This window comes from Bombina bombina, chromosome 1, assembly GCF_027579735.1.
Source record: "Bombina bombina isolate aBomBom1 chromosome 1, aBomBom1.pri, whole genome shotgun sequence".
NCBI lineage: Eukaryota > Metazoa > Chordata > Amphibia > Anura > Bombinatoridae > Bombina > Bombina bombina.
This window is the reverse complement of record NC_069499.1, coordinates 1,560,699,679-1,560,771,767: the sequence shown is the minus strand read 5'-3', so window position 1 is coordinate 1,560,771,767 and position 72,089 is coordinate 1,560,699,679. Positions and strand designations below refer to the sequence as shown.

General features: G+C 40.4%; 1 protein-coding gene, 1 long non-coding RNA gene and 4 other non-coding genes across 12 annotated transcripts in view; all 6 read right to left on the bottom strand.

The window, feature by feature from the left end:
• SEC14L1 (SEC14 like lipid binding 1) overlaps positions 1-2,360 on the bottom strand; it is a 175,317-nt gene extending 172,957 nt beyond the window's left edge. The window contains exon 1 of one of the 2 annotated variants that reach the window (XM_053709617.1): positions 2,260-2,360. The gene's annotated coding sequence lies outside the window, so the exon portion shown is untranslated. The remainder of the gene's footprint in view (positions 1-2,259) is intronic. The other variant, XM_053709624.1, reaches the window with a different exon arrangement.
• A 28,878-nt stretch (positions 2,361-31,238) lies between these two features.
• On the bottom strand, positions 31,239-51,960 carry LOC128655972 (uncharacterized). Of its 6 annotated transcripts, XR_008401958.1 has the most exons (8): positions 51,599-51,960; positions 49,659-49,917; positions 44,819-44,871; positions 40,795-41,198; positions 40,010-40,062; positions 33,401-33,773; positions 32,737-32,813; positions 31,239-31,619 (listed from the first exon to the last, which is right to left on the bottom strand). It is a non-coding gene; the product is annotated as an uncharacterized LOC128655972 (long non-coding RNA). The 6 variants fall into 6 exon arrangements; XR_008401956.1 differs by lacking the exon at positions 51,599-51,960 and having other exon boundaries at positions 44,800-44,871; positions 49,659-50,289; XR_008401955.1 differs by lacking the exon at positions 51,599-51,960 and having other exon boundaries at positions 49,659-50,288.
• On the bottom strand, positions 32,895-33,069 carry LOC128646436 (small Cajal body-specific RNA 16). Its single transcript, XR_008400356.1, has one exon. It is a non-coding gene; the product is annotated as a small Cajal body-specific RNA 16 (non-coding RNA).
• On the bottom strand, positions 34,265-34,439 carry LOC128646438 (small Cajal body-specific RNA 16). The gene has a single exon (XR_008400358.1). It is a non-coding gene; the product is annotated as a small Cajal body-specific RNA 16 (non-coding RNA).
• Positions 40,294-40,468, bottom strand: LOC128646437 (small Cajal body-specific RNA 16). Its single transcript, XR_008400357.1, has one exon. It is a non-coding gene; the product is annotated as a small Cajal body-specific RNA 16 (non-coding RNA).
• Positions 49,015-49,189, bottom strand: LOC128646439 (small Cajal body-specific RNA 16). Its single transcript, XR_008400359.1, has one exon. It is a non-coding gene; the product is annotated as a small Cajal body-specific RNA 16 (non-coding RNA).
• Positions 51,961-72,089: the final 20,129 nt, after the last annotated feature.

Sequence of the window (72,089 nt, the reverse complement as noted above, 5' to 3'; positions counted from 1 at the left end):
TACAAATACACAATTACACTCAGTGTGTTACATAAACCTCTCTGTATTACACTCCCTGTAAATACAAATACACAATTACACTGTGTGTTACATAAACCTCTCTATATTACACTCACTGTAAATACAAATACACAATTACACTCAGTGTGTTACATAAACCTCTCTATATTACACTCACTGTAAATACAAATACACAATTACACTCAGTGTGTTACATAAACCTCTCTATATTACACTCACTGTAAATACAAATACACAATTACACTCAGTGTGTTACATAAACCTCTCTATATTACACTCACTGTAAATACAAATACACAATTACACTGTGTGTTACATAAACCTCTCTATATTACACTCACTGTAAATACAAATACACAATTACACTCAGTGTGTTACATAAACCTCTCTGTATTACACTCCCTGTAAATACAAATACACAATTACACTCAGTGTGTTACATAAACCTCTCTGTATTACACTCCCTGTAAATACAAATACACAATTACACTCAGTGTGTTACATAAACCTCTCTATATTACACTCACTGTAAATACAAATACACAATTACACTCAGTGTGTTACATAAACCTCTCTATATTACACTCACTGTAAATACAAATACACAATTACACTCAGTGTGTTACATAAACCTCTCTATATTACACTCACTGTAAATACAAATACACAATTACACTCAGTGTGTTACATAAACCTCTCTGTATTACACTCACTGTAAATACAAATACACAATTACACTCAGTGTGTTACATAAACCTCTCTGTATTACACTCCCTGTAAATACAAATACACAATTACACTGTGTGTTACATAAACCTCTCTATATTACACTCACTGTAAATACAAATACACAATTACACTCAGTGTGTTACATAAACCTCTCTATATTACACTCACTGTAAATACAAATACACAATTACACTCAGTGTGTTACATAAACCTCTCTATATTACACTCACTGTAAATACAAATACACAATTACACTCAGTGTGTTACATAAACCTCTCTATATTACACTCACTGTAAATACAAATACACAATTACACTGTGTGTTACATAAACCTCTCTATATTACACTCACTGTAAATACAAATACACAATTACACTCAGTGTGTTACATAAACCTCTCTGTATTACACTCCCTGTAAATACAAATACACAATTACACTGTGTGTTACATAAACCTCTCTATATTACACTCACTGTAAATACAAATACACAATTACACTCAGTGTGTTACATAAACCTCTCTGTATTACACTCACTGTAAATACAAATACACAATTACACTCAGTGTGTTACATAAACCTCTCTGTATTACACTCACTGTAAATACAAATACACAATTACACTCAGTGTGTTACATAAACCTCTCTGTATTACACTCACTGTGAATACAAATACACAATTACACTCAGTGTGTTACATAAACCTCTCTATATTACACTCACTGTAAATACAAATACACAATTACACTGTGTGTTACATAAACCTCTCTATATTACACTCACTGTAAATACAAATACACAATTACACTCAGTGTGTTACATAAACCTCTCTATATTACACTCACTGTAAATACAAATACACAATTACACTCAGTGTGTTACATAAACCTCTCTGTATTACACTCACTGTAAATACAAATACACAATTACACTCAGTGTGTTACATAAACCTCTCTGTATTACACTCCCTGTAAATACAAATACACAATTACACTGTGTGTTACATAAACCTCTCTATATTACACTCACTGTAAATACAAATACACAATTACACTCAGTGTGTTACATAAACCTCTCTGTATTACACTCACTGTAAATACAAATACACAATTACACTCAGTGTGTTACATAAACCTCTCTGTATTACACTCACTGTAAATACAAATACACAATTACACTCAGTGTGTTACATAAACCTCTCTGTATTACACTCACTGTAAATACAAATACACAATTACACTCAGTGTGTTACATAAACCTCTCTGTATTACACTCACTGTAAATACAAATACACAATTACACTCAGTGTGTTACATAAACCTCTCTGTATTACACTCACTGTAAATACAAATAAACCATTATATTCCTGCTGACCCCTTATGTAATACACTCAGTGTGTGTATATAACACACCACTGCCAATCTAACCACCCACTGTACCTATAGTAAACCTGCTGTATGTAATGTAGACCCCGGTATACACAGTACATCACCCAGGGTCCCCATCTCACCTTGCAGCCATCACTGAAGATCCCCTCACTCCCCCGGCCACTATCCGCCGTCACCCAGCTATCTGCCGACACCTCACACTGCGCCGGCGCAGAACTCCAGGTGGGCGGTGATACGCACGTGACGTCAGCAACACATATTTCCACGGCCGTTCACCTACCACCTATAGTAAGCCTATAGTCGCGTCACGTGGTACGGGGAAAAGAAGGGAGGTGCTGTGCTTCACTTCCAGAGACTGGGCGGGAAGAATGCGCAGTTCTGACGTCAGATCGCGACATTAACTATTTGAGGTCTGAGAGCTCCGTTGACGTGAAGACCTCTGTGGTAACCTGCACTAATTTAGTAATAGGGGAAGGCGCTTATATACTTGGAAAATAGTGAAATGTTAATGCTTTAATTAAAATCTACTGTGTATTTAGTTGTATTAAAGGGGCTTATGTGTCATATGTGAAATGCACGGCTGTGTTTGTCACATAATGTTCTAGGCATTGAGTTGCAGAAACTTGCAGTTGCCAAATAAATTGTTACAATGTATCATTACATGCACGTGACCCAGTGACGATACGGCTGTGCTGCTGCAGTACAGTCAGTCAGTCAGTGACATCACCTGTATACATGGTGACTACTGCCAGGGTTATGGACTTGAGTCACATGACTTGAACTGTCTTGACTTGGACCTCAAGTTCCAAATTTGATGACCGATGACCTGCTACTCGACTCAACATAACTTGTAACAGACATAGCAGACTTGTAACTCGATTTTAGATCAGAGTTGTACTCACAATAGACTGATCCCTGGTGGTGGCCCTCGGTTTACAACGGTTCAATTTGCACCGTTTCAGAATAACAACCTTTTTTTCAGTCATGTGACTGCTATTGAAAAGCATTGAGAAGCAGTGCAATAATTAAAATAGCCAGTAGGTGGAGCTGTCCGCTTGTGTTGCAGCAAAGATATGCAAGCCAAGCAATCTGAAATTAATCAGTTTAACCAGACCTGAGCTATCGAGCAGATTTCAAAGGAACAAGATCTTCCTGTCTATAAATCAGTCCATATTGGAATGCATAGAAATAACTGTTTGCAGAAAAATGCAAGTAAAGTCTGTGTTGTGTGATAATTTTATTAGGTTTATAATGCTGTTTATCAAATGTTTTTGTTCATTTAACTTAGTTTAATTATATATTCTGTGTTGTGTGATTATTTTATTAGGTTTATAATGCTGTTTAGCATTTAAAGTCTTCATTTCAAAGCTTTAAAAATAATGTATTTGGTGTTACATATGACAATTTTGAAAGGGGCCTGGAACCTAACTCCCTCACTTCCCATTGACTTACATTATAAACTGGGTTTCAATTTACAACATCTTCAATTTACAACCATTTCTTCTGGAACCTAACCCCGGCGTAAACTGAGGGATTCCTATATATATATATATATATATATATATATATATATATATATATATATATATATATATATATATATATATATATATATATACGTTGATTGGAGTAGCCGTGTTAGTCCAGAGATTTAGATATCAAAATAACAAGAGTATTGCATTGAGCAATGATACTTTTTTATTGGACTAACTGTACATTTATAAGATGACAAGCTTTCGGAAAAATGTCTTCCTTTTTCAAGTCTTTTCCTTTTTCAGTATTGCTTCTGACTTGAAAAAGGAAGCTTGTCTTCTTATAAATGTATAGTTAGTCCAATAAAAAAGTATCATTGCTCAATGCAATACTCTAGTTATTTTGATATATATACAGGGAGTGCAGAATTATTAGGCAAGTTGTATTTTTGAGGATTAATTTTATTATTGAACAACAACCATGTTCTCAATGAACCCAAAAAACTCATTAATATCAAAGCTGAATAGTTTTGGAAGTAGTTTTTAGTTTGTTTTTAGTTATAGCTATTTTAGGGGGATATCTGTGTGTGCAGGTGACTATTACTGTGCATAATTATTAGGCAACTTAACAAAAAACAAATATATACCCATTTCAATTATTTATTTTTACCAGTGAAACCAATATAACATCTCAACATTCACAAATATACATTTCTGACATTCAAAAACAAAACAAAAACAAATAAGTGACCAATATAGCCACCTTTCTTTGCAAGGACACTCAAAAGCCTGCCATCCATGGATTCTGTCAGTGTTTTGATCTGTTCACCATCAACATTGCGTGCAGCAGCAACCACAGCCTCCCAGACACTGTTCAGAGAGGTGTACTGTTTTCCCTCCTTGTAAATCTCACATTTGATGATGGACCACAGGTTCTCAATGGGGTTCAGATCAGGTGAACAAGGAGGCCATGTCATTAGATTTTCTTCTTTTATACCCTTTCTTGCCAGCCACGCTGTGGAGTACTTGGACGCGTGTGATGGAGCATTGTCCTGCATGAAAATCATGTTTTTCTTGAAGGATGCAGACTTCTTCCTGTACCACTGCTTGAAGAAGGTGTCTTCCAGAAACTGGCAGTAGGACTGGGAGTTGAGCTTGACTCCATCCTCAACCCGAAAAGGCCCCACAAGCTCATCTTTGATGATACCAGCCCAAACCAGTACTCCACCTCCACCTTGCTGGCGTCAGAGTCGGACTGGATCTCTCTGCCCTTTACCAATCCAGCCACGGGCCCATCCATCTGGCCCATCAAGACTCACTCTCATTTCATCAGTCCATAAAACCTTAGAAAAATCAGTCTTGAGATATTTCTTGGCCCAGTCTTGACGTTTCAGCTTGTGTGTCTTGTTCAGTGGTGGTCGTCTTTCAGCCTTTCTTACCTTGGCCATGTCTCTGAGTATTGCACACCTTGTGCTTTTGGGCACTCCAGTGATGTTGCAGCTCTGAAATATGGCCAAACTGGTGGCAAGTGGCATCTTGGCAGCTGCACGCTTGACTTTTCTCAGTTCATGGGCAGTTATTTTGCGCCTTGGTTTTTCCACACGCTTCTTGCGACCCTGTTGACTATTTTGAATGAAACGCTTGATTGTTCGATGATCATGCTTCAGAAGCTTTGCAATTTTAAGAGTGCTGCATCCCTCTGCAAGATATCTCACTATTTTTGACTTTTCTGAGCCTGTCAAGTCCTTCTTTTGACCCATTTTGCCAAAGGAAAGGAAGTTGCCTAATAATTATGCACACCTGATATAGGGTGTTGATGTCATTAGACCACACCCCTTCTCATTACAGAGATGCACATCACCTAATATGCTTAATTGGTAGTAGGCTTTCGAGCCTATACAGCTTGGAGTAAGACAACATGCATAAAGAGGATGATGTGGTCAAAATACTAATTTGCCTAATAATTCTGCACTCCCTGTATATATATATATATATATATATATATATATATATATATATATATATATATATATATATATATATATATATATACATACACATAACATACGTGACGTGCAGTGAGGTCAGAGGCTGGTGAGGCACTTGCTTTGATACATAAACTGAAAAAGAAACTTGAGCAAGTCCTTAGTATAAAACGTAACATTTATTTCACCCTTGTGGGTAATTAAAAGCACTCCATAAACTCCACCACATAGAAACAGTTCAATACATTAAGTAGAATACAGCTGTGTTAAGCATACGCGTTTCAGCAGAAGCCGTAGTCATAGCCTAACTAATCTTAAAGAGGGCAAGATTTAAATACCCCCAAAAAACACAGCCATAGGTTAAAACAAATAAAATTCAGCTGTATTACCTAAGTGTCAATTGTCTTAATTAGGTTGGTTAACCCCTTACTCTAAAATAGAAAAGGACCCACACATGTGAAATAATATACATCAAAGAAACCTGTAAATTAAAGCAATGTTATATTGAAGAAAACAGTGCATACGGCTTAAACTTATTCACTCCAAACGCACTAAATGTTATAATAAAAAGATTAGAGTGACCACAAAACTTGATGTAAATAATAATATAGGATAAACCTGAAAACCCATATCTTCCATATAATTGCCATTCATCTATAAAGCACCTCGGTTCTAAATAATTATTGCGAGTAAAATGAAAAACATCCTGAACATTTGTCACACTTAGTCACATTAGCCTAACTTAACGGCTTGTGACTTTTTCCTGTTTCCTTTTTCTTGTACTACTTGCTTTGATACGCCAGACGTAACATTGGCTGGATGCAGGTCCAATTTACTGCTATTTTTAAATTTGCTTCATTCTCTTGGTTTCCTTTGTTGAATTATATGCAGCAATGCACTACTGGGTGCTAACTGAACACATTAAATGAGCAAATGACAAGAGGCATAAATGTGCAGCCACCAATCAATCACCAGCTGCTCCAACTTCTCCAAGAAATATATTTCTACTCCTGAGCCTACATAGGTATGCTTTCCAAAGATGTTTGAATTTGGCCTGGAGAGATGATTTGCAAGTTGAGATAGTTGGGTGTTATAATAATAATAATAGTGTGCTACATTACAGTGAGATGCTCTGCACGTTATGAATAATGTATTTGATAAAATTCTGGTTTCAAGATACAAAAGAAGTTTTTTTTATGTCTTTGTGTGTACGTGCGTGTTTGTGTGTCTATGAATGTATGCGTATCTATGTGTGTATCTAGGGGGGAAATTAAGTCCCAACATACAGGCTTTAAACCAAAGTCAGTATTCTACCCCAAACATGAGAGACGTTCTGTATTAGAGGCCTTTCACAAAAGAGTTGAGAAGATCTGATGGCATTACAAAGCTGTAAAAATGTCCATAAAGACAATTTGAGTAAAGAACAGAGATTAGCATTAAAATCATTGCAGATTAAAGTAAAGAAGAATTGGTCATCAAGAGGGAGTGATGAATCTTTCAGTACAGATAGACCGTCGCCTAAGGGAGAGACGTATAGAAAGACATCCTGAAGTCTCTTACAAAACTCAAATCCCTCAGACGTTAGCCACACCACCAAGGGATTCATCAGTTCCCATGGAGTTGGGTGTTATGAAAGGTCCTTTGCAGCAAGAGGAAAGGATGCACAGGAAACTAAAGAATTTATGCATGTACTGTGCATCTCCAGTTCACACCGTAAGGGACTGCCCCATGTTGCAACGTCAAAGGAAAAGAAAGTCACACCATTTAAGCAATTTTTTCACTACTAAAATTACCAATCCATCTTACTGTACTCTTTCTCTGCAGTGGGACCAATGGAAAATCCTAACTGAAGCAATAGTCGATTCGGGAGCATACTCCAGTATTCTTAATGCAGCTTTGATTAAGCATAATAAAATACCTCTTGTGTTGAAAACCAAACCCGTCTCTGTGAGCGTTATTGATGGTTCTCTTTAAAAGTAACCAATGACAAAGGCCATGAAGAATACATTTCATTTGATGTTTTACCCTCACCATTGTTCCCTGATGTTCTAGGGTTATCCTGGTTGCAACTCCATCAACCTACCATTTATTGGCAGACTCTGCAACTGGAATACAACTCTACTTATTGTCAAAAAACATGTGTCAAACCTCATTTGATACTTCAGGTGAACCATGTACCTATTCCAGATGAGTACCGAGATTATGCGGATGTTTTCAGCAAGAAAGAAGCTTAGGCATTAACACTGCGTTGCCCCAAGTTCATGATTTGACTACTTCTTTGAAAGAAATACATGACTATGTCCGGGAAAACATTAAACTCGCCCAAGAAAGATATAAGACATACTTTGATGCTAAAAGAAGAAAACCACCCACTTACAACATAGGTGACGAGGTTTGGCTCTCTACAAAGCATCTGAAGTTAAAAACTCCTTTTTGGGTCCATATCGCATCACTAAGGTTGTAAACGAGAATGCAGTCACATTGGATTTGCCACCCACATTCCGAATTCATCCTACGTTCCATGTGCCTCTCTTGAAGCCATATACTCCTACCCGCACTCTTCCTGTGCCGGAACCCCTAGTCTCGGTTGAGACTGAAGATGATATCTACGAGATAAGCCGCATTTTGGATTCAAGGATTTTGCGGAGAAGGTTGCAGTATTTGGTGAGGTGGAAAGGTTTTTCTTCCGAGGACGATTCTTGGGAACCTTCTGCTAATCTCTGCGCTGGTCGCTTGATAGCACGATTCCACCATGCCAACCCGGACAGACCCGGAACAGCTGCTGCGGTGCAGCCCCGTTGAGGGGGGGGCATGTCAGGGTTCTGTCATGTTGCAGAGTATACCTTTAAATCCTGCCTTTATATCCTCACGTCATTCAGCACCACCTGCTAATTAATTTTGTTAGCTAGTTGCACAGGTACGTTTAGTACATGCTCAGTGCTTTCCTGGAAGAATTTACAAACCTTGTTCCTAACAGAATCTTTCTAGATTATAGAACTTTTATTTCATAGACCTAAAAGTGGCGTAACTTTTGAACCTGACTACTCCAAATCTTTTTGCTCCTGTGGAATTGTCAGCCCTATCTCTGTGTTTGCTATGAACGGCTCCTATCTCTCGCTCCAGTCCGGAGCTCCGGATCACACTGAGCTGCATTTCTTCCTCCATCTGCAGGAGTGACCTCTTCAGGGAGTGCTGCCACTCAGGAACAAAACCGCAAAGGTACCAACATTATAAGTTGAACTTTAAGGGTATTATTTCTCATAATCGTAACGAGCTGCTGGCTCTGCCCCCTCCACTACGTCATCCGATCTGTAATACAGACGCCTGCAATTGGTCTAGCCTCCAGCACACCCTCTTTGCTAACGTCAGCACTCAGAGTTCAGTTTCGATTCTGCTCGCAGCAGCTCAGACACAGCTGCAGAAAACAAAGCTCCACAGCCTCTGTCATTAAAGTCAAGAGACATTACTATTATCGTAGAAACAATTTAAACATCTACTTCACCACCAGTAATAGGATGTACAGGACTATCCATCTCTTATCTCATGTAATCAATTATTCAGGGAAAATATTTTCCATTGCTGTCTCTTAAAGCAATATACATCTCAAAGATTTATTGGTAATACTGCCGTTGAGGTCCACAATTTCTTTACACAGAGTGGATTAGCTCAAACTACCATTCTCACTTATAATTGTGACAGATGGACAGATCATATTATGTGGCAGAGGCCCATAGACAATTGGGCGATACAGAAGTTTATACTAGATTAAGTAGTGATCCAACATCCCAATATGGAGCCCTTCTCTTTGATTTGCTTGATGACGGACTGGAATTGGGTATTTTAGATGATTCTAATATGAGTTATCTGTATGTAAAAGATCCAGTCATCGCAATATTTCACCATTTACCAAAAGTTCACAAGTCTCTAATTAAGGTCAAAGGGAGACCAATTGTCTCGGATATTGGCTCACTGTTTAAAAACCTGTCAAACTGGGTAGAGTCTCTTTTGCAACCATTGGTTTACAAGTTGCCGTTATATCTAAGAGATACTAAACGTTTGCTTATCCTTTTACAAGATTTTACATGGGAAAAGTATATGGGTTGGTTAACAGTTGATGTGGTTGGTTTATACTTAGCCATCCCTCATGATAAAGGAATTGAGGCAGTGGACCAAATGATTGATCTGTTTGGTGATTATTCACTGACCCTAAGGAAATACATTCTAAGAACCTTGGAGTTTCTTTTAACCCACAACTACTTTGAGTTCGCAGGGGGGGGGGGATTTCTTTCAGGGACAGCTATGGAGGTCAAGTTCGCCTTAGCCTATGCCAACCTATTTATGGGTTGGTGGGAGCTGTCCCTCATGTACTCGGGTAGAAATCCCTTCTGAAACTCAGTTGTGGGTTACAAGAGATGACCTTTTGTTTGTCTGGTCAGGTGATGGAGGTATGTGCATTGATTTTATAGCCTATTTAAATACTAACGAAAGAGGTCTGTAATTTACCTACACATATGACCCAGAAATACCCTATCTGAATATCTTACTAACAGGGATCCCTAAGGACCAGATCTGGTGTGATGAAGGGGAGTGTTTTATCCCAGAAACATCACTTTTCTAAATTAAACATTCACTTTTTGAGAAAGTCCAGCGAGTATGGATATTTACTACAGTGTATATAAATATATATATATATGTATATATCCTGTATACCCTATGCTCTGTTCAGGTCTGTTCATGATCACATATAGACCAGATTGCAGACCTGCAGGTATAGTTCGGTCTATACCCTGGACCTGAGGTCAAACCCCATTGCCTGAAACCCCTGGCAGTTGTATGCCCAGATCAGGCCACTTGCCATGCCTGCTAAATGTCCATATGAAAACTCAGATTCAACCCCATTTGCTACACCCTTTGTCATTTATATGCCCATATCTGACCTCCGATAAGACACAATCTGTTTATTTTGAGACATTAGTTATACTGGGCAAACAGTTAAAATACTGTATTATCCAGTTAAATTCTGGACACATAGCAACTATATGTATTGATGCCGATTATATGAAACCCCAATTTTTTCATGATTCAGATAGAGAATACAATTTTAAAAAACTGTCCAAAATATTTCTATTACCTAATTTGCTTCATTCTATTGGTATAATTTGCTGAAAAAACAGCAATGCACATGGGTGAGCCAATAATGAGGCATATATATGCAGCCACCAATCAGCAGCTCATGAGTCTACCTAGGTATGCTTTCAACAAAGGATACAATGAGAACAAAACACATTGGATAATAGAAGTAAACTGAAGTTGTTTAAAATTGCATGCTCATGTCCCTTTAAATAACCATCTTTTAGAGAAGTTTCAAGTGTATTGCAGAACTGCTTCCTTTCAGATTGCACTGAGGTACATACCATATTAATATGTCCGTTTAAAGACTGAAAGAAAAAAATGACAATTCTTATAGTTCAGCCCTTGATGTTTTTTTACTGAAAGCCTGATGATTTACAGCTCTCTGCTCTGGCGAGATTATCTAAAGAAGTCTCATCAGTACTGCGAGATCCCTGAAAATAATTTTAGAAAGGCATTTTTTTTTTGCATAAGAGCGTTTATTTCATTGTGCAAGTGTCTTGATGTGAAGGAAAGATTCGCATTACAATTATAAAACTCAAAAAAAGCCGCCATAGCTTTTGCATGATTTCTCTGTGTCGTGAGTTTTTGACCATCAGGTGCTGAAAGCGAATAGTAAAATACACACCAATAAAGAGGGAAATATTGCAAGTAAAATGCTGTTTTGTTACAGCAGTGTTTTTTGTTTTGCTTTTAAGCTTGTTTGTTTTTTAAACAAATTTCTCTCTTCAGAGATCATACATCTGTTAAAAATGATGGTCCTAGTGCATCCAGTGGATGATTGGAAGAACCGTAAATATTCCATTCCTGTTTCGCTCATCAGCAGTGTCCTGACTACAAACCTATAGTCTATTCTCTCTGTCCTGACTACGAGCCTATAGTCTATTCTCTCTCTCTGTCCTGACTACGAGCCTATAGTCTATTCTCTCTCTCTGTCCTGACTACGAGCCTATAGTCTATTCTCTCTCTCTGTCCTGACTACGAGCCTATAGTCTATTCTCTCTCTCTGTCCTGACTACGAGCCTATAGTCTATTCTCTCTCTCTGTCCTGACTACGAGCCTATAGTCTATTCTCTCTCTCTGTCCTGACTACGAGCCTATAGTCTATTCTCTCTCTCTGTCCTGACTACGAGCCTATAGTCTATTCTCTCTCTCTCTCTCTGTCCTGACTACAAGCCTATAGTCTATTCTCTCTCTCTTTTTCTGACTACGAGCCTATAGTCTATTCTCTCTCTCTCTCTCTGTCCTGACTACGAGCCTATAGTCTATTCTCTCTCTGTCCTGACTACGAGCCTATAGTCTATTCTCTCTCTCTGTCCTGACTACGAGCCTATAGTCTATTCTCTCTCTGTCCTGACTACGAGCCTATAGTTTATTTTTTCTCTCTCTCTCTCTCTCTCTCTCTCTCTCTGTCCTGACTACGAGCCTATAGTCTATTCTCTCTCTCTCTCTCTCTCTGTCCTGACTACGAGCCTATAGTCTATTCTCTCTCTCTGTCCTGACTACGAGCCTATAGTCTATTCTCTCTCTCTTCTTCTCTCCTCTCTCTCTTCTTCTCTCCTCTCTCTCTCCTTCTCTCCTCTCTTCTTCTCTCCTCTCTCTCTTCTTCTTCCTCTTCTTCTTCTCTCTTCTTCTCTTCTCTCTCCTTCTCTTCTCTCTCCTCTCTTTCTTCTCCTCTCTCTCATATATATATATATATATATATATATATATATATATATATATATATATATATATATAAAAAAAAACATAAAATGAAATATATGATGTGCATTATCACAGAGTGAATAATTTTTTCATGGTTTACCATTGACTGTTTCACCAGTTCCCTGCGGACCGCAGCTACCGTGCATGCCGCAAACAGCCCACAGAGCTATAGTATGACAGATGGTGTGATCCTGGGTTATATATGTACATGACAAGTGTGTTTTCATAATTAGTAACTGGGTCTTCACTTAATCCAAGGGGCTCCCCTTTTTTGTTGTATTGCTCAATCTGTTTAGCCTAAGGTGCCGGTGTTCTCTTGGTATGTTTTGAAAAACATACCTAGATAGGCTTCGCGGTAGAGGTGTGCATTCAGACTTCGGACGAAAGCAGATTCCCCTGAAGTTTGCTGATTTGTCAAGTTTTTTGATATTCAAACAACCGAATACATTAGTGGATGAAGAAACAAACGACTAACTGACAAAATCGATTAATTCATGCCATTTGGCGGCTCCAAAAAATGTGCAGGACTGGGGGGGTTATATCATTTGTTTAATAAGCTCCTTTGTTTGTTATGATGTATAGGGGTCTTACCATTCATTTGTCCATTGTTCCCTGTCCAATCCTGCTATAGTATTATTAACCCTTTAATGACCACAGCACTTTTCCATTTTCTTTCCGTTTGGGACCAAGGCTATTTTTAAATTTCTGCTGTGTTTGTGTTTAGCTGTAATTTTCCTCTTACTCATTTACTGTACCCACACATATTATATACCGTTTTTCTCGCCATTAAATGGACTTTCTAAAAATACCATTATTTTCATCATATCTTATAATTTACTATAAAAAAAAATATAAAATGAGGAAAAAATTGAAAAAAACACTTTTTCTAACTTTGACCCCCAAAATCTGTTACACATCTACAACCACCAAAAAACACCCATGCTAAATAGTTTCTAAATTTTGTCCTGAGTTTAGAAATACCCAATGTTTACATGTGCTTTGCTTTTTTTGTAAGTTATAGGGCCATAAATACAAGTAGCACTTTGCTATTTCCAAACCATTATTTTTCAAAATTAGCGCTAGTTACATTAGAACACTAATATCTTTCAGGAATCTCTGAATATCCATTGACATGTATATATTTATTTTTTTTAGTAGACATCCCAAAGTATTCATCTAGGCCCATTTTGGTATATTTCATGCCACCATTTCACCGCCAAATGCGATTAAATACAAAAAAATGTCACTTTTTCAATAATTTTTTCACAAACTTTTGGTTTCTCACTGAAATTATTTACAAACAGCTTGTGCAATTGTAAATTCTTCTCTGGGATCCCCTTTGTTCAGAAATAGCAGACATAAATGGCTTTGGCGTTGCTTTTTGGTAATTAGAAGGCTGCTAAATGCCACTGCGCACTACACGTGTATTATGCCCAGCAGTGAAGGGGTTAATTAGGGAGCATGTAGGGAGCTTTTAGGGGTAATTTTAGCTGTAGTGTAGTAGACAACCCCAAGTATTGATCTAGGCCAATTTTGGTATATTTCATGCCACCATTTCACAGCCAAATGCGATCAAATTAAAAAAAAACTTTAAATTTTTTACAATTTTAGGTTTCTCACTGAAATCATTTACAAATCAATTATGGCACAAATGGTTGTAAATGCTTCTCTGGGATCCCCTTTGTTCAGAAATAGCAGACATATATGGCTTTGGCGTTGCTTTTTGGTAATTAGTAGGCCACCAAATGCCGCTGCTCATCACACGTGTATTATGGCTAGCAGTGATGGGGTTAATTATGTAGCTTGTAGGGTTAATTTTAGCTTTAGTGTAGAGCTCAGCCTCCCACCTAAAACATCAGACCCCCTGATCCCTCCCAAACAGCTCTCTTCCCTCCCCCACCCCACAATTGTCCCCGCCATCTTAAGTACTGGCAGAAACTCTGCCAGTACTAAAATAAAAGCTATATTTGGGCTTTTTTTGTAGCATATTTACATATGCTGCTGTGTAGGATCCCCCACAAATAAAGCTTTCTAACCCTCCCCCTTTGCCTTAATGGGCGCCATCTTGGGTACTGGCAGCTGTCTGCCAGTACCCAGTTTAGTAAAAAAAAAAGTATGTTTTGGTTTTTTTATTGCCCTTTTCTGTAGTGTAGCTTCCCCCCCAAGACCAACCCCCCACCCCTTCCAGAACCCTTAGATGATCATTTATTTTTTTTAAATATATGGGTTTTAACTTTTATTAACTTTTTTTTCTGCAGTGTAGCGGTTCCCTCCCGCCCGTTCACTTACCCGTCGCTCCCGTGCATGCTCCCGCCCCCCTCCACTCCGCACATCGATGGCCGCCCACCCGCCTCCCAGACTTGCTTCCACCCACCAACGATGTCCGGTGCAGAGAGGGCCACAGAGTGGCTCTCTCTGCATCGGATGGCCAAGGGGGGTTATTATAGTGATGCAGTGAGGCATCACTGCAATAACCGGAAAGCAGCTGGAAGCAAGCAGGATCGCTTCCAGCTGCTTTCCAGACCAAGGACGTACGCCACACGTCCTCGGTCATTAACTGTATTTTTTTTTGAGGACGTGTGGCGTACGTCCTTGGTCGTTAAGGGGTTAATGACTGATGTTAGGAACAGCCGGGTCAGGCACTAAATGCTGGGTTTCATTTAACATCTTTTAATTGTTCAAATTCTATAATGTAATTTTGTTAATATTAATTGTCTATATTAGCTGTTCCCATTGGAGATAATGGTAACAAATCTGAATCAGACATTTGTCCATGCAGACATTCGAACCTTTAAAAAAAAAAAATCCAAAAATGAATCTTTTGGCCGAAACATGTTTTGCCGTGCACACCTTCTCACTAGCAACAAATGCGCTATTGGGAAATAGCTGCCGATTGGTAGCTATGCAGATATCCCTCTTGTCATTGGATCACTAGAGCTCTCCAGCTACCGTAGTTATTTGCAAGCAGCAGCACAACAAAATGCACCTTTTGCACATGCCCTATAATACTGTATATCTAATGCAGTAAACTCACTGCCTAGATTTTTTTTAATATATAGTCCTCAGGCACAATACACCTTTTATTCAAAAACTACCCTTGTTCTCTTATCTGCACTACTGTAATATTTACATCTGGACTTTCTGCTTCCAATCTTCCCTACTCTGTATAAAATCATTTTTGACACCATGAAGGATATTTATATCACTAATCTCATAATGAGTTAAAAAACCTTGGGGCCCCAGATGTTTTGGAACTACATTTCCCTTGATGCTGAGACAGTCTTTAGGCTTTAGTGTCTCAGCATCATGGGAAATGTAGTTCCAAAACATATGGGGGGCCAAGATTGCTGACCCCTGGTTTAAAGGGACACAACATCTTTTAACATAACATTTCTATTGTAGCACATGACTATGGAACCAAGGAGTTAATAGACCTTTGGTAGCTTTTAGAAATTGCAAGGGTTTAAATGCAGCAGCCACAGGTTCTGTAAAACTTTAGTATTAGCACCACAGGTATTTCCAGCACCAGTTGAAAACAAAGAAATGACCAACAGTTCTGTTGCTGGTCTGACCTTCAAAGGGCTTAGCAGCAGGAAACCTATCAGCTCATATTATTAATAAGGAAAACATATAGCAAGCTCCCTATATATCTCCCAAGAGATGGATAGGAAAATCAGATGGTCTAAAGTAGGGTTCTTCAAACTTTTTTTCTCCAAGACCCAGTGCCATGATACCACATACCTTCACGACCCTATTTTTATGCTTGATATGAAAATTTCGGAAGTAATATACAAGATGGCTGCAATTTTCCCTAAGTGACTAAAATATGTGCATACTTTATTCCTGAACTTGAAAGTGTTGTAAAATGTTATAACACACACAACCCCCCCCCCCCCCCACACACACACTCTCCTACACCCCCCCCCACACACACAGTCCTACAAACCCCCCCACACACACACAGTCCTACAACCCCCCCCACACACACACACACACACACACACACAGAGAGTCCTACAACAACACACACACACACACACACAGAGAGTCCTACAACAACACACACACACACAGAGAGAGTCCTACAACACCCCCCCACACACACACACACTCCTACAACATCCCCCCAAGTCGTGGCCCAGAAAACATGGTGTTGCAACCCAGTAATGGGTCCGACCCGTGATTTGACGAACCCTGGTCTAAGCGTTAATGATCTGGGATATCTGGTTTAGCCGGTAAAATGTGTATGTGAAACATCAGCAGTTAACCAATTAAAGTTTTGCAATTGTGTTGCTTCTAAGAAAGTGAGTGAAAAAGATAAAGTAAAACAGACAAATTGTTATAGTAGGAATGCATTTATGTTAATTTACTTTGTTCATAGCTCAACGGTGAAGAACACTGTTTTCTTCCAGATGATTTCCTGTTTGTATTTGCTGGAGACAACTTTTTTTTCCTCTAAGCTACTCAGTTTGGCACTATTGTACATGAAGCTTTTTGGCACAAGCCTGAAGAAAAAAAAACTACTCCCTAATGTTTTTAGTGTCTTCCAAATACTTTAGCGCTCTGACACCATGAAGCTTGATTGTTCCCAGGACACACAGGGAATTAAATTAAACAAATAATAATGGATCAAAACAAATGTAAACCGCAAACAAAAGATGAAGTGCAAATAAATACTGAACAAAAACACGTGTATATAAATATCAATGAGGGAGGGGGAGGACAGCTTACAAAAGCATCATTTAAATAATTAAAACAAATCAGGCTTAAAGTGAAAGGAAACTTTCATCAATTAGTGCCCGGTTTGTAAAAATACTATTAAAAACAGGGGCACGTTCCCCCCCAGAGCGTCCATTTCTGGAGGCCCTGCTGTGATTGGAGTAAGCCGGTTTCATCACTGGTGACATATTTACAGAGGACATGCAGGCGGGTGATGCCGATCCAGCTTTGAAGAAGTAAAAGGTAAGTATTTGTAAAATATAGTGCAATGTAAACTTTCATCGATTAAAGTGCCCCTGTTTTTAAAATAGTATGGTGAAAAACCGGGCACTAATTGAGTTTACATTCACTTTAAATGTCACTCGCTGTGAGTAGCTGCTGGTAGTGAACAGCCACAATGTATTTCATATTGCTTGCCCGTGGGCCTTAGAAGGCGTGTCACAAGGAGGGGCAGTGAGACTCAATATTGCAACATATCATCCTTGGTATATTAGATAGGTTGTGGCTGTATTTACAGGTTGTTGAATGTACAATTGACTAGAAGTTTGAGAAATTTAAAGGGACATGAAACCCAAAATATTTCTCCCATAATTCAGATATAGATTTTTATTTTTATTTACCAATTTTGCTTTATTTTCTAAGTATCCTTTGTTAAAGGAGCATATCCCTTTAATGTTTGTTAACAGTAGCTAATTTAAACCTGCTTTTTTTATATTTTAATATGCTTTTTTTAAGTGGAATACAAGTTTTATATGATGAGTTATAGCAATCCAGTGGGCTATTAAATAGTTCCTATAATAAACCACCAAAGCTGTGGTTATTAAAAAAAAAAAAAATGTATAATGGATTTTTAATTCTAAATCACTAAATATATAATTCTATGTAATAACCCATTAAAATACACACTATAAAAGGGTCTCCATTGTTTCCAAAGAGTTTATTAGGAATCAGAATCTGTTAAGAGATATGTTTTACAGCAAAACCGTCCAAATAATACAGAGCAACTCTACCACAACCCCAATTTAGGCAACACTGCTAAAATAATCAGATTATCCAAGGAATATACTTAGCCATATTCTCCAACATCTGCCATCTTTTCAGCAGGGACAAGATTAGAGTAGAGGGATCATCTAATTACTATTGGAATATCACTCCTTCCCAGCAGGAGGCGGCAAAGAGCACCACAGCAAAGCTGTTAAATATCACCTCCCTTCCCTCCAACCCCAGTCATTCGACCAAAGTAAAGGAAAGAAAGGAAGGAAACAACAAGGTGCAGAGGTGCCTGAGGTTTATACAGTATATGACAGAAAAAAAACCTGTCTTAAAAAACAGGGCGGGCCGTGGACTCACGTGTCATGAAATAAATAATCAGGTAAGCATAAATTTAAATTTTCTTTCTAATGACACAGTGAGTCCACAGATCATCTAATTACTATTGGGAATCAATACCCAAGCTAGAGGACACAGATGATAAGGGAGGTACAAGACAGGGAACCTCAATAGAAGGCACCACTGCTTGAAGAACCTTTCTCCCAAAAGAAGCCTCAGCCGAGGCAAAAGTATCAAATTTATAAAATTTTGAAAAAGTGTGAAGAGAGGACCAAGTTGCAGCCTTGCAAATCTGTTCCACAGAAGCTTCATTTTTGAATGCCCAGGAAGAGGAAACAGCCCTCGTAGAATGAGCCGTGACCCTCTCAGGAGGCTGCTGTCCAGCAGTTTTCACAGGCCAAGCAAATGATACTCCTCAGCCACAAAGATAGATAAGTAGCCATAGCTTTATGCCCCTTACGTTTCCCAGAGAACACCACAAACAGAGCAGAAGACTGGCGAAAATCCTTTGTCGCCTGTAAGTAGAATTTTAATGCACGCACCACGTCTAGGTTGTGCAACAGACGTTCCTTATGAGAAGATGGGTTAGGACATAAAGAAGGAACAACAATCTCCTGATAAATGTTCCTATCCGAAACCACCTTAGGGAGGAAACCCTAACTTAGTATGCAAAACTACCTTATCCGAATGGAAAATAAGGTAAGGAGACTCAAACTGCAATGCTGAGAGCTCTGAGACTCTACGAGCAGATGAAGTAGCAACAAGAAACAAAACCTTCCAAGATAACATTTTAATATCTAAGGAATGCATAGGCTCAAACGGAGCCTGCTGAAGAACTTTAAAATGAAGGTAAACTTTGATGAATGAAAGTCAGTTTTTTAAAAATACTATTAAAACTTTCAAAGCCTGTTTTTTTACAAAGCAGCCGTTTACAAAGCAGCCGTTTTGATTAAAAACTTACCTCTTCTTTGCACAGCTAGAGTAGCTTCCCCCACCTGGAAATCATCTCTTCACACGTCATCAATGACTAATCCAGCTTCCTCCATTTACGGCTTTCCCCCCCAGGGTAGTCATTGCCTGAGGCCATGCCGTGATTGGAGGAAGCTGGATTAGTCATTTGATGTGTGAAGAGAGGATCTCCGGGTGGGGGAAGCTGCTCTGGCTGTGGAAAAAAAACAAACAATCAAAACGGCTGCCTTCTAAACTTCAATGAATAGTATTTTTAAAAAAACAGGCTTTCATTCATCAAAGTTTACCATCACTTTAAGAACAAGGTTAAGACTCCAGGGAGGAGTAACAGGTTTGAACACAGGCCTGATTCTGACCAAGGCCTGACAGAACGATTGCACATCCGGTACATCCGCCAGACGTTTATGTAACAAAATAGACATGGCAGATATTTGACCCTTCAAAGAGCTTCCCGATAAACCCTTCTCCAGACCTTCTTGGAGAAGAGACAGAATTCTAGGAATCCTAACTCTACTCCAAGAGTAGCCTCTGGATTCACACCAATACATATATTTACACCATATGTTGTAGTAAATCTTCCTGGTAACTGTCAGGGTGCCAGGAATCAGACTGAGACAAGAAGTGCAAAAATAATCACACCTTTATTCATAGCAAAAAATAATAAAAAGTCCACAAGTCAAATAACAAGCCAGGAGTCAAAACCAGAGCTGGTAGTCAAACGAGCCGAGTCAGGAGCCAAAGCGAATAGTCAGACGAGCCGGAATCAGGAACAAGGAAAAGAGCAGAGTCCGGAACAAGCCAGGGATCAGGAACCAGGCAGGACGTCAGTCAGGCAGCCAGGTAATACACAGGAACTCCCACAAACAGGTCTGAGACAACGCAAAGGCAAAGCATACTGAACAGAGGCCCTTTAAATAATAAGTGACGACATCACAATTCTGAGACTGCATCCTGTCTCACATGGATGATGCACACCAGCCTGGCCATAAAATGAAGTGTAGGAAATGAGCAGCATCCCCCACAATGCACCATAGTCAGGAAGAGAGGGGAGTAAAATGGCTGCCAGTCTGAAAAGTGTGAAAAATAAAGAGGGCGACTCCTAGTGCAGATCAGTAAGTTAAAGGGACAGTATACACCAATTTTCATATAATTGCATCTAATAGACATTACTATAAAGTATAAGATGCACGGATACTGATATAAAAATCCAGTATAAAATTGTTTAAAAACTTACATAGAAGCTCAGTTTAGCTCTGTTGAAAAGGTAGCTGGAAAGCCCACTGCAAGTGGGAAATATCAGACACTCCCTCCTCCCCCTTCTTTTGCATATGAAAAGACCCTTTACACAAACAGGAGCAAGCTGGAATAGGTATATGACGGTATTCTCCTAAAATTTTGGGGCTTGGTTAGGAGTCTGAAAATCAGAGCAATGTTGTTAAAAAAAATAAGCAAAACTATAAAAGAATTAAAAAAAAAAAAAAAAACTTTATGGGCTATATAAATAGATAATCTACAAAACATTTATGCAAAGAAAAAAATGTGTATAATGTCCCTTTAAATCAGACCACTTGCTGATCCCAACAGATGGATACTCACAAGGTGTAAAGCACACTATAGTGCAATTGAAGCATGCTGGGTATATTTAAGTGGCCCAGCGCACATTGAAACCAAAGCCGTTTTGTGCTCCAAACTCTCTTAAGCAACAAATGATGGAAAGGAGACTCCAGTATAAAAAGGACACTTTATAAACCCAGCATGCTTCAATTGCACTCTAGTGTGCTTTACACCTTGTGAGTATCCATCTGTTGGGAAAAGCAAGTGGGTCTGATTTAACTTACTCTGCACTAGGAGTTGCCCTCTTTATTTTTCACACTTTTCAGACTGCAGAAAATCGTATTTTCAAGGAGGAGCTGCCCTTGTATTGGTGCACAGTCAGCTGGGACACTGCAGAGTTCCCAGACTGTTTACCTAGGCATTACCTTTGCCTTTAAAAATTGTGAGTACCATTCCACTTTATGAGAATTACCCCATTATATACTCGCTACACTAGGAGGCCCCCCTTTCTCTTCTTTTGTTTTCTAAAATGGCTGCCAGTAGCACATGGCAAACAGGGAAAAAACCCTGACAGTAACAGGCTTACGAGCCTGAATCATGGTCTCAATGATCCCCACTTAGATAAGATTAAGTGTTCCTTCATCCAAATCTAATTTCTCTGAAGCTGACTGCTTGGAGATTGAAGGATCCTTGAAGTAGATGGTCCTTCCTCAGTGGAAGTCTCCAAGGTGGGAGAGATGACATCTCCACATACCAGATCCTGCGAGGCCACGCCGGTGCTATGAGGATCACCGACACCCTGTCGTGTTTGATTCGAGCAATGACAGCGAACGGAGGAAATAGGTATATTAGACTGAAATTCCAAGGGACCGCCAGAGCATCTATCAGTACAGCCTGAGGATCCCTTGAACTCGACTTGTACCTGTAGAAAAGCATCCATAATAAAAGCATTGGCCAACTTAAGGGCCTTGATCCTATCCTGGATCTCATCGAGGGGAGTGTCTGTCTGAATAGAATCAGACAACGCATCAAAAAAGTATGCTGACGCACTAGTGACAGTAGCAATACACACCACAGGTTGCCATTGTAAACCCTGGTGAACATACATCTTTTTGAGCAATCCCTCCATCTTTTTATCCATAGGATCTTTAAAGGAACAACTATCCTCTATGGAAATAGTGGTCCTCTTAGCTAAAGTGGGAATTGCCCCTTCCACCTTGGGGACCAATTGCCAAGACTCCTTGATAGTCAGCAATAGGAAACATCTTTTTAAAAATAGGGGATGGAGAAAAAGGAATACCCGGTTTCTCCCATTCCTTAGCAATAATCTCTGTAGCTCGATCTGGTACAGGGAAAACTTGCTTGTTTAGCTTGCTAGACTTCTTAGGATTGACCACGACCGTGGTGTCAGTCGCCAAAGGTAGCCAAAACCTCCTTAAGTAACAAACGGAGGTGTTCCAGCTTAAACCTGAAGGATACAACTTCAGCATTAGAAGGAATTACACTGTCCGAATCTGAAATTTCCCCCTCAGATGCTACGGAAGTATCCTGGGGAGGCGCATTCGGAATAGCCATAAATGTGTCAGCAACCTTACTCACTGATTCTTTACATTTCCTCTTGCGCTTTCCCTGCAGCATGGGAAAAGCAAACACATCAGATACCGCAGAAGACATGAGGGAAGCAATGTCTTGCAAAGTAACTCCAGGTGGCACTTGAGAGGAAGCGCAGGGCACTGCATGTGTGGACGATAGCATTTGAGACACGAGAAAGCTGCGGCATATCTTCATATCATAAATCCCTGTAATTTAAAGTTCTCTCAATACATGAGGAACAGAAAGGGATTGGTGGTTTCACGTTAGCATCAAAACATGAACATGTTACATCTTGCAGGACCTCTTGGTCCATCTTTATTCACAAATGACCAGATTAAAATTAAATAAATTTATATTGTAATTTGAAATTACCACACAAAAAAGTTACTGTAAACGTAACTTATTTCTGCCTGCAAAAATTCATTGAATTGTCACAATATATTCCAGACACCTCAGCTGAGGTTTGCAGAGGTGCCTACCTTCCTTGCTGCCACCAGAGCGTATATTCTGATAGCAGACGTCCAGACTCAGCCTAAACAAAGTCTTTGATAGATCCGAGGCTGTTCTCCCGCATCACCATAGCGCAGCATAAAAGTACTTGCTATGCACCAAACCGCTGCTCTCCGTAACACCGGAAGTGAAAAATAGGCAAACAGAAAATTCCTGCCTCAGCTAGCTCCGTCCATTGTGGGCGTATCAAATTAACCTCCCAGTCAGCAAATGTCTTCTAAAATAACGCCGCCAGAAGGGAAGGAAACACCTAACACCATGAGCCACAATCTCCTCATCCCCAGTGCCTGCCATCATAACATAATCCCCTAACTCCAAAGGATGTCTATTGTGTCATATTAAAATCAAAGTGCCAAAATTTTCCTGTGTTCCCATAAAAAATAAATTCAGCACTTACCTTCAGAAATCTGCCCGGCAGCTCACTAGGTTTGAGAGGCATGTTCCCTCACATGGACCTGTGGGAGTAATTTTACTCAAACTTTCAAAATTAGGGCAGAATTAAAAATACATGGCAGGCGCAGTGAGGATTGTTCCCCACAAGTTCCCATTGCTTAAAAGCCACCACTGCTCTACTGAAGAGACCGATATGGACTACACCCCAGGATAAAGCAGAACAATCTTGCTAGAAGAATCTTCTTTCAAACACCTAAACTTTACCACTTTCTTGCTCTAATATAGGCAAAGAGAATGACTGGGGTTGGAGGGAAGGGAGGTGATATTTAACAGCTCTGTTGTGGTGCCCTTTCCCGCCTCCTGCTGGGCAGGAGTGATAGTCAATAGTAATTAGATGATCAGTGGACTCACTGTGTCATTAGAAAGACATTTCACAACACAAGCTACACCCATTGCTTTCTTATTTATTTAGCCGTTTCCTCGTATGAAACTTTAGCAGTGCATATTTAATTTTCCAGCTACTTCTAAAGCAAGTACAAACTTTTGAAGATTTGTGTGCTTTGTTACGCTGTTAAGTACCCCTTTTCTCTTTGAAGAGACATCATCCTGAGTGATGAACGCATTTGCTTAAAGTGATGTGAAAATTAACATGTTCTTTTTCCGATTTAGACTATATTTTTTTTATAAAAATAATCCCAGATTACTTTGTTCCCATAGCACATTCTGTTACCTAGGTAAGTGACTGGCGCACTAAATGGCAGGAAAAAGAAAATTTATGCTTACCTGATAAATTTGTTTCTTTTTAGACACTATGAGTCCAAGGATTTCATCCTTACTTGTGGGATTACGCCTCCTCGTCAGCAGGAGGCAAAGAGCACCAGAGCAGAGCTGTATATATATAGCTCCTCCCCTCCCACTCCAATCATTCGACCGAAGTTAGGAAGAGAAAGTAAAAGCAAAGGTGTCTTAAGTTTACAAAAAAAAACCCGTCTCCGACAACAGGACGGGCCGTTTCTTTTTAAAGACACGATAAGTCCACGGATTTCATCCTTACTTGTGGGATACAATACCAAAGCAAGAGTACACGGATAAGGGAGGGACAAGACAGGAACCTAAACGGAAGGCACCACTGCTTGAAGAACCTGTCTCCCAAAAAACAGCCTCAGTCGAGGCAAAAGTATCAAATTTGTAAAATTTTGAAGAAGTATGAAGAGAGGACCAAGTTGCAGCCTTGCAAATCTGTTCTACAGAAGCCTCATTTTTGAATGCCCATGAGGAAGCGAACGCTCTAGTGGAATGAGCCGTAATTTTTTCAGGGGGCTGCTGTCCAGCAGACTCATATGCAAAACGGATGACACTCTTCAGCCAAAAAGAGAGGTGGCCGTAGCTTTCTGACCCTTACGTTTACCAGAGAAAACGAGAAACAAAGAAGACTGACTAAAGTCCTTAGTCTCTTGCAAATAAAAATTCAAAGCACGGACCATGTCCAAATTGTGCAAAAGACTTTCCTTTTGAGAATGATTAGGACACAAGGAACGACAATCTCCTGATTAATGTTCTTGTCAGAAACAACCTTAGGAAGAAAACCAAGTTTAGTACGTAAAACTAACTTATCCGAATGAAAAATATGGTAAGGAGAATTATATTGCAATGCCGAAAGCTCAGACACTCTTCGAGCTGAAGAAATGGCAACAATGGCTTGATCCTGACAAAGATTTTTACACAAATGTCTGGCAGATGTTCAAAGTGGATAAGGCAGAGATCTGACCATTTAGGGAACTTGCCAATAAACCTTTCTCCAATCCTTCTTGGAGAAAAGAAAATCCTGGGAATCCTAACCCTACTCCATGAATAGCCCTTGGATTCACACCAATAAAGATATTTACGCCATATCTTATGGTAAATCTTTCTAGTTACCGGTTTACGTGCTTGAATTAAGGTTTCTATAACGAATCAAAACCCCCACTTGGATAAGATTAAGCGTTCAATCCCCAAGCAGTCAGCTTCAGAGAAGCTAGATTTGGGTGACGAAAGGGTCCTTGAATGAGAAGGTCCTTCCTCAAAGAAAGTCTCCAAGCTGGCAGAGATGTCATGCCCACCAGATCGGCATACCAAATCATGCGAGGCCATGCAGGAGCTATGAGGATCGCTGATGCCTTCTCCCGTTTGGTTCAAGTAACCCGAGGAAAGAGAGCAAACGGACGGGGGGGGGGGGGGGGGGAAGAGAAATAGGTATGCTAGGCTGAAGAACCAAGGAACTGCCAAAGCATCTATCATTTCTGCCTGAGGGTCCCTGGACACGTATCTCGGGAGTTTGGAATTCTGACGAGATGCCATGATATCTAACTCCAGCAGACCCCACTTGAGAATCAGTTTGGAGAACACTTCCGGATGGAGTTCCCACTCCCCCGGATGAAAAGTCTGTCTGCTCAGAAAATCCGCCTCCCAGTTGTCCACCCCTGGGATGTGTATCGCTGACAGATGGCAAGAATGAGCCTCCGCCCACAGGATTATCTTGGCTACTTTGGTCATTGCTAAGGAAATCCTTGTTCCTCCCTTATTAATGTAAGCCATTGTCATGTCCCATCTGGAACCTGATGAATTGAGCTGAAGCCAACTGAGGCCAGGCCAAAAGAGCCTTGAAAATCGCTCTCAGTTCCAGGATGTTTATAGGAAGAACAGACTCCGCCCGAGTCACCGTCCCTGAGCCTTTAGGGAACCCCAGACAGCTGCCCACCCTAGAAGGCTAGCATCTGTCACAATCACCCAGGATGGTCTGCGAAAGCATGTTCCCTGGGATGATCCATAGATAACCACCATTGAAGTGAGTCCCTTTTCTCCTAAACAAGGATTACTCGAGGAGACAAGTCTGCATAATCTCCATTCCACAGCCTGAGCATTTTTAGCTGCAGAGGTCTGAGGTGAAATTGAGCAAACGGGATGATGTCCATTGCTGCCGCCACCATCAGTCCAATTACTTCCATGCACTGGGCCACTGACAGGTAACTAGAATCTAAGGGCTAGACAGGTATCTAGAATTTTTGATTTCCTGACCTGTCAGGAAAATCTTCATAGATATGAATCGATTAGCGTTCAAGGTCACCCTTGTCTTCGGTATTGAGGAACTCTTTTCCAGATTTACCTTCGACTCAGGACTCTTTCCTGAGAACTCATAAGTCGGTATGGGACTTTGCTTGTTGACAAAATGGTGCCTGGATTAGAATATCGTCCAGATAAGGCGCCACCACAATGCCCTGCAGTCTTAGAACCACCAGCAGAGACCCCAGAGCCGTGGCCAGGCCGAAGGGAAGAGCCACAAAATGGAAATGATTGTCCAGAAAGGCAAACCTTAGGAACTTGTGATAATCTCTGTGAATAGGAACATGAAGATATGCATCCTTTAAGTCCACTGTCATAAATTGACCCTCCTGGATCAATGGAACGAATAGTTTCCATCTTGAAAGATGGAACTCTGAGAAACTTGATCAGACTTTAGGTCCAGGATAGGGCTAAAAGCCTGATTGAAGGAGGAAAGTCTGCCCCCTACCAGATCCGGTCCCGGATCGGGGGCAAACCCTTCATGCTGACTTGGAATCAGCAGCAGGTTTCTTGGATTGTTTACCTTTGTTCCAAGAGTGGTTGGGTTTCCAAGTTGACTGACTGCGAATAGTTTCCTTCCTGTTTAGAGGAAGAAGAGAAAGAATTTCCCTTGAAATTTCGAAAGGAACAAAAATTACTCTGTCGTCCCTTCTGCTTATTTCTTTTGTCTTGAGGAAGGAAGTGACTCTTGCCTCCCGTGATGTCAGAAATATCCTTCAATCCAGGCCCAAACAAGGTCTTTCCCCTGTAGGGAATTGCCAGGAGTTTGGATGATACATCCGCAGACCAAGGCTTCAACCATAAGGCTCTGTGGGCTAGAATAGAAAAACCTGAACTTTTAGCTGCCAATTTAGTAATTTGCAGGGAAGCATCTGTTATGAATGAGTTTGCTGATTTCAGAACTTTAATCCGATCCTGGATTTCTTCTAAGGAAGTCTGTCTTAAGAGATTCCGCAAGAGCATCAAACCAGTAAGCTGCCGCACTGGTGACCATAATACATGCGGCAGGTTGTAACAGCAAACCCTGGTGAACAGAGATCTTTTTCAGTAGACCCTCCAACTTTTTATCCATGGGGTCCTTGAAAGCACAACTATCCTCAATAGGAATAGTAGTTTGTTTGGCTAAGGTGGAAATAGCAACCTCCACCTTAGGAACCGTTTGCCAAGTTTCCTTGACAGCGTCCGCTATAGGGAACATTTTCTTGAAAATAGGGAGAAGGGAATACCAGGTCTCTCCTATTCCTTAGAAATAATCTCAGAAGCTTGCTTGGGAACTGGAAAAACCTCTGAGTAAGAAGGAACCTCTAAGTATCTGTCTAACACACAATTTCTCAGGAACAACAACTCCCGCGGAATCACAGTCCTCCAAAGTTACAAAAAACTCCCTGAGTAACAGGCAGAGGTGTTCTAGTTTAAATCTGAAAGAAACCACTTCTGAATCAGTCAAAGGTAAGGAACTCCCTGAGTGAGAAATTTCACCTTCTGATAGAACCTCCATCTGAGCCCAGGGAGGGTACGTCCGAGGTTGCCACCATAGCATCCGAAAACTTCATTGACCACATAGTTGCCCTTCCTTTTACGTTTGCCTTGAAATATAGGAAAGGCAGATAATGCCTCAGAATGAGTAGAAGACATAACTGCAGCAATGTCCCTTAATGTTACTGCAGCAGAAACTTGAGACGAAGTACAGGGCACTGCTTGGGCGGGCGTTAAGGGTTGAGACGCTTGGGGGGGGGGGGGGAAAGCTGTGGCATACTCTCTCATTGTTAGACTCCTGAGAGGCATCTGCCATTGACAAATTTTTATCATGAAAAATTCTCTTTATAGCTTAGAGCCCTCAATACATGAGGGACAAAAAGGAACAGGAGGTTCCACATTGGCATCCAAACACATTGCACAAGTAACGTTTTCTAATTCAATAGAATAGACCAAGAAAATAAAACAAATTTAGAAAAATTGACCTCTAAATTATACTAGCCCCTTAAAATGTACAACTCAGAACTCTTACTAAGAGTGATGTAAAAGGAAGTACTAATATTAGAAATACTGTGCCTATAAGCAGTAAAATAAGTTATTTTACCGTGCTGAACAAAACAGTGTGGCTTTAAGAAATAAATGCAGCCATTTCTTTTTTTATAAATGTGCTGAGCAAAAAAAAAAAAAAAAAAAAAAGTTCTACATCTGAGTAGTTTAAACAACTTTATGCCCCACAGACACCTCTCCGCCTCAACAGCCAAGCTGAGGTGCCTACCTGCCGCTCCTAGCAATGTCTTAGGACAGGGCTCAAGGCGCTAGCAACCGCTTGCTTTCCCAACCATGCGGTTATAACGCAATGCCCAAAGTGCTGTAAGACTATGCAGCAGAGATGTCCTTTACAAAGCCGGACGGAACAGATGTCTAAGCAAACTGCGCAAAGTCTAGAAAAGTCTAAGAGCGAATAGAAGCCCCGCCCATCGTGGGCGTCAATCTTTACACAGTTCTTACCGGGTAGTTTTAGAAATAAAAATGACCAATAATGCCCTTTTAGCCATAGCCCAGTGCCTGTACTTATGCCGTCACCATAGGAAAACCCCTTCCAGACATGGAGCCTCTATTCCCAGGAAATTAATGTAAAAAAATAAAACATTTTTTTACCAGTGCAGAGTCCACCGAGTCTAAATTAAATGTGCCCAGAATCACAAGAAACTGCACTTAGCTTAAAGCTGTCTGACAGCAAGACAGCTCAAACAGCTGTAGGAGGTTCTCTCCCTCCCATAGCACTGTGGAAACAGATAGGACCCGAGTTAGATATTGCTTAGGCCATCAAGAGAAGGGCAGCATAATATGGGAGGCGCAGTGAGAATTATGTCCCACCAGTTCCCATTGCTCTAAAGCAACCAAAAGCTCTACTGTAGAGACTAATATGGACTACGTCTACACCCCAGACAACACACACTGGCACCGTTTTAAAGGGACACTGAACCCAAATTCTCTTTTGTGATTCAGATAGAGCATGCAATTGTAAGCAACTTTCTAATTTACTCCTATCAATTTTTCTTCGTTCACTTGCTATTTTTATTTGTAAAAAAGGCATCTATGCCTCTGTTTCAGAACTCTGGATAGCACTTTATTGGTGGATGAATTTATCCACCAATCAGCAAGAATAACCCAGATTATTCACCAAAAATGGACCGGCATCTAAACTTACATTTCAAATAAAGATACCAAGAGAAGGAAGAAAATCTGATAATAGTTCATTAGAAAGTTTCTTAAAATTGCATGCTCTGAATCCTGAAAAGATAAAAAAAAAAATTGGGTTTAGTGTCCCTTTAAGAAAAAAAAAAAAAAACACACTTTCTCCTATCACTAATGTAGGCAAAGAGAATGACTGAGTGGGAGGGAAGGGAGGAGCTATAACAGTTCTGCTGCTCAGGAGGCGTAATCCCACAAGGATGAAATCAGTGGACTTGTGTCTTTAAAAATAAAGTGCTGCTATCTAGTGCTCTTGTAAACTGACATAGTGCCCACCTATTGCAGGTTAAGGGAGTTCCACAAGGGTACAGTACAGTGTTTGACAGTGGGGGAGGGACCCCTTTTAGAGCCCACATCTCCCCATAAAATAGTGGAATGTAAAACCAAGAGAGGAACTGCCATATGCGGGGATCTTATAAACCTGTCATTAGCAGGGAAATGGAATTTTTCTAGCAATCACCTACCTAATGTATTCCCCTAAATCAGGGGAACTCAACCTTCATGTAGCAAGTACCCTTGAAGACTTTAGTTTATGTACCCCAATCAGTTTTCAAATGAGCAATAATGGAAACCATGTTAAAACACTTGTCACAATCTTTGTATTAGATTTAATAGGTACCAGCTATTTGTTTATGCTTTACAGAATTTTATATTTGCCTATATCACAACAGACAGATATGGTCCATTGATATAAATTATATGAAATGAATGTGCTTCTTAAATAAAAAGATGGGAAATAAAACTATTTTCTGCTTGATTACGGAAGTAATATTTATGGTAGCATTTCTTTTAAATTAACCATTTCACACTCTTGTTTTACTGTGCCACACTACAGTATGATGCACATTTGCCACAGCAATTTAAGAACTTACATTGTACTTTCCCTATTTGTATCATTGAAGCTCAACACCAGCCCTTAAGGTAAATCTGTGATTGAGCAAACCTAGACTGGGAAATACGCACATTCTACCGTTAGGAGGGTAGAAATGACAAATCTTTCTTAGATATGTCATGTTTAAAATATCAGGGGGGAGTACCCCTTGCCAACGCCCAAATTACCCACAGTGGTACACGTACCACAAGTTAATAAATAAGGCCCTAAAGGGAACATACACACCACTCACGAAGAGAAATGCTGTAAATACTTAGCATAACCAGGCTCTTGTACAGTTTGTAATCAGTTATTACCTAATAAAAGAACACTTATGACATAAGTTTGTCGATTACCGATTAACCAGTTACCTTTACAATAGCTGACTGCTTATTGGCAAGTCTGCTTCACCATCTTTAACTCAATACTTTTTATAAAAATACATTTCTTGAAAAATTATTTAAAGTGCAATAAGGGTCTCACTAAACCATTACTTATTTTGTAGGAACCATCATCTAAACAGAACTCCAGTCAATGCATATTATTGCCTGCAACTTTCTGTAGGTCTTGTTTTTATTGGTGCTATTTAGCCATTTGATACACAACAGAAGGTAAAAGTGATCACCAGGGTATGATAGATTATAAATGTTATTCCCAGCCTCATGCAGTGACCAGTATACAGCAAACCAGCTAGTTTTGAAGAGTACAGTCTGATACAAAAGGAAACATAACAGCATTAAAGTATATTACATAGGATTTGCCCACACATTCCACTTAGGGCTGTAACCCCATTAACAGTCCTACTTTTATTTCTAACATTTAACTTTAGACTTCTTGCAGTTAATGACAGCAGTTATGGATAATTCCTACACTTCAAGGTCTTAGGATTTCAGAGTAGATCACAAGTTACAGTACGACTCCTGGGGGGGGGGAGAAAAAAAAAAATAATTAAGACACTAAAATGACTGAACACACTACATGCAAGTCCATAATAATTAAAGGAACAGTCAGACTTGCATACATAATCAACAAATGCAAGATAAGACAATGCAATAGCACTTAGTCTGAACTTCAAATAGTACATTTTTGTACTGACAAATTTTAAAAAGTTGTCTATTTCCAATCCCCCTGTACCATGCGACAGCCATCAGCCAATCACAAATTCACACACTTACAATGTGACAGCCATGAGATGCATATATGCCTATTCTGTGAATTCTTGCACATGCTCAGTAGGAGCTGGTGACTCAAAGTTTAAAAGACTGCACTTTTAATGGAAGTAAATTGGAAAGTTGTTTAAAATTGCTGCTCTGAATGAAAGTTTAATTTTGACTTGTGTCCCTTTAACCTCTTAAGGACATGACAGAATTTTTCCGTCATAAAATTGAGCAAAATGAAAGCTGTGTCCTTAAAGGGTTAAAGAGTGCTGTGCCCACTAGATGATATGTGACAAGCGTTAAAGGGACACTGAACCCAATTTTTTTTCTCCCATGATTCAGACAGATCATACATTTTTAAGCAACTTTCTAATTTGCTCCTATCAATTTGTTCTCTTGCTATCTGTATTTGAAAAGCAAGAGTAAGTTTAGACGTCTGCCCATTTTTGGTTCACAATCTGGGTTGCAATTGCTGATTGGTGGCTAAATGTACCCACCATTAAAGTGCTGTCCTGAATAAAAATAAATAATAAGTTGGCTCCTTAGCTTAAATGCCTTTTTTAAAGATAAAAAAAAAAAAAAAAAAGTGTAAATAAGTTTATTAAAATTGGCTGCTTTCTGAAAATGTGGGTTTAGTATCCAATACACTGCAGCATCAGTAATAATCTTAAGGAACTGTACAAGCTCACCACTTTTAGTGCTTAGACTTGTTTATAAGTGCCGAGTCTGAGGTATCTAGGTCGAGTGTTTTATACAACAGCCGTATGCTGCAATAAAGGTAGCGATAGTCACTGCTTTAACTTAATTAAAATTCTTAGCCATATTAAGATATCTTGCATGTCCAAATATGCATAATTATATTCTAAGCACCAGTAAATACCTCTTGCCAGATTACTTTTACATCAGCTTCTGAGCACCACAATGTAGCACCCGGAGAAGGATCCCATGCCAGATACCCTGAAGAGAGAGCAAAGTGTGATTTAATAGACCAGCATATATCTTCCTGCAGTATTACATGACATTCCACCCACATCCAGGTTTTGTATGCAGTATTATACATGAGCATGAAATGCTGAGAGATGCTCACACCTGTTACTGCCCAGGCTGCCTACAAAGGATGGCCTGGAGGATTTCTCTAGGTCAGAGTTGGGCTGTCTGGGACAAGTGCACAGCTTTTAAGACTGTGGAACCCAGGAGCCGGTCCCCAGACCCAACTATTTAAAGCAATTAAAACTGGTTTCTGTAGCATTTGATTTCAGATCTTACTCCATCTAGGGTCACTGAAGATTGGTTTGCACACCTGCTTTAATTAGCAGCAATTAAATATGCAACAAATTTGACTTGGTTCAAAACCTGCATACTAAATATGAGTGTGGTCTGTGCCTAGCCAAGGAATTCAAGCTTTCCATTTAGTGATTTATATAGCTAAACGGTATATTTGGTACACACCCCTAAGTTGTTAGTAAGGTATACCGTAAGACAGCGCCAGTCAAAATGGCTCAAAGTCTAGAAACCAGCCCAATACACAGCATAGATATAAATACCTGTTTAGCTGTAATTTCCTTTAAGTGCTGAATGCACATGCGCCACTGTTTAACCCATGCTGTGAAAGGGCATTCACCATCTCTTTAACAGCGATTTCAACTCATCCACAAATCTGTGTCCAGATAGTGCACTTCATTTCTTTGAACAGTTGTAAGTCGGAGGATACCAAGTCAGGGCTGTAAACTACTAGCAGCGCCACACATTTCAGCTGCATATCTGGTGTTAGTAGCACAGACTATGGTTTCCCTAAGCTGAATTTTAGCTGTGGCTGGGAAGTGAGGGAACACGAGTCTTGTTGACTGTTGCGAGGACTTGCAAACGCAACGGTTGGCATCTTGCATCCAAATGGAGATGAGTAAAACCTGTTTAAATCTGAAAAATAAAGCAACAAGTTATACAATAAGCGCTAATCCAGTGTGCTGATCAAAAAAATAAAAAATGGCCAGCTCCTTAGTTATACATAGCTGCTTTTTATTTTTAAATAAAGAGAAAGTGTAAATTAGAAAGTTGCATGCTCTAAATGAATCATGAAAGCAAAAAAATTGTGTTTAGTATCTCTTAAATACATAATCACTTTTACATCAGCTTCTGAGCACCATAACGTAGCGCCCAGAAAAGTATCTCGCCAAAGCCCTGAAGAGAAAGCAAAGGGGATTTAATAAAACTGTCTATATCTTCCTGCAGTATTACAGGACAAACTTCCACTCACAGCCAGGGTACAAAATATGTATTTGCATCTCATAAGTACAATGCTCGTCAGAAGCTAAACTACAGCCCTGGCAGATTTGGGTCAGATAACTTGCAGAATATGCTCACGCTACACATTCTCTGTAAGCCTGGAGTGGCGCCTGCAGTTGTATAGCTTTTGTATGCAGTATTATACACGAGCATGAAATGCTGAGAGATGCTCACACCTGTTACTGCCCAGGCTGCCTACAAAGGATGGCCTGGAGGATTTCTCTAGGTCAGAGTTGGGCTGTCTGGGACAAGTGCACAGCTTTTAAGACTGTGGAACCCAGGAGCCGGTCCCCAGACCCAACTATTTAAAGCCATTAAATTTGGTTTCTGTAGCATTTGATTTCAGATCTTACCCCCATCTAGGCTTTAATTAGCAGTCACTAAATATTAACATGGGAAAAATTTGACTTAGTTCAAAACCTGCATATCAAAGAGGACAGTGTGGTCTGTGCTTAGCCAAGAATTTCAAGCTTTCCATCTAGTGATTTATATAGCTAAATGGTATATTTGGTACACACACCTAATTAAGTTGTGTTAGTAAGGTATACCGTGAGAGGGCTCTTAAATTTAACGTCTAGAAACCAGTCCAATACACAGCACAGTATAGATAAATACCCGTTTAGCTGTAATTTCCTTTGCCAAGATACAAAGATTCTTATGTCTTCTACAAGATAATTAAAGTATAAATTAGAAAGCTTAAAATTAAATGCTCTGAATCATGGATGCTAAACACAATTTTTTTGTTTTCATAAGACAAGCCAACACCTATTTAGAATTTCAAACAGATTTATTGACAAATTTCTCCTATTTTGCAGGTCCACTAAATTGGAGTCTTATTTTGACTTGAGTGCCCCTTTAAAAAGGGACAGTCTACACCAGAATAGTTTTTTTTTTTTTAATGTTAGACAATCCTTTATTACCCATTCCCCAGTTTTGCATAACACGTTTATTTAAGCCTCTGCAGACTGCCTCCTTATTTAAGTTTGCGTGGAAATTAGCATGAGCCTACCAAGGTTTAGCTTTCAACAAAGACATACGAGAACAAATGTGATTAAAGTAAATTGGAAAGTGATTTAAAATTGCATGCCCTATCCAATTCATGAGTTTAATTTTGACAAGACTGTCCCTTTAAAATTGCATGCTCGAGCAGAATCATGGAAGTTTTATCAACTTTCCATTTAACTATCAAATTTGCTTAATTGCCTTTGTACAAAATTATACCTAGGTAGGCTCTGGGGGCAGAAATGCTACAATGAAAAATTAGCTACACGTATATGCCAAAACAAAATTTGATAATGGAAGTTGGAAAGCCATTTAAAAAAAAACTGATCTGTATAATGAAATATTGGTGTACATTTAACAAGACACTGAGTTAGTTCTGGCAAATCCTAGTGTATCACAGTATTTACCAGCACTAAAAATAGGACGGTCAAGTTATGAGTTAAAAAAACCACGCATGTTAAAATACCTTTTCTTTGCTACTCCTTCCCTGCTAAAATAAGCAGCTCTGGCCTCCAACAGCATAACTTTCAATGAGGTGAGGTTTTCAGCTCTTAGCCAATAGCTGTGCTAGCCAACAAAAAAAGTGTCATATGGCTAGCACTGCTATTGGCTGAAGTAGAAATCTCACCCAATAAAAACAAGGCTTACCAAGCGCCAAAGGGACAGTATAGACCAATTTTCATGCAATACACTACTATAAAGAACAAGCAGATAGATTACAAAAAAAAAAAAAAACTTAGAAGCTCCCAGTTTTGTTCTATTAAAAAGGTAGCTGGAACACCCACGACATGAGGGAAACAGACAACCCCCTACCCCTGCATATGAATAGACTTTACACAAACAGGAGCAAGCTGGAGTAGGTATAAATCAGCATTCCCCTAAAACTTTGGACCTTGGTTAGGAGTCTGAATCAACGCACTGTTATTTAAAAATAAACAAAATCTGTATAGGCTATATAAATGATCTACAAAACATTTATGCAAAGAAAATATCTAGTGTATAATGTATTTTTAAATCATTTAGCTACATTATATCTGGTTATCAATTTTTCCAGAAGCAGCTCTCATGTCTTAACAGTGACATTGTACACTATTTCTCTTTGCATAAATGTTTTGTAAGTTTACATAGCCCTAAAGTATCAAATGTACATGAGTGTTTACAAACTACTGCTGGCTCTGTTCCTGCGATCTGTCTTTTCATATGCAGGGGCGGAGTGTCCTCATTCCCAGACCCCTTCACTGGGTGTCTCAGCCTAACCATCAGTGCTAAACTGGGAGCTAATAGTTTAAAAAAAAGTTTAATACTGGATTTTGAGATCAGTATCTCAATATCCTTTATAGTATTACATAGTTATATGAAATTTGGTGTACAGTGTGCCTTTAACAAATCTACACCCATGTGTTGCTGCGTATACAATTCTCAGCATAGGCTTCATAGTTAAAGGGACACTGAACCCAAATTTTCAGTCTCATGATTCATATTGAAATTTTAACCCCTTAATGACCACAGCACTTTTCCATTTTCTGTCCGTTTGGGACCAAGGCTATTTACATTTCTGCAGCGTTTGTGTTTAGCTGTAATTTTCCTCTTACTCATTTACTGTACCCACACATATTATATACCGTTTTTCTCGCCATTAAATGGACTTTCTAAAGATACCATTATTTTCATCATATCTTATAATTTACTATAAAAAAAATATAAAATATGAGGAAAAATGGAAAAAAAAAACACACACTTTTTCTAACTTTGACCCCCAAAATCTGTTACACATCTACAACCACCAAAAAACACCCATGCTAAATAGTTTCTAAATTTTGTCCTGAGTTTAGAAATACCCAATGTTTACATGTTCTTTGCTTTTTTTTGCAAGTTATAGGGCAATAAGTACAAGTAGCACTTTGCTATTTCCAAACCACTTTTTTTCAAAATTAGCACTAGTTACATTGGGACACTGCTATCTTTCAGGAATCCCTGAATATCCATTAACATGTAGATATGTTTTTTAGAAGACATCCCAAAGTATTGATCTAGGCCCATTTTGGTATATTTCATGCCACCATTTCACCGCCAAATGCGATCAAATAAAAAAAAAAAAAATTGTTCACTTTTTCACAATCTTTAGGATTCTCACTGAAATTATTTACAAACAGCTTGTGCAATTATGGCACAAATGGTTGTAAATGCTTCTCTGGGATCCCCTTTGTTCAGAAATAGCAGACATATATGGCTTTGACGTTGCTTTTTGGTAATTAAAAGGCCGCTAAATGCCACTGCGCACCATGCGTGTATTATGCCCAGCAGGGAAGGGGTTAATAAGGGAGCATGTAGGGAGCTCTTTGGGGTAATTTTAGCTTTAGTGTAGTGTAGTGTAGTACAGTGTTTTTCAACCAGTGTGCCGTGAGAGATCCTCAGGTGTGCCACGGCAGACTGACAACAGTGTGACATATTTTTTAAACTTTGCTTGTTTTTTACTCCCAGTGCAGGGGTAGTTTGTAGGAGGCATGGCATAACAGCACAATACATACAGTATATGTGTGTGTATGTGTATATATATATATATATATATATATATGCTGTATTAGGCTACAATGTGTGATTTTTTTAAAAATTTGGGATGGTGGTGTGCCACAGGATTTTTTAATGTAAAAAAGTGTGCCACGGCAAAAAAAAAAAGTTAAAAATCACTGGTGTAGTAGACAACCCAAAGTATTGATCTAGGCCCATTTTGGTATATTTCATGTCACCATTTCACCACCAAATGCGATCAAATAAAGAAAAACGTTAAATTTTTCAAAATTTTAGACTTCTCACTGAAATCATTTAAACATTTTGTGCAATTATGGCACAAATGGTTGTAAATGCTTCTCTGGGGTCTCCTTTGTTCAGAAATAGACATATATGGATTTGGTGTTGCTTTTTGGTAATTAGAAGGCCGCTAAATGCCACTGCGCACAACACGTGAATTATGCCAAGCAATGAAGGGGTAAATTAGGTAGCTTGTAGGGAGTTTGCAGGGTAAATTTTAGCTTTAGTGTAGAGATCAGCTTCCCACCTGACACATCAGACCCCCTGATCCCTCCCAAAGAGCTCTTTCCTCCCCCACCCCAAAAATTGTCCCCGCCATCTCAAGTACTGGCAGAAAGTCTGCCAGTACTAAAATAAAAGGTATCCTTTTTTTATATAGCATATTTACATATGCTGCTGTGTAAGATTTCCCCCCCCTTAGCCCCTAACCTCCCTGATCCCCCCAAAACAGCTCTAACCCTCCCCCTCTGCCTTATTGGGGGCCATCTTGGGTACTGGCAGCTGTCTGCCAGTACCCAGTTTGCATATAAAAATGTTTATTTTTTTATTTTTGGTTTTTCTGCAGTGTAGCTTCCCCCCCCCCCCCCAAGACTAATCCCCCACCCCCTCCCAGATCCCTTAGATGACTTTTATCAGGGATTTTATCCCTCTTTTCTCCCCATAATAAAAAAACAGTTTCTGTAGTGTAAGTGGTTCCCACCAGCTCCCTCACCGTGCACGCGCCCGCCCACCACCCCCCGTGCATGCGCGCGCCCCCGGTGATACCGCCCCCCTCTCTGACTAAGAAGCCATCGATGGCCGCCCACCCACCAACGAATGCAGCCATCGATGTCCGGTGCAGAGAGGGCCACAGAGTGGCTCTCTCTGCACCGGAGGGGTAAATTTTTTTATTGCAGGATGCCTCAATATCGAGGCATCCTGCAATAACTGGAAAACAGCTGGAAGTGATCAGGATTGCTTCCAGCTGCTTTCCAAACCGAGGACGTGCAGGGTACGTCCTTGGTCGTTAAGTGACTTTTTTAAGAGGACGTACCCTGCACGTCCTCGGTCATTAAGGGGTTAAGCAGCTTTCTAATTTTCTCCTATTCATTTTTCTGTGTTCTCTTGCCATCTTTATTTTAAAAGCAGGAATGTAAATCTTAGCAGACAGCCCATTTTAGGTTCAGCACCATGGATAGCACTTGCTTTTTGAAGGCTGTCATTTAGCCACCAATAAGCAAGAATAACCCAGGTTCAAAAAAAAAAAAAAAAGGGACCAGCTCCTATGCATCATATCCTCTTAATAAAGATAGAAAGTGAACAAAGAGTAAATTAGAAAGCTGCATGCTCTGAATCATGAAAAAAAAAAAAAAATTTGGATTTTGTGTCCCATTAACTTTGCCTTCATAAAGCAACCACCCACAACTGCTTAAGGGGGAGAGAGAAATAATGCACCACACCGCAAAGATGGCAAATAGAAAGCAAAGCAATTATGTTAAGGGCAGATAACCCCCCCCCCCCCCCAAAAAAAAAAACCTTGTTATTCAGACAGAAAATGTCATTTTAAAAAGTTGTCAACTTTATCAAATTTGCTTTGTAGTTTTTACTCGTGATACCTTGGTAGCTGCCTGGCGCACTACATTGCAGAAAATAGTGCTGCCATAAAAATGGGTAGGTTCCCAAGTGTGTGTCCCTGCTTTTCCACCAAAGATAAGTGGTTTAAAATTGCATGCTGTATTTGAATCATGAAACAAACGCGTTTTTTTAGATCCTTTAAATACGGCAGCTGGGCTGAGCCCACTAAATCATCATGTTACGTGGACAAGAGTTTATACACTGCAGCATCAGTAATAATCTTGAGGAACTCTACAAGCTCATCACTTCTAGTGCTTAGACTGTTTATAGCTGCCGAGTCTGAGGTACCTAGGTCATTGAGTGTTTTGTACAACAGCTGTAAGCTGGGAAAAAGGTAGTGAGTCACTGCTTTTACTTAATTTGTGATATAACACGATTTGTTACAAGTCAAAATAAGCATAATGATACCCTGAGCACCAGTAAATACCTCTTGCCAGATCACTTACATCAGCTTCTGAGCACCATAACGTAGCGCCCTGAGAAGTATCTCGCCAAAGCCCTGAAGAGAAAGCAAAGGGTGCTTTAATAAAACAGTCTATATCTTCCTGCAGTATTACAGGACAAACTTCCATTCACAGCCAGGGTACAAAATATGTATTTGCATCTCATAAGTACAATGCTCGTCAGAAGCTAAACTACAGCCCTGGCAGATTTGGGTCAGATAACTTGCAGAATATGCTCACGCTACACATTCTCTATAAGCCTGGAGTGGCGCCTGCAGTTGTATAGCTTTTGTATGCAGTATTATACACGAGCATGAAATGCTGAGAGATGCTCACACCTGTTACTGCCCAGGCTGCCTACAAAGGATGGCCTGGAGGATTTCTCTAGGTCAGAGTTGGGCTGTCTGGGACAAGTGCACAGCTTTTAAGACTGTGGAACCCAGGAGCCGGTCCCCAGACCCAACTATTTAAAGCAATTAAAACTGGTTTCTGTAGCATTTGATTCTAGATCTTACCCCATCTAGGTTTAAATTAGCAGTCACTAAATATTAACATGGGAAAAATTGGACTTTTAGTTCAAGACCTGCATATCAATGATAGGACAGTGTGGTCTGTGCTTACACAAGGAATTCAAGCTTTCCATCTAGTGATTTATATAGCTAAATGGTATATTTGGTACATAGACCTAACTAAGTTGTGTTAGTAAGGTATACCGTTAGACAGGGCTAGTCAATTTCTCAACATCTAGAAACCAACCCAATACACAGCACAGTATAGATATAAAATACCTGTTTAGCTGTAATTTACTTTGCAAAGATCCTTCAGTCTTCTACAAGATGAAACCCGGTTGTGCTGAATGCACGTGCGCCACAATTTAACCCATGCTGTGAAAGGGCATTGACCATCTCTTCAGTGATTTCAACTCATCCACAGATCCAGATAGTGCTCTTTATTTCTTTGAACAGTTGTAAGTCTGAGGATACCAAGTCAGGGCTGTAAACCTCTAGCAGCTCCACACATTTCAGCTGCATATCTGGTGTTAGTAGCACAGACTATGGTTCTCCCTAAGCTGAATTTTAGCTGTGGCTGGGAAGTGAGGGAACACACAAGTCTTGTTGACTGTTGCGAGGACTTGCAAACGCAACGGTAGGCATCTTGCATCCAAATAGAGATGAGTAAAACCTATTTAAATCTGAAAAAAGTAACAAGTTCTACAAGGACTGTAGCTTCAAACACTACCTGTAAGTTTTAAAGACACAAATTATAGATAGTGCAACATCAAAATTAAAGAAAGGACTACTCAATACAGTAGAAGTGCATAGTTAAAGGGATACTAACCCCACTTTTGCTTTTATGATTCATAGAGAGCATGCAATTTTAGACAATTTTCTAATTTACTTGTATTTTGAAGACCGGTATGTAAAGCTTAGGAGACTGCCCATTTTTCGTTACGAACTTTGGTATGCTTGCTTATTGGTGGCTAAATGTAATAAGCAAGCGCTATCCAGAGTGCTGAACTTAAAGGGACACTGAAGCCAAATTTTTTCTCTTTCGTGATTCAGATAGAGCATGCAATTTTAAACAACTTTCTAATTTACTCCCATTATCAATTTTTCTTTGTTCTCTTGCTTTATTTGAAAAAGGCATCTAAGCTATTTTTTGTTCAGGACCATGGAAAGCACTTGTTTATTGGTGGATGCATTTATCCACCAATCAGCAAGAACAACCCAGGTTGTTCACCAAAAATGGGCCAGCATCTAAACTTACATTTCAAATAAAGATAAAGAAGACAATTTAATAGGAGTAAATTAGAAAGTTGCATGCTCTGAATCCCAAAAGAAACAAATTGGGTTCAGTGTCCTTTTTATAATGGGCCAGTTCTTAAGTTAAACATGCCAGCTTTTTTTAAAGGAAAAAAACCCAGAGAAGCATAGTTTATTTAGCAAGGAAGCTGCATCAAAAAACAAAAAAAACACATTTTTATTTTAAACTCTTGACTGAAGGTAAATCGTAGCAGTTTTGAAACTAGAATTTACCATGACTTTAAGCGTATTGTCACAGCACAACTTTTGAGTGCTCATGCAAACTAATGCAGTTTCCCTTTAAACAGCCAAAGAGAATGAAGCCAGGATTCATCATTACCAAGATTAGATGAGGCACCATTTGCTATTATACATGAAGTGTCTGCCAACTTATTTAGCACAGCTATCAAGTATCAGGATATGTTCTCATCTTCAGATGAATGCCTGTAGCTAATTAGTGCATTGCTTCCAATCCAGATTATATTGTTAAAGGAAAAATCCTTGATGTTTATTTGTATATAGAGGATCTAGTTAAAGTGATTGTTCCTGCGCTACAAACTCAGGTTTTTTACTTTCTGCAATGAGATTTAGTGAATTTTTCTGCAGGCCATTTTTAAATAAAATTCTATTTTAAATTAGGCAGTTACACTGCAATGTGTCTCAATACAAATTAAATTGTAAAATGTCTCCGATGAAATTTCCTTTTCTCTTGGTCTAAAATGTAGTAAAAAGGTGCACTGCTCATAAGAATGTCTTACATTCAGAGAAAGGCTAGGGTAATGTTTAGGGGGGAAAAAAAAGACAGTTTATAATCAATGCAAACTGATTCTTTACAGTGCTACTGAATATTTGTCTGTTAACGTCAAACAGCACTTTACTCATAATGCATTGGAACACTTGAACAGTGCAGCCAGAACACAGCTCTGTTTGAAGAGTAGAACCGCAAAGTAAAAGCACTATGGCTAACAGTTCCTGCAATGACATCTCAGATCACTGTATGTTCTGCCTTGAGGGCTACAAATAAAGACTTTCGGTCATTAAGTATAAAATGACTCCTGGGGAAGATAGTTTGCCTGAAGCCAGTGCCGTGCCGAGAAACCCAGGCCACTCACAGTCAAACATGTGCTTGCCCTGAAAGTTCAATTCAGTATCCTAGGCATGCTACGCAATACCAAAAAATATACACTACATCCTGCACTTAGCACATTTACAAAGTCATTGTGGGAGAATAGAACATGAACAAGACTTACCAAGTGCCAAAGGGACAGTATACACCAATTTTCATGCAATAGACACTACTATAAAGAATATGCACAGATACAGATTTAAAAAAAACAAAACAAAAAAAAGTAGCTGGAAACAGACAACCCCCCCTGCATATGAAAAGACTTGACACAAACAGGAGCAAGCTGGAGTAGGTATAAATCAGTATTCTCCTAAAACTTTGGACCTTGGTTAGGAGTCTGAAAATCAATGCACTGTTATTTAAAATTAAGCAAAAATTAAATAATATCTGCATATGCTATATAAATGGATCTACCAAACACTTATGCAAAGAATATATTTAGTGTATAATGTACCTTTAAATCATTTAGCTGCATTATATCTGATAATCAATTTTTCCCGAAGCAATTTTCAGGTCTTTTAAGTGACAGACTATTGCTCTTTGCATAAATGTTTTGTAAGTTCATATAGCCCATCTGGAAGTGTTATGTAACACTTTCCTAATCAAGCCCTAAAGTATCAAATGTACGAGTGTTTACAAACTACTGCTGGCTCCTGTTTGTGTGATCTGTCTGTTCATATACAGGGGTGGAGTGTCAGCTTTCCCAGCCCCCTTCACTGGGTGTTCCAGCCTAACCATCAGTGCTAAACTGGGAGCTAATAGTTTAAAAAAAAGTTTAATACTGGATTTTGAGATCAGTATCTGCATATTCTTTATAGTATTGTATAGCATAGTTATATGAAATTTGGAGTACAGTGTGCCTTTAACAAATCTACACCCCCATGTGTAGCTGCATATACAGTTCAGTATAGCTTCATAGAGTTAAAGGGACACTGAACCCAAATTTTTAGTCTCATGATTCAGATTGAAATTAAGCAACTTTCTAATTTACTCCTATTCATTTTTTGTTCTCTTGCTATATTTATTTTAACATAGGAATGTAGATCTTAGCAACTAGCCCATTTTAAGTTCAGCACTATCGATAGCGCTTGCTTATTGAAGGCCGACATTTAGCCACCAATAAGCAAGTATAACCCAGATTCTCAACAAAAATGGGCCGGCTCTTATGCACCACATTCCTGCTCTTTAAATAAAGATAGCAAGAGAATGAATAAATTTTTTGTGTCCTTTTAACTTTGCCTTCATAAAGCAACCACCATCAACTGCTTAGGGGGGGGGGGGGGGGGGGGGGGGAAATGAACCACAAAACACAGCTGGCAAATAGAAAGGAAAGCAATTAGGTTAAGGGCACATAAAACCCAAAAATTCTCTTGTTATTCAGACAGAAAATGACATTTTAAAAAGTTGGCAACTTAATTATCAAATTTGCTTTGTAGTTTGTACTCGTGATACCTTGGTAGCTGCCTGGCGCACTACATTGCAGGAAATAGTGCTGCCATAGTGCTCCAGAAAAGGGCAGGTTCTGAAGTGTGCGTCCCTGCTTTTCAACCAAAGATAAGAGTGTTTTTTTAGATCCCTTTAAATACGGCAGCTGGGCTGAGCCCACTAAATCATCATGTTACGTGGACAAGAGTTTATACACTGCAGCATCAGTAATAATCTTGAGGAACTCTACAAGCTCATCACTTAGTGCTTAGACTGTTTATAGCTGCCGAGTCTGAGGTACCTAGGTCATTGAGTGTTTTGTACAACAGCTGTAAGCTGGGAAAAAGGTAGTGAGTCACTGCTTTTACTTAATTTGTGATATAACGCGATTTGTTACAAGTCCAAATAAGCATAATGATACCCTGAGCACCAGTAAATACCTCTTGCCAGATCACTTACATCAGCTTCTGAGCACCATAATGTAGCGCCCTGAAAAGTATCACGCCAAAGCCCTGAAGAGAAAGCAAAGGGTGCTTTAATAAAACAGTCTATATCTTCCTGCAGTATTACAGGACAAACTTCCACTCACAGCCAGGGTACAAAATATGTACTTGCATCTCATAAGTACAATGCTCGTCAGTAGCTAAACTACAGCCCTGGTAGATGAATACAGCACTTAGTGTAAAGGTGGTGCACGGTGTGGGAGGTAGCTGCAATAGCCTCTGTGATAATGCACTCGTAGTAACACCAGCACCAATATCTTGAATTCCAATACTTTTATTAGAGGTTACATAAAAAGCAACGTTTCGTGGTGAACCCACTTAATCATGCTGTTTGTATCACATTGTTTCAAGCAATTTATATCTTTCTTTGGCGCCAACTGGCTTCAATTTTGGCAGTTTTACACCCCCTAGTGGTTACCAATTGTAATGTGTATACAAAAATGTTAAAAACAAATGTATATGACTAAACAGATTATGTATGGCAATAATAAACGTACAAGTACTTTAACATTACTGTGCATACTTCTATTATCACAAATATTTAACATGCTTATATTAGTTTCAGTTTTAATATCTTATTATAATATAATCTCAAATGTAAACACATAGGTAAAGTACCCTTGTTGTTTTTAACTTATCATATAAAGAAAATTTCTATACAAAGAAATCTTTTCATATAGTGAATTTTAATTCTGCATATAGTTATAATTTGAATGGTAATAATGTTAAAGTTATAATTTCATGATTTAAGGGAATTTCTTTAAGAGAAACAATTAAGATCAAAATCCCTGTTCAACCCCCTGGGAATAAGAGTATCCAATTGATATATCCATCTCATCTCTTGTTGTTGGAGGATTTTTTCTCTATTAGTCCCATTGCGCTGAACAGGGATGTGTTGTATGATCTGCCAGCGTAGCTGGCTTACACTATGTCCTTTTTCTAAAAAGTGTTTGGAAAGGGGTGCCTCCAAATTCTTTTTCCTTATGTTTGACCTATGCTGACTCAATCTATCCTTTACTTTCTGTGTGGTCTCTCCTAAGTAATACATAGAACATGGGCATTTTATGAGATAAACTACGTAACTAGTGTCACAAGTGTAAAATCCCCTGATGTTGTAACGTCTGCCATTATGTGGATGATAGAAGTTTGGACCTTTTATAACTGAATTACAACTAACACATCCTAGGCAGGGGTAACAGCCATTCCTTTTTGCTTGCATGTATGTTTGTGTATCTTTTCTCTCTGATCCCACATCACTTCTTACAAGGTGGTCCCGGATATTCTTTACCCTCCTATACGCCATTAAAGGGTAATCCCTAAACTGTTCAATACTAGGGTTACAATCCTTAAGTATATGCCAATGCTTTTTTATGGCTTTTACTACAGCTTGGCTATGTGGGCTATGTTGAGACACGAATACTAGTCTATCTTGTTCTTTAGTTTTTTCTTTAGGTGCCCTAGGTGTAGTGATATCTTTAATTGTTTCACTCAACAATTGTGTAGGATATCCTCTCTGTTTAAATTTGTTTGACATTTCCAACAGCCTTTTATCCTTCACTTCTGGTGTACTTACTATTCTCTGTACCCTTAATAATTGACTCTTGGGTAATGAGTTGATAAGGCCTTTTGGATGGAAGCTGTTATATTCCAATAAGGTGTTCCTATCGGTCTCTTTTGAAAAGATATCTATGTCGAGTCTATTATGTCCTTTAGTAATCTTAGTGTCAAGAAATGTTATACTCTCTTCACTATATGTCAAGGAAAATTGTAAGCCAGCTCAGTGACACCCCCTTGGTGCAATACAAAAGGAAATCAACCATATTGTGAAATGGGCAGAAAATCAGTTAATAATTGATAAGAAATTGGCTGATTATTTGCAGGTAGAGGACCCAAAAATACCTATTTTCTATACGGTCCCCAAAATCCATAAAGACCCCACTAGACCACCAGGCAGGCCTATTGTGTCATGTGTAGGTTCAGTATATACCAATATAGCAATGTACCTAGATAAACTGCTACAACCAGAAGTGGTAAAAATGGCCAGTTATCTGAAAGACACAGGTCATTTTTTGGATAAAATAAAATCTTTAGAATTACAGTCTGATAGATATATACTTTACACAATGGATGTTAAGAGTTTATATACCTCTATAAGTCATGAAACAGGTATTGCAATTATAAGAAAAGTGCTGATGGTCAGTGGTGGCTATTCACAAATACAATGTTTTTTGGAAAATTTACTGCGTCTGGTACTATACTGGAATTTCTTTCTTTTCCAGGATGACTGGTACATACAGATAAGGGGTACAGCCATGGGCTCCAATGTTGCCCCATCATACGCCAACCTCTATATGAATGAGTTTGAAGAGCGCCAAGTTTATGAAAATCATCTATTTAGACAGTATGGTACAGTATGGTGGCGCTATATAGATGATGTGTTTGGCGTGTGGTGGGGCAGCATTGGAGAACTAGAAGAATTCACAAGAGAACTCAATACTATGGTAAGGGGCTTACAATTTTCCTTGACATATAGTGAAGAGAGTATAACATTTCTTGACACTAAGATTACTAAAGGACATAATAGACTCGACAGATATCTTTTCAAAAGAGACCGATAGGAACACCTTATTGGAATATAACAGCTTCCATCCAAAAGGCCTTATCAACTCATTACCCAAGAGTCAATTATTAAGGGTACAGAGAATAGTAAGTACACCAGAAGTGAAGGATAAAAGGCTGTTGGAAATGTCAAACAAATTTAAACAGAGAGGATATCCTACACAATTGTTGAGTGAAACAATTAAAGATATCACCACACCTAGGGCACCTAAAGAAAAAACTAAAGAACAAGATAGACTAGTATTCGTGTCTCAACATAGCCCACATAGCCAAGCTGTAGTAAAAGCCATAAAAAAGCATTGGCATATACTTAAGTATTGTAACCCTAGTATTGAACAGTTTAGGGATTACCCTTTAATGGCGTATAGGAGGGTAAAGAATATCCGGGACCACCTTGTAAGAAGTGATGTGGGATCAGAGAGAAAAGATACACAAACATACATGCAAGCAAAAAGGAATGGCTGTTACCCCTGCCTAGGATGTGTTAGTTGTAATTCAGTTATAAAAGGTCCAAACTTCTATCATCCACATAATGGCAGACGTTACAACATCAGGGGATTTTACACTTGTGACACTAGTTACGTAGTTTATCTCATAAAATGCCCATGTTCTATGTATTACTTAGGAGAGACCACACAGAAAGTAAAGGATAGATTGAGTCAGCATAGGTCAAACATAAGGAAAAAGAATTTGGAGGCACCCCTTTCCAAACACTTTTTAGAAAAAGGACATAGTGTAAGCCAGCTACGCTGGCAGATCATACAACACATCCCTGTTCAGCGCAATGGGACTAATAGAGAAAAAATCCTCCAACAACAAGAGATGAGATGGATATATCAATTGGATACTCTTATTCCCAGGGGGTTGAACAGGGATTTTGATCTTAATTGTTTCTCTTAAAGAAATTCCCTTAAATCATGAAATTATAACTTTAACATTATTACCATTCAAATTATAACTATATGCAGAATTAAAATTCACTATATGAAAAGATTTCTTTGTATAGAAATTTTCTTTATATGATAAGTTAAAAACAACAAGGGTACTTTACCTATGTGTTTACATTTGAGATTATATTATAATAAGATATTAAAACTGAAAAACTAATATAAGCATGTTAAATATTTGTGATAATATAAGTATGCACAGTAATGTTAAAGTACTTGTACGTTTATTATTGCCATACATAATCTGTTTAGTCATATACATTTGTTTTTAACAATTTTGTATACACATTACAATTGGTAACCACTAGGGGGTGTAAAACTGCCAAAATTGAAGCCAGTTGGCGCCAAAGAAAGATATAAATTGCTTGAAACAATGTGATACAAACAGCATGATTAAGTGGGTTCACCACGAAACGTTGCTTTTTATGTAACCTCTAATAAAAGTATTGGAATTCAAGATATTGGTGCTGGTGTTACTACGAGTGCATAAACTACAGCCCTGGCAGATTTGGGTCAGATAACTTGCAGAATATGCTCACGCTACACATTCTCTATAAGCCTGGAGTGGCGCCTGCAGTTGTATAGCTTTTGTATGCAGTATTATACACGAGCATGAAATGCTGAGAGATGCTCACACCTGTTACTGCCCAGGCTGCCTACAAAGGATGGCCTGGAGGATTTCTCTAGGTCAGAGTTGGGCTGTCTGGGACAAGTGCACAGCTTTTAAGACTGTGGAACCCAGGAGCCGGTCCCGAGACCCAACTATTTAAAGCAATTAAAATTGGTTTCTGTAGCATTTGATTCTAGATCTTACCCCATCTAGGCTTTAATTAGCAGTCACTAAATATTAACATGGGAAAAATTGGACTTTTAGTTCAAAACCTGCATATCAAAGGACAGTGTGGTCTGTGCTTACACAAGGAATTCAAGCTTTCCATCTAGTGATTTATATAGCTAAATGGTATATTTGGTACATAGACCTAATTAAGTTGTGTTAGTAAAGTATACCATAAGACAGGGCTCGTCAAAATGGCTCAAAGTCTAGAAGCCAACCCAATACACAGTACAGATATAAAATACCCATTTAGCTGTAATTTCCTTTGTCAAGATACAAAGATTCTTCAGTTCACTACAAGATAATACCTGGTTGCGCTGAATGCACGTGCGCCACTGTGTAACCCATGCTGTGAAAGGGCATTGACTATCTCTTCAACAGTGATATCAACTCACCCACAAATCAGTGTCCAGATAGTGCTCTTTATTTCTTTGAACAGTTGTAAGTCGGAGGATACCAAGTCAGGGCTGTAAACCTCTAGCAGCTCCACACATTTCAGCTGCATATCTGGTGTTAGTAGCACAGACTATGGTTTTCCCTAAGCTGAATTTTAGCTGTGGCTGGGAAGTGAGGGAACACACGAGTCTTGTTGACTGTTGCGAGGACTTGCAAACGCAACGGTAGGTATCTTGCATCCAAATAGAGGAGTAAAACCTGTTTAAATTTAAATAAAGCAACAAGTTCTACAAGGACTGTAGCTTCAAACACAACCTGTAGGTTTTAAAGACACAAGTTATAGATAATGTTACGTCAAAAAAAAGAAAAAGCCCACTCAGTACAGTAGAAGTGCATAGTTAAAGGGATTCTAAACCCACAATTGTGTTCATGATTCATAGAGCATGCAATTTTAACTAACTTTCTAATTTACTTCTATTTTATCTTCATTTTCTCGCTATCCTTAATTAAGACACAGGTATGTAAAGCTTAGGGGCCAGCCCATTATTAGTTCAGAACCTGGGTTACACTTGTTTATTGGTGACTAAATGTAATAAGTAAGTGCTATCCAGAGTTCTGAACTTAAAATGTGCCGGTTTTCCAGTTTTACATGCCAGCTTTTTTTTTTTTAAATAGATTGACTTGATTGCCCTTTTAGATAATCCCTTTATTGCCAAAAGTCATCACATAATGTCCCATTTATTTTCAATGCTGGTAAATCCTAGCATTTTTGAAGCTAGGATTTACCACGACTTAAGTTTTTGAAACACATCCCTAGATTGGGATGAAGAAGAAAATAATGCCTCTAAACACAAGACTAAGATCGCAGGAAGATTTAAGGAAATATTTTTTAAAATGTAACCTTTATTATTTCATAAAAATAAGACAGCTTCATGCAAATGAATACCCTGATAGCTGCCCACATACAGAGACAAATTAAGAGCACTTCAACACTGGGACAAGTAAATAACTCAACCTTTATTAATTGTTATCTTATGTTCACAAGGCCCCCAGTGGAAACTCCTTTTTCTAGCTACACTTGTTAATATTTACCATGACTTAAAGGGACATTAAACCCAAAACATTTCTTTCATGATTCAGACAGAATACAATTTTAAACAACATTCCAGTTTACTTCTATTATGTAGTTTGTTTCATTCTTTAGATATCATTTGTTAAAGAAATAGCAATGCACATGGGTGAGCCAATCACGAGGCAAATATGTGCAGCCACCAATCAGAAACTACTGAGCCTATCTAGATATGCTTTTCAGGAACAAATATCAAGAGAATGAAGCAAATTAGATAATAGAAGTAAATTAGAAAGTTGTTTAAAATGGTAATCTATCTGAATCAAGAAAGAAAAAAAAATTGGGTTTAATGTCATTAAGTTTCTTGTGCACAATACGTTTAAAGTGCTCATGCAAACTAATGCAGTTCCCCTTTAACTGGGAGTTGTGTTTCTTAAAGTCTAGGTGAGGCTGCCTAGAACAGAACCGCCAATGAAGCCAGATCAGCAGATGTAATTATACATCCTTCAGACAAAGACGCATTGCTTCCAATTGAGATATGTAACTCCCGTTTAAACACAATGGCGGGAGTCTGAATAAATCGCTGCAGCACCAGAATGCTAAGCAAGTTCTTGCTTTAGCGGTGCATATTTTTATCTCCTTAATTATCAGTTCCTATTTTTGTATGGGGGAAAAAAATAAAAATAGACCATGTCTTTCTCGCAACCACTCAGTCTAGATAAGTATATATAAAAAAAACCATCTAGTTATAATTTTCAATGTACTACTTTTTAGGACCTTGGCGGGAAACCGAGAGAATGCGAGAAAATAAGCAGCTTGAATGAATCTCCGTGTTAGCACAAAACACACATTACCACAAGCAGTGCTCACCTGGCATTAGCGCGTCTCCGAAATGACGATTAGGAACAACAACCTGGGAATTTATAGAGCGGCGCCCTCTCATTGCGTCAATTGTACCAAAAACGGCGCATGCGCACTGTGTTTCAAGAAGGTCTGGGCTTAGTGTGATGAAGTCACAAGATATTATAGCACGATGGTGATAGGCTGGCTCATATATTCGTGTGATACAAAGGGTGCTTTGATTGGTCAGTCAAGGTTTTGTTTTTAAAAATTATGACTGGTAGTGGCGGGGCTACAAAATAATCCGGTGTTGTAATAATAAATGGTTCCCCTGTAGAATTCCGGGACTTCGGCTCCGAGTCCTTGGCAAGAATCGGAACCCCGCCCCCACCGCAGCCACTCCCATTCTCCTCCCATCTCATACATTTCCATAACCCGTCTTGAAAGCTCAGTCTCCATGCTCGTGCATGAGAAACATCTCCTCCCCCGCCACCCTGCTATCGGCACAGCTTCTTCTGCTGATGTAAATGCAGCTTGTCACACGCTCCCTGCTCCCTTCTATATGTCATTAGACAGCTTCTTCTGCTGATGTAATGCAGCTTGTCACACGCTCCCTGCTCCCTTCTATATTTCATTAGACAGCTTCTTCTGTTGATGTAAATGCAGCTTGTCACACGCTCCCTGCTCCCTTCTATATGTCATTAGACAGCTTCTTCTGCTTATATAATGCAGCTTGTCACACGCTCCCTGCTCCCTTCTATATTTCATTAGACAGCTTCTTCTGCTTATATAATGCAGCTTGTCACACGCTCCCTGCTCCCTTCTATATTTCATTAGACAGCTTCTTCTGCTTATATAATGCAACTTGTCACACGCTCCCTGCTCCCTTCTATATGTCATTAGACAGCTTCTTCTGCTTATATAATGCAGCTTGTCACACGCTCCCTGCTCCCTTCTATATGTCATTAGACAGCTTCTTCTGCTGATGTAATGCAGCTTGTCACACGCTCCCTGCTCCCTTCTATATTTCATTAGACAGCTTCTTCTGCTTATATAATGCAGCTTGTCACACGCTCCCTGCTCCCTTCTATATGTCATTAGACAGCTTCTTCTGCTGATGTAATGCAGCTTGTCACACGCTCCCTGCTCCCTTCTATATGTCATTAGACAGCTTCTTCTGCTGATGTAATGCAGCTTGTCACACGCTCCCTGCTCCCTTCTATATTTCATTAGACAGCTTCTTCTGCTTATATAATGCAGCTTGTCACACGCTCCCTGCTCCCTTCTATATTTCATTAGACAGCTTCTTCTGCCTATGTAATGCAGCTTGTCACACGCTCCCTGCTCCCTTCTATATTTCATTAGACAGCTTCTTCTGCTTATATAATGCAGCTTGTCACACGCTCCCTGCTCCCTTCTATATTTCATTAGACAGCTTCTTCTGCTTATATAATGCAGCTTGTCACACGCTCCCTGCTCCCTTCTATATTTCATTAGACAGCTTCTTCTGCCTATGTAATGCAGCTCGTCACACGCTCCCTGCTCCCTTCTATATTTCATTAGACAGCTTCTTCTGCTTATATAATGCAGCTTGTCACACGCTCCCTGCTCCCTTCTATATTTCATTAGACAGCTTCTTCTGCTTATATAATGCAGCTTGTCACACGCTCCCTGCTCCCTTCTATATGTCATTAGACAGCTTCTTCTGCTGATGTAATGCAGCTTGTCACACGCTCCCTGCTCCCTTCTATATGTCATTAGACAGCTTCTTCTGCTGATGTAATGCAGCTTGTCACACGCTCCCTGCTCCCTTCTATATTTCATTAGACAGCTTCTTCTGCTGATGTAATGCAGCTTGTCACACGCTCCCTGCTCCCTTCTATATTTCATTAGACAGCTTCTTCTGCTTATATAATGCAGCTTGTCACACGCTCCCTGCTCCCTTCTATATTTCATTAGACAGCTTCTTCTGCTGATGTAATGCAGCTTGTCACACGCTCCCTGCTCCCTTCTATATTTCATTAGACAGCTTCTTCTGCTTATATAATGCAGCTTGTCACACGCTCCCTGCTCCCTTCTATATTTCATTAGACAGCTTCTTCTGCTGATGTAATGCAGCTTGTCACACGCTCCCTGCTCCCTTCTATATTTCATTAGACAGCTTCTTCTGCTTATATAATGCAGCTTGTCACACGCTCCCTGCTCCCTTCTATATTTCATTAGACAGCTTCTTCTGCCTATGTAATGCAGCTTGTCACACGCTCCCTGCTCCCTTCTATATTTCATTAGACAGCTTCTTCTGCTTATATAATGCAGCTTGTCACACGCTCCCTGCTCCCTTCTATATTTCATTAGACAGCTTCTTCTGCTGATGTAATGCAGCTTGTCACACGCTCCCTGCTCCCTTCTATATTTCATTAGACAGCTTCTTCTGCTTATATAATGCAGCTTGTCACACGCTCCCTGCTCCCTTCTATATTTCATTAGACAGCTTCTTCTGCTTATATAATGTAGCTTGTCACACGCTCCCTGCTCCCTTCTATATTTCATTAGACAGCTTCTTCTGCTTATATAATGCAGCTTGTCACACGCTCCCTGCTCCCTTCTATATTTCATTAGACAGCTTCTTCTGCTTATATAATGCAGCTTGTCACACGCTCCCTGCTCCCTTCTATATTTCATTAGACAGCTTCTTCTGCTTATATAATGCAGCTTGTCACACGCTCCCTGCTCCCTTCTATATTTCATTAGACAGCTTCTTCTGCTTATATAATGCAGCTTGTCACACGCTCCCTGCTCCCTTCTATATTTCATTAGACAGCTTCTTCTGCTGATGTAATGCAGCTTGTCACACGCTCCCTGCTCCCTTCTATATTTCATTAGACAGCTTCTTCTGCTGATGTAATGCAGCTTGTCACACGCTCCCTGCTCCCTTCTATATTTCATTAGACAGCTTCTTCTGCTGATGTAATGCAGCTTGTCACACGCTCCCTGCTCCCTTCTATATTTCATTAGACAGCTTCTTCTGCTTATATAATGCAGCTTGTTACACGCTCCCTGCTCCCTTCTATATTTCATTAGACAGCTTCTTCTGCTTATATAATGCAGCTTGTCACACGCTCCCTGCTCCCTTCTATATTTCATTAGACAGCTTCTTCTGCTTATATAATGCAGCTTGTCACACGCTCCCTGCTCCCTTCTATATTTCATTAGACAGCTTCTTCTGCTTATATAATGCAGCTTGTCACACGCTCCCTGCTCCCTTCTATATGTCATTAGACAGCTTCTTCTGCTGATGTAATGCAGCTTGTCACACGCTCCCTGCTCCCTTCTATATTTCATTAGACAGCTTCTTCTGCTGATGTAATGCAGCTTGTCACACGCTCCCTGCTCCCTTCTATATTTCATTAGACAGCTTCTTCTGCTTATATAATGCAGCTTGTCACACGCTCCCTGCTCCCTTCTATATTTCATTAGACAGCTTCTTCTGCTGATGTAATGCAGCTTGTCACACGCTCCCTGCTCCCTTCTATATTTCATTAGACAGCTTCTTCTGCTTATATAATGCAGCTTGTCACACGCTCCCTGCTCCCTTCTATATTTCATTAGACAGCTTCTTCTGCTGATGTAATGCAGCTTGTCACACGCTCCCTGCTCCCTTCTATATTTCATTAGACAGCTTCTTCTGCTTATATAATGCAGCTTGTCACACGCTCCCTGCTCCCTTCTATATTTCATTAGACAGCTTCTTCTGCCTATGTAATGCAGCTTGTCACACGCTCCCTGCTCCCTTCTATATTTCATTAGACAGCTTCTTCTGCTTATATAATGCAGCTTGTCACACGCTCCCTGCTCCCTTCTATATTTCATTAGACAGCTTCTTCTGCTGATGTAATGCAGCTTGTCACACGCTCCCTGCTCCCTTCTATATTTCATTAGACAGCTTCTTCTGCTTATATAATGCAGCTTGTCACACGCTCCCTGCTCCCTTCTATATTTCATTAGACAGCTTCTTCTGCTTATATAATGCAGCTTGTCACACGCTCCCTGCTCCCTTCTATATTTCATTAGACAGCTTCTTCTGCCTATGTAATGCAGCTTGTCACACGCTCCCTGCTCCCTTCTATATTTCATTAGACAGCTTCTTCTGCTTATATAATGCAGCTTGTCACACGCTCCCTGCTCCCTTCTATATTTCATTAGACAGCTTCTTCTGCCTATGTAATGCAGCTTGTCACACGCTCCCTGCTCCCTTCTATATTTCATTAGACAGCTTCTTCTGCTTATATAATGCAGCTTGTCACACGCTCCCTGCTCCCTTCTATATTTCATTAGACAGCTTCTTCTGCTTATATAATGCAGCTTGTCACACGCTCCCTGCTCCCTTCTATATTTCATTAGACAGCTTCTTCTGCTTATATAATGCAGCTTGTCACACGCTCCCTGCTCCCTTCTATATTTCATTAGACAGCTTCTTCTGCTGATGTAATGCAGCTTGTCACACGCTCCCTGCTCCCTTCTATATTTCATTAGACGGCTCGAATACCTATTGCTCTTCGAAAATACCACAATACACATTCAGCTGCATTTTGTTTATGTGTTTAAAGAAACAGTTTGTAAAATCATCCAATAAGGATTATTAACAATAATGTGCATGGTTCTTTACCACTTTTGTTCTCTTGATATCCTTTGTTGAAAAGATTTTTCTCAAATACCACAATACATATTCTGCTGCAATGTTTTTATTGTTTAAAGAAACAGTTTGTAAAATCATCAAATAAAGATTATTAACAATAATGTGCATGGTTCTTTACCACTTTTGTTCTCTGGAAATCCTTTGTTGAAAAGACTTTTCTCAAATACTACAATACATATTCGCAAAACAGAATGAGAAGCAGTCTGCCAGGAACGAACAGCAGCATCAATAGCTTGTTCTATGGCCCGGTTGCCACCTGGTAGTAGCTTCTTTCTGCCCAATTGTGCTTTTCACAGAGGAAAACTTTCCTGTAGTATATCAGTCTGATCCCGCCGACATGGTCAGTCCAGCCCCGAAATACCAGGCAATTCTCCTCTGAACAAGGAACATGACAACCCCAGACGATCGTTTCGGCCTCCTTTGGGCCTCGTCAGTGAGGTGCAGCCATATCCCTCTAAGCACATTGGGCAAGGAGTCCACGTCTGGTTTCCCCCATCACCCTTAGGGAGACTATCCCCAGGGTCATATTTACATATGCAAAACAGAATGAGAAGCAGTCTGCCGGGAACGAACAGCAGCATCAATAGCTTGTTCTATGGCCCGGTTGCCACCTGGTAGTAGCTTCTTTCTGCCCAATTGTGCTTTTCACAGAGGAAAACTTTCCTGTAGTATATCAGTCTGATCCCGCCGACATGGTCAGTCCAGCCCCGAAATACCAGGCAATTCTCCTCTGAACAAGGAACATGACAACCCCAGACGATCGTTTCTGCCTCCTTTGGGCCTCGTCAGTGAGGTGCAGCCATATCCCTCTAAGCACATTGGGCAAGGAGTCCACGTCTGGTTTCCCCCATCACCCTTAGGGAGACTATCCCCAGGGTCATATTTACATATGCAAAACAGAATGAGAAGCAGTCTGCCAGGAACGAACAGCAGCATCAATAGCTTGTTCTATGGCCCGGTTGCCACCTGGTAGTTGCTTCTTTCTGCGCAATTGTGCTTTTCACAGAGGAAAACTTTCCTGTAGTATATCAGTCTGATCCCGCCGACATGGTCAGTCCAGTCCCAAAATACCAGGCAATTCTCCTCTGAACAAGGAACATGACAACCCCAGACGATCGTTTCGGCCTCCTTTGGGCCTCGTCAGTGAGGTGCAGCCATATCCCTCTAAGCACATTGGGCAAGGAGTCCACGTCTGGTTTCCCCCATCACCCTTAGGGAGACTATCCCCAGGGTCATATTTACATATGCAAAACAGAATGAGAAGCAGTCTGCCAGGAACGAACAGCAGCATCAATAGCTTGTTCTATGCCCCGGTTGCCACCTGGTAGTAGCTTCTTTCTGCCCAATTGTGCTTTTCACAGAGGAAAACTTTCCTGTAGTATATCAGTCTGATCCCGCCGACATGGTCAGTCCAGCCCCGAAATACCAGGCAATTCTCCTCTGAACAAGGAACATGACAAACCCAGACGATCGTTTCGGCCTCCTTTGGGCCTCGTCAGTGAGGTGCAGCCATATCCCTCTAAGCACATTGGGCATGGAGTCCACGTCTGGTTTCCCCCATCACCCTTAGGGAGACTATCCCCAGGGTCATATTTACATATGCAAAACAGAATGAGAAGCAGTCTGCCAGGAACGAACAGCAGCATCAATAGCTTGTTCTATGGCCCGGTTGCCACCTGGTAGTAGCTTCTTTCTGCCCAATTGTGCTTTTCACAGAGGAAAACTTTCCTGTAGTATATCAGTCTGATCCCGCCAACATGGTCAGTCCAGCCCCGAAATACCAGGCAATTCTCCTCTGAACAAGGAACATGACAACCCCAGACGATCGTTTCGGCCTCCTTTGGGCCTCGTCAGTGAGGTGCAGCCATATCCCTCTAAGCACATTGGGCAAGGAGTCCACGTCTGGTTTCCCCCATCACCCTTAGGGAGACTATCCCCAGGGTCATATTTACATATGCAAAACAGAATGAGAAGCAGTCTGCCAGGAACGAACAGCAGCATCAATAGCTTGTTCTATGGCCCGGTTGCCACCTGGTAGTAGCTTCTTTCTGCCCAATTGTGCTTTTCACAGAAGAAAACTTTCCTGTAGTATATCAGTCTGATCCCGCCGACATGGTCAGTCCAGCCCCGAAATACCAGGCAATTCTCCTCTGAACAAGGAACATGACAACCCCAGACGATCGTTTCGGCCTCCTTTGGGCCTCGTCAGTGAGGTGCAGCCATATCCCTCTAAGCACATTGGGCAAGGAGTCCACGTCTGGTTTCCCCCATCACCCTTAGGGAGACTATCCCCAGGGTCATATTTACATATGCAAAATAGAATGAGAAGCAGTCTGCCAGGAACGAACAGCAGCATCAATAGCTTGTTCTATGGCCCGGTTGCCACCTGGTAGTAGCTTCTTTCTGCCCAATTGTGCTTTTCACAGAGGAAAACTTTCCTGTAGTATATCAGTCTGATCCCGCCGACATGGTCAGTCCAGCCCCGAAATACCAGGCAATTCTCCTCTGAACAAGGAACATGACAACCCCAGACGATCGTTTCGGCCTCCTTTGGGCCTCGTCAGTGAGGTGCAGCCATATCCCTCTAAGCACATTGGGCAAGGAGTCCACGTCTGGTTTCCCCCATCACCCTTAGGGAGACTTTCCCCAGGGTCATATTTACATATGCAAAACAGAATGAGAAGCAGTCTGCTAGGAACGAACAGCAGCATCAATAGCTTGTTCTATGGCCCGGTTGCCACCTGGTAGTAGCTTCTTTCTGCCCAATTGTGCTTTTCACAGAGGAAAACTTTCCTGTAGTATATCAGTCTGATCCCGCCGACATGGTCAGTCCAGCCCCGAAATACCAGGCAATTCTCCTCTGAACAAGGAACATGACAACCCCAGACGATCGTTTCGGCCTCCTTTGGGCCTCGTCAGTGAGGTGCAGCCATATCCCTCTAAGCACATTGGGCAAGGAGTCCACGTCTGGTTTCCCCCATCACCCTTAGGGAGACTATCCCCAGGGTCATATTTACATATGCAAAACAGAATGAGAAGCAGTCTGCCAGGAACGAACAGCAGCATCAATAGCTTGTTCTATGGCCCGGTTGCCACCTGGTAGTAGCTTCTTTCTGCCCAATTGTGCTTTTCACAGAGGAAAACTTTCCTGTAGTATATCAGTCTGATCCCGCCGACATGGTCAGTCCAGCCCCGAAATACCAGGCAATTCTCCTCTGAACAAGGAACATGACAACCCCAGACGATCGTTTCGGCCTCCTTTGGGCCTCGTCAGTGAGGTGCAGCCATATCCCTCTAAGCACATTGGGCAAGGAGTCCACGTCTGGTTTCCCCCCATCACCCTTAGGGAGACTATCCCCAGGGTCATATTTACATATGCAAAACAGAATGAGAAGCAGTCTGCCAGGAACGAACAGTAGCATCAATAGCTTGTTCTATGGCCCGGTTGCCACCTGGTAGTAGCTTCTTTCTGCCCAATTGTGCTTTTCACAGAGGAAAACTTTCCTGTAGTATATCAGTCTGATCCAGCCGACATGGTCAGTCCAGCCCCGAAATACCAGGCAATTCTCCTCTGAACAAGGAACATGACAACCCCAGACGAGGAGAATTGCCTGGTATTTTGGGGCTGGACTGACCATGTCGGCTGGATCAGACTGATATACTACAGGAAAGTTTTCCTCTGTGAAAAGCACAATTGGGCAGAAAGAAGCTACTACCAGGTGGCAACCGGGCCATAGAACAAGCTATTGATGCTGCTGTTCGTTCCTGGCAGACTGCTTCTCATTCTGTTTTGCATATGTAAATATGACCCTGGGGATAGTCTCCCTAAGGGTGATGGGGGAAACCAGACGTGGACTCCTTGCCCAATGTGCTTAGAGGGATATGGCTGCACCTCACTGACGAGGCCCAAAAGAGGCCGAAACAATCGTCTGGGGTTGTCATGTTCCTTGTTCAGAGGAGAATTGCCTGGTATTTCGGGGCTGGACTGACCATGTCGGCGGGATCAGACTGATATACTACAGGAAAGTTTTCCTCTGTGAAAAGCACAATTGGGCAGAAAGAAGCTACTACCAGGTGGCAACCGGGCCATAGAACAAGCTATTGATGCTGCTGTTCGTTCCTGGCAGACTGCTTCTCATTCTGTTTTGCATATGTAAATATGACCCTGGGGATAGTCTCCCTAAGGGTGATGGGGGAAACCAGACGTGGACTCCTTGCCCAATGTGCTTAGAGGGATATGGCTGCACCTCACTGACGAGGCCCAAAGGAAGCCGAAACGATCGTCTGGGGTTGTCATGTTCCTTGTTCAGAGGAGAATTGCCTGGTATTTCGGGGCTGGACTGACCATGTCGGCGGGATCAGACTGATATACTACAGGAAAGTTTTCCTCTGTGAAAAGCACAATTGGGCAGAAAGAAGCTACTACCAGGTGGCAACCGGGCCATAGAACAAGCTATTGATGCTGCTGTTCGTTCCTGGCAGACTGCTTCTCATTCTGTTTTGCATATGTAAATATGACCCTGGGGATAGTCTCCCTAAGGGTGATGGGGGAAACCAGACGTGGACTCCTTGCCCAATGTGCTTAGAGGGATATGGCTGCACCTCACTGACGAGGCCCAAAGGAGGCCGAAACGATCGTCTGGGGTTGTCATGTTCCTTGTTCAGAGGAGAATTGCCTGGTATTTCGGGGCTGGACTGACCATGTCGGCGGGATCAGACTGATATACTACAGGAAAGTTTTCCTCTGTGAAAAGCACAATTGGGCAGAAAGAAGCTACTACCAGGTGGCAACCGGGCCATAGAACAAGCTATTGATGCTGCTGTTCGTTCCTGGCAGACTGCTTCTCATTCTGTTTTGCATATGTAAATATGACCCTGGGGATAGTCTCCCTAATTGTGATGGGGGAAACCAGACGTGGACTCCTTGCCCAATGTGCTTAGAGGGATATGGCTGCACCTCACTGACGAGGCCCAAAGGAGGCCGAAACGATCGTCTGGGGTTGTCATGTTCCTTGTTCAGAGGAGAATTGCCTGGTATTTCGGGGCTGGACTGACCATGTCGGCGGGATCAGACTGATATACTACAGGAAAGTTTTCCTCTGTGAAAAGCACAATTGGGCAGAAAGAAGCTACTACCAGGTGGCAACCGGGCCATAGAACAAGCTATTGATGCTGCTGTTCGTTCCTGGCAGACTGCTTCTCATTCTGTTTTGCATATGTAAATATGACCCTGGGGATAGTCTCCCTAAGGGTGATGGGGGAAACCAGACGTGGACTCCTTGCCCAATGTGCTTAGAGGGATATGGCTGCACCTCACTGACGAGGCCCAAAGGAGGCCGAAACGATTGTCTGGGGTTGTCATGTTCCTTGTTCAGAGGAGAATTGCCTGGTATTTCGGGGCTGGACTGACCATGTCGGCGGGATCAGACTGATATACTACAGGAAAGTTTTCCTCTGTGAAAAGCACAATTGGGCAGAAAGAAGCTACTACCAGGTGGCAACCGGGCCATAGAACAAGCTATTGATGCTGCTGTTCGTTCCTGGCAGACTGCTTCTCATTCTGTTTTGCATATGTAAATATGACCCTGGGGATAGTCTCCCTAATTGTGATGGGGGAAACCAGACGTGGACTCCTTGCCCAATGTGCTTAGAGGGATATGGCTGCACCTCACTGACGAGGCCCAAAGGAGGCCGAAACGATCGTCTGGGGTTGTCATGTTCCTTGTTCAGAGGAGAATTGCCTGGTATTTCGGGGCTGGACTGACCATGTCGGCGGCATCAGACTGATATACTACAGGAAAGTTTTCCTCTGTGAAAAGCACAATTGGGCAGAAAGAAGCTACAATAAAGATTATTAACAATAATGTGCATGGTTCTATCCTACTTTTGTTCCTTGGAAATCCTTTGTTGAAAGACTTTTCTCAAGTACTACAATACATATTCTGCTGAAATTCTTTTCTTTATTGTTTAAAGAAACAGTTTGTAAAATCATCCAATAAAGATTATTAACAATAATGTGCATGGTTCTTTACTACTTTTGTTCTCTGGAAATCCTTTGTTGAAAATACTTTTCTCAAATATCACAATACATATTCTGCTGCCATTTTTTTATTGTTTAAAGAAACAGTTTGTAAAATCATCAAATAAAGATTATTAAAAATAATGTGCATGGTTCTTTACCACTTTTGTTCTCTTGATATCTTTTGTTGAAAAGACGTTTTTCAAATACCACAATACATATATGTCTTCTTTTGGTCCATCGCTGCTCGGCTGAGTGAAGACGACTCAAGGTAGGGAGATCTTCAGGGGGGTAGTGTTAAGTTTATTTAAGGGGGGTTTGGGTTAGAGTAGGGGTATGTGGGTGGTGGGTTGTAATGTTGGGGGTGGAATTGTGTTTTTTTTACAGGCAAAAGAGCTGATTTCTTTGGGGCATGCCCCGCAAAAAGCCCTTTTAAGGGCTGGTAAGGTAATAGAGCTGTTAACTATTTTAATTTAGATTAGGGTAGGGAATTTTTTTATTTTGGGGGGCTTTGTAATTTTATTAGGGGGCTTAGAGTAGGTGTAATTAGCTTAAAATTCTTGTAATCTTTTTTATTTTTTGTAATTTAGTGTTTGTTTTATTTGTAATTTAGTTTAGTTTATTTAATTGTAGGTACTTGTAGTTAATTGATTTAATTTATTTATTGATAGTGTAGTGTTAGGTTTAATTGTAACTTAGGTTAGGATTTATTTTACAGGTAATTTTGTAATTATGTTAACTAGGTAGCTATTAAATAGTTAATAACTATTTAATAGCTATTGTACCTAGTTAAAATAAATACAAAGTTGCCGGTGAAATAAATATAAATCCTAAAATAGCTACAATATAATTATTCGTTATATTGTAGCTATATTAGGGTTTATTTTACAGGTAAGTATTTAGCTTTAAATAGGAATACTTTAGTTAATAATATTTAATTTATTTCGTTAGATTAAAATTATATTTAATTTAGGGGGGTGTTAGGGTTAGACTTAGCTTTAGGGGTTAATACATTTATTATAGTAGCAGCGAGGTCCGGTCGGCAGATTAGGGGTTAATACTTGAAGTTAGGTGTCGGCGATGTTAGGGAGGGCAGATTAGGGGTTAATACATTTATTATAGTGGCGGCAGATTAGGGGTTAATAAGTGTAGGTAAGGTAGCGGCGACATTGGGGGGCAGATTAGGGGTTAATAAATATAATATAGGTGTCGGCAATGTTGTGGGTAGCAGATTAGGGGTACATAGGTATAATGTAGGTTGCGGCGGTGTCCGGAGCGGCAGATTAGGGGTTAATAATAAAATGCAGGGGTCAGCGATAGCAGGGTCGGCAGATTAGGGGTTAATAAGTGTAAGGTTAGGGGTGTTTAGACTCGGGGGAAATGTTAGGGTGTTAGGTGCAGACTTAGAGAGTGTTTCCCCATAGGAAACAATGGGGCTGCGTTGGGAGCATAACGCTGCTTTTTTGCAGGTGTTAGGTTTTTTTTAAGCCCAAACTGCCCCATTGTTTCCTATGGGGGAATCGTGCACGAGCACGTTTTTCCAGCTAGCCGCTACCGTAAGCAACGCTGGTATTGAGAGTTGAAGTGGCGGTAAATATGCCTCTACGCTCCCTTTTTGGAGCCTAACGCAGCCCTTCAGAGAACTCTAAATACCAGCGTTGTTTGGAAGCAGCGCTAGAAAAAAAACACACGTAGCTAACGCACCCCTTTGGCCGCAAAACTCTAAATCTAGGCGTTAATTTGAAATACATAATAAGCCTTAATCCTGCATTTAACCAGATCTAATGGTATGAGTACCACAGCTTATGGTTCCACCAAGACCATATAGAGTACAGCATTTTCAAAATCTATAAGTACAGCTGACAGATGGGAACATTTGTACACTATATTTGAAGTGGTGCTCTTGGTTGGGGAAAATGTGGAAAAAAACAAACAAAGATATGTCAACCTTTTAAAAGTACTTTTCTTCATCTAGCCATCTACCCAGATCATTAATGTACAATTTTGAATTCACAGAATTATTTTTGTTTACACATTTACAAATATGATTCTTTAAAAAGTGATCTCTTAATTTCTGCAATTTTCTTATCATGCATGTCACACACTGTTGATTTAGGGGATGCAAGGTGCATACATGTTTCCTCCTGTGAGTGTTTCTGAGGGTGTCTGTGTTTATGTATTTGTGCTTTGGTTTGTGTCTCTATGAGTGTGTATGTATTTTTTTCTGTGGGTCTCTCTGTGAGGGTGGGTGTGTATGTCTTTGTGCATTTTCTGTGGATGTCTGTGAGGGTGTGTGCATATGTCTTTGAGCTTTTTCTATGGGTGTCTCTGCGAGGGTGTGTGTATGTTTGTCTTTGTGTATTTTCTCTGGATGCCTCTGTGAGGGTGGGTTTGTATGTCTGTTTTCTGTGGATGTCTCTGTTAGGGTGTGTGTGTGTGTGTATGTATGTATGTATGTCTGTGTTTTCTGTGGATGTCTCTGTGAGGGTGTGTGTATGTGTGTATGTATGTATGTCTGTTTTCTGTGGATGTCTCTGTGAGGGTGTGTGTTTTCTGTGGGTGCCTCTGTGTGTTTTCTGTGGGTGTCTCTGTGTGTGTGTATGTCTTTGGGTGTTTTCTGAGGCTCTCTGTCTGTGTTTCCTTGGGTTTGGGTGTCTGTGTCTGAGTGAGTTTCTTTGCGTGTCTGCTAGAGTGTCTATATGTGAATCCTTGTGTGTGTGTGTGTGTGTGTGTGGTTCAGTGTATGCGTGTGTATGGGTGTTTGTATGTTACTACTTTTACAACATTTCCAAGTTTAAATAGACACTTAAGAATAAAGTGCATATACATTTTAGTCACTTGGTCAAAAATGGCACATGTCAAAGGAGGAGGGGGGCCCCTGATCAATGGTTAAGTCAGGGGCCCCAAAATTTCTAGTGGCGGCCCTGGTGACAATGAAGGTAATTATAGATAATTATAATTATACATAAAAGTTGTTAATGTCATTCAATAAGTTCAAAAGAGAATTTTCAATATTTCACCTACTATACCTAGAGATATTTTTTGAATTACTGAAAATTAAAAAAATTTGGATTTCTCTGAAGTGCTTTCAGATAATGTTTAACTACACTAGCCAGTGTTTTGTTATTTTTTTCATCTTGTGAACAATATAGATTTTATTACAGGTGCACCTTGGGAGCTTGCAACACTATGGTTACAGATTGTGAGGGAGGGCGTTCTCCTTTCAGCATTTATAATAAAATTTGTGTCATGGTAAGATAGTTCAGCATACTTCACACAAACCAATAAGCATAAAGAAATAACCTTCCTTAGCACTATGTGATCGGCTTAAGGTGATTGTAAAGTTTCCTACTTTAAGGCACAGTATATAAAATGGGACTTTCATTGATTAAAGCTTTCTAATACGCTGTATTTGAAAAATATTTACCATTTTGTGAAGGTAAATATAGCGCCATTCCTCCTCCCGCATCCCATCCTTTATTTAGCTGAGCAATGACGAATCCGACTTCATCCAGTTGCGTGCCCCACAAGCGGGACACCATGTGGGGCATGCAACGATTGGATGAAGCCGTGCAGAACTTTACCTTATATAGCATGAAGCAGTTAATGATATACTGTATAGATCATGAGAAAGAGCTAACTGAACTCATAAGACTTTTGTTACACATTCAGCCACATACACAGTTACCCAATAAGGTATGATTCTCTCACATATAAAACATGATACTATTGGGTTCATTCAAAACTTTCTGTTTTATTTTGTTTGACGTTGTTTGAAGAGGATGGCTCCGCATCAGCTGGATTGAAGATGGACCCGCTCCACTCCGGATGGAGGAACATAGAAGATGCCGCTTGGATGAAGACTTCTGCCGCTTGGAGGACCTCTTCTGCCCTAATTCGATAATGACTTCTGGCCGGATTGGATGAAGAATTCTGCCCGGCTGGGTGAAGACGGCTCAAGGTAGGGTGATCTTCAAGGGGGTAGTGTTAGGTTTTTTTAAGGGGGGTTTGGGTGGGTTTTAGAGTAGGGTTGGGTGTGTGGGCGGTGGGTTTTAATGTTGGTGGGGGTTGTATTTCTTTTTTTTTTCAGGTAAAAGAGCTGCTTACTTTGGGGCAATGCCCCGCAAAAGGCCCTTTTAAGGGCTATTTGTAATTTAGTTTAGGGTAGGGAATTTTATTATTTTGGGGGAATTTAATATTTTATTAGGGGGCTTAGATTAGGTGTAATTAGTTTAAACTTCTTGTAATTTTTTTTTATATTCTGTAATTTAGAGTTGTTTTTTTTGTACTTTAGTTAATTTTATTTAATGTTAGGTAATTGTAGTTAATTTATTTAATTTATTTAATGATAGTGTAGTGTTAGGTGTAATTGTAACTTAGGTTAGGATTTATTTTACAGGTAATTTTGTATTTATTTTAGCTAGGTAGCAATTAAATAGTTAATAACTATTTAATAGCTATTGTACCTAGTTAAAATAAATACAAAGTTGCCTGTAAAATAAAAATAAACCCTAAAATAGATACAAATGTAATTATTATTATTATTATTATTATTATACTTTATTTATGAAGCGCCAACATATTCCGCAGCGCTGTCCATGGATACAATTCATTTAAATAAAACAATACAAGACTTGTAAAAGACAGGACAAAATTTACAAACACATACAGGAGAGATTGAGGGCCCTATACTTACAATCCAGAAGGGTAGGAGGTTGAGAAACAGGAGGTGAGGACTGCAAGATTTGGAAAGATGTTAATACAGAGTTAGATGAGGGAAATGTTAGGTAAGTTAAGTTAATTTATTATTGAGTTGGGTGGTAGGCTTCCCTGAACAGAAAAGTCTTCAGGGAACATTTAAAGGAAGACAGATTAGGGCAAAGCCTGACAGCACGAGGGAGAGTGTTCCAGAGGGTAGGTGCTGCACGACAGACGTCCTGCAGTCTAGCATGAGAAGAGGTGATAGTTGCGGATGCAAGGAGCAGGTCATTGTTGGATCTTAGTGGACGGGCTGGAGTATACTTGTGTATTAGAGAGGATAGGTAGAGGGGAGTGGCGTTGGTGAGAGCTTTGTATGTAAGGGTGAGATTTTTTAATTTAATTCTGCTGTGAATGGGGAGCCAATGAAGGGACTCGCAGAGAGGTGCAGCAGATGCAGATCGACGAGAAAGGTGGATCAGCCTGGCGGAGGCATTTAGGATGGATTGAAGGGGGGAGAGGCGGGAAAGAGGGAGGCCAGCGAGTAGGTTATTGCAGTAGTCAAGTCGGGAGATAACAAGGGAGTGGATTATTTGCTTTGTGGTGTCAGCATTCAGAAAAGGGCGAATTTTGGAAATATTGCATAGATGGTTGCGGCAGGATGTAGAAAGCGATTTGATATGGGGGACGAAGGATAGATTTGAGTCAAGTGTGACTCCGAGGCAGCAGACTTGGGGCGATGGGGAAATGGTGATGCCATCAACAGGGATAGAGAAGTCAGAAGTTGGCGTAGAACTTGAGGGGGGGATAAGAAGGAGCTCAGTCTTGGACATGTTAATCTTTAGGTGGTGAGAGGCCATCCAGGAAGAAATACCAGATAAGCAGTCGCTGACATGAGAAAGGACAGAGGGAGAGAGAGCAGGAGTGGAGAGGTAGATCTGGGTGTCATCAGCATAGTTTACCCAGCAAAGAAGTATAGATGGAGAAGAGTAGAGGACCCAGAACAGATCCTTGAGGTACTCCAACAGACAGAGGCATAGGAGAGGAGGAGTCACCGGCAAATGACACAGAAAAAGACCTGTGGGAAAGATAGGAGTGAATCCAGGAAAGAGCAGTGTCACAGAGGCCAAAAGAGCTAAGGGTCAGTAGGAGGAGGGGGTGGTCAACTGTGTCGAAGGCAGCTGAGAGGTCGAGTAAGATGAGTATAGAGTAGTGGCCAATAGTTTTTGCAGAGAGAAGATCGTTGTAACCTTGGTAAGGGCAGTCTCAGTTGAATGTTTTGGGCGGAAACCGGATCGCAGTGCGTCAAGCAAGGAGTTGGTGGACAGGAAGTGGGTTAGGCGATTGTAAACTAGTTTTTCAAGGAGTTTTGATGTTAGTGGAAGCAGTGATATGGGGCAGTAGCTTTCGGGAGAATTAGGGTCGAGGGAGGGTTTTTTGAGTATGGGAGTGACTTTTGCGTGTTTGAAAGAAGATGGGAATGAGCCTGTAGAGAGAAATAGGTTGAAGATGTGGGTAAGAGCAGGAGTGAGGGTGGAAGATAGGGAGGGTATTAGATGGGAAGGGATAGGGTCGAGTGGGCAGGTAGTGAGGCGTGAGGAAGATAGTAAGGAAGAAACTTCATTCTCAGTGGCTGGATGGAAGATAGAGAGGGTGGCAGAGGGAGTAATTGGGCCTGCTGGAATATTGCAGGTTGGTGTTGGGATGTTGCTTCGGATAGTACATGTTTTGTTTAAAAAGTACTCTGCCAGGGCTTGAGCACTAAAGACAGACGGGGGGAGGGGTGGAGCAGGTGGGTAGAGGAGAGAGTTAAAGGTGGAAAAGAGTCATTTAGGGTTTGAGGAAAGAGTAGATATGAGAGAAGAGAAGTAGGTTTGCTTGGCTAAGTGAAGGGCAGAAGTGTATGAGCAAAGAATAAACTTATAGTGTATGAAATCAGGTTCAGAGTGAGTTTTCCTTCAGACACGCTCAGCAGTACGAGAGCATTTTTGCAAATAGCGTGTATGCTGAGCATGCCAGGGCTGTAACTGACTGCGTGGTGTTTTGCGCAGCTGGGGAGGGGCAAGTGTGTCTAGTGCAGAGGAGAGAGTTTTGTTATAGTGGGCTGTAGCGAGATCAGGGCAGGTTATAGTGGAAGTGTAAGGGAGGAGATTTTTAATGATTTTTGAAAATTGGAGTGGGTTCACAGCATGTGTATTTCTGCAGGTGCAGTGGCGGGATGGAGAAGTGGGTTTAGCTTTTGCATTAATATTATAGGTGACCAGGTGATGGTCTGAAATGGGAAAAGGGCAAAAGGTGGTGTCAGATATAGAGCAGAGGTAGGAAAATACCAGGTCGATGGAGTGTCCATCACGGTGAGTCGGGAGTAGGGTGGATTGTGAGAGACCGAAGCAGGATGTGAGTGAAAGAAGTTTAGAGGCAGCGGGGGCAGATGGGTTGTCAATGGGAATGTTGAAGTCCCCAAGAATTAGGGTTGGTATATTTGAAGAGAGAAAGTGAGGAAGCCAGGTGGCAAAGTTGTCAAAGAATTGGGAGGTTGGTCCAGGAGGGCGATAGATGACTGCCACTTTGAGGGAGAGAGGGGAGAACAGGCGAATACAGTGGACTTCAAAGGAGGAGAAGGAGAGCAATGGGATTGGAGGTAGGTATTGATAAGTGCAGGAGGGGGAGAGCAAGATGCCAACACCGCCGCCACGTTTCTCACCTGGCCTAGGGGTATGGCTAAAGTGAAGGCCACCATGAGAGCAGCAATGGAAACAGTGTCAGAATAACCAGGTTTCTGTAACTGCTAAAAGGGTGAAAGCATTTGATATAAACAGGTCATGAATGGCTGTAAGTAGCTATTTTAGAGGTTATTTTATAGGTAAGTATTTAGTTTTAAATAGGATTAATTTATTTAATTATAGGAATATTTATTTAGATTATTTAAATAATATTTAAGTTAGGGGGGGTGTTAGGGTTAGACTTAGGTTTAGGGGTTAATAGATATAATGTAGGTGGCGGCGGTGTAGGGAGGGCAGATTAGGGGTTAATAAATGTAATGTAGGTGGCTGTGGGCTCCGGGAGTAGCGGTGTAGGGGTTAAACAATTTATTTATTTGTGGCGGGGTCCGGGATCGGCAGGATAGGGGTTAATAACTTTATGTAGGTGGCAGCGGTATAGGGGTCGGCGGTTTAGGGGTTAAACATTTTATTTAGTTGCGGCGGGGTCCGGGAGCGGCGGTTTAGGGGTTAAACATTTTATTTAGTTGCAACGGGGTCCAGGAGCGGCGGTTTAGGGGTTAATAAGTTTATTAGAGTGGCGCTGGGCTCCGGGAGCGGCGGTTTAGGGGTTAATAAGTATAATGTAGGTGGTGGCGGTGTAGGGGGGCAGATTAGGGGTGTTTAGACTCGGGGTACATGTTAGGGTGTTAAGTGTATACATTTCCCATAGGAATAAATGGGATATCGGGCAGCAGCGAACATGAGCTTTCGCTGCTGTCAGACTCCTATTGATTCCTATGGGATCCGCCGCCTCCAGGGTGGTGGATTGAAAACCAGGTACGCTGGGCCGGAAAAGTGGCGAGCATACCTGGTTGTTCTTTGATAACTAACAAAAGTAGTCAGATTGTGCCGAACTTGCGTTCCGAACATCTGGAGTGACGTAACCATCGATCTGTGTCGGACTGAGTCCGGCGGATCGTATGTTACGTCACTATACTCTACTTTTGCCGGTCTGTAGGGCTTGATAACTATGGCGAATCAGCCTTGCCACAAATACGCTGCGGAATTCCAGCGTATTTGCGGTTGACGGCTTGATAAATAGAGGCCTTTGTCTAGAATTCGTGGGTCACAAAAAGGAAATCTATTTGTGAATAAGAATGGTGAACAGTAGAAAAAATAGGTATAGCCTCTTGATGTGGAGTTGAGGGCACGCCAAACATCAAAAAGATTGAATTGGGACATTACATTTTGGAATAGGCAAGCTCGATTGTCGGTTTATCAGACTTGCGGTTATTCTCAGATTTTTTTGTCTAAATAGGAGTCCCAAACTAAGTTGAAATCTCCAGTGATCAGAATATGGCACTGGCGTAAGGTCTCTAATCGTAAGAGAAATTTGTGAAGAGTCCGAATGTGTTGTTTATTAGGTCCATAATAGGAAGCCAGAGTATAAAGGATGCCATCTAGTTTGCAGATAAGAATAAGATATCTGCCTTGAGTATCAGCTTCCACATGAATATTTTCATAAGAAATGTTTTTGTGTAGTAGAATAGCAACCCCTCTTGATTTTTGTAAATAACAAGCTCTTTCAACAATTGGAAACAATTTAGAATGGAGTGGAACGTTAGCGTCCTTTATCTAATGGGTTTTCTGTAAGAAAATAATTTGAGCTCTACTCTTGTAGAGGGACAGTAGAAATACGTTTTGTTGGGGAATTAAGTCCCCTTACATTTTGGGATGTACAGGTATACTCCATCACAATATAAGAAATAAAACCAATATAGAAAGTAAGAAAAAAAGTAAAAACAAGAGAAGAAAAAAAAAAAGCAAAGAGAAAAAGAGAAAGGGAGAAGAAGAAGAAAAAAAAAAAAACCTAACGGAGACAATTAATTGATCGTCTCAGATAATAAAGATGAAATAATCGTGCAGTATACAAAAAAGAAAAACCGCGTAGGTAGCCTCTGAACTTATAATCAGAGTTCTTTATAAGTGAGGGCGAGGGTTAAAAATATCTACAAACAACAAAACTGTAAATAAAGTGAATAAATAAGGGAGTACCCCAAGTCTTGGGGGGGGGGGGGGAGAAGGGAAAAAGAAAGAAAGAGGGTATTGTGTTTCACCCATACATCCTACATAAGCAGGAAAAAAAAGAATGTTTATATGATAAAATAACATCTGAGAAATAAAAAATAATAAAAAAAGCCGACGTCCTCCCCCAGTGGCAGAGGAGGGGGGGATGGACGGGCCACGCGCGCAGGGAGGGGGGGGGGTTGCAGCCCTACCCCCTCCTTTGCAAACAAAAAAAACCCCATCTGAGAAGCATCTAAGCATTATTTATAATAACATGTAGAAGTGTCATTCATACTACCATATTAAATCATTCTAACACTGCACTACTTTGCCCTTGTG